Raw genomic sequence first — 60,948 nt, 5'->3', positions numbered from 1 at the left:
GGTTTTAATCCAAAGGAATTAAAATTAGAATCTCCCAGAGATATTTTCCTTCCCATATTTGTTGCAGCATTATTCACAATAACCAATACAGGGAAGCAGCCTAAATGTCCTTTGCTGTATCAGTGGATAAATATGTAATATATACATATCATGGAGTGTTGTGTGTGTGTCCTCAGTCACTCAGTTGTGTCTGATTCTTTGAGACCCCACAGACTGCAGCTCACCAGGCCTCCCTGCCCTTCACTCTCTCCAAGAGTTTTCTCAAACTCATGTCCATTGAGTCAGTGATGCCATCCAACCATCTTGCCCTCTGGTGCCCCCTTCTCCTCCTGCCCTCAATCTGTCATTCCTAGCTTCAGGGTCTTTTCCAAGGAGTCGGCTCTTCGCATCAGGTGGCCCAAGTATTGGAGTCAGATTCAGCATCAGTCCTTCCAACAAATATTCAGGGTTGATTTCCTTTAGGCTGGACTGGCTTGATCTCCTTTTGTCCAAGGGACTCTCAAGAGTCTCCTCCAAGACCACAGTTCGAAACCATCACTTCTTCAGCACTCAGTCTTCTTTATGGTCCAACTCTGACACCCATACATGATGACTGGGAAAACCATAGCTTTGACTACAGGGACCTTTGTCAGCAAACTGATGTCTCTGTTTTTTAATACACTGTCTCGGTTTGGAGCCTTAGGAAAACACAGAGGCTTCAGTGAGAGATCATTTCAAGTGAACTTGCCGGGTGGGCTAGAGAGACAGTGGGAGTGGTGAGCATGGCCAGATCCTCAGATGGAGGGCCTCAGAGAATCCACAGTCTCCTGGAATGGTGACCTTTACCGTGGGTTGAGGGAGCCAGAGACCTCTCCTTAAGGACCTACTAGATTATTTTATCTTGTTGTAACTGGGCAAATTCTAGCCAAGTTCTAGATTTTTTGTTGGTACTTAAATACGTGGAAATATTTGTTATTTAGATGAACGGCTATCTGGGAGGGAAGATACTGGTCAATGACAAAAATTCTAAGAACTTTGACTTGTTTCCAACTGGAAAAGATTCTACCTCAAGCACATTCTATGTTACATCCTCTGGTGTGAATGTTACATGATTGTCCCTGCTAGGCAACATTTAGTTCACTGTGATTTTCTTTGTCTTGGAGTTTGGGTAATGTGTTGGATGGAGTTCAGGGGGCTAGTGAAACAGCATGTGAAACAATTGACCAGCTTAAACTGGTTTGACCTTCTCAAATAGATTGTTGATTAATCACACCTCGAGTCATTTTACAAAGAAAGAACTGCATGTGTCCAAGAGGGAACACATGACCTCAGGATGACTCCAGAGCCAAGATCTTCTGTCTGCAAAACTCAGAGAAATGTTGCCCCAAGGGCCATTTACAAAGTGAGAAGTCCTTCAATAAGGAAAACCTGGCTTCCAGTAACCTGAGTAGCTGAAATGGACTAATTGAAGACTAGCCAATTTGCTTCCAAGTTAAAATTCCGGGGACCCCTTAGATTGCACCCAGGCTCCTGGATTGAAGAGAGATTTGATACCTTACCTCCTGCATTGTTTGGCCTTGCAGTAAAGCTCTTTTCTCTAAAGTTCTTGCCATAAGTATTGACTTCTCTGAGCATCGTGCAGTGAGCCCATGTTCAGTGAGTTAGAGCAGCCCAGTTGAGATTTAGGACTTGTGACCATCTGCCTGAGGCACTGTAGCCCCTGGCAGAGTGTGAGTTCTCAGCACCCACCCTGAGTAGCCACCTCGATTGAGTTTTGTCTAGAGAGTCATCTTTCGGGTTCCTGCTTCCTCACCATGGCACTCCGGGATCCTCAGGATCCTTTCACTTTTAATAAAAGAAACAGCTCCTAGAGCAGACATCTTTGGGGTGAGTAAACTCATTATAACGTCCCTGTAGCTAAATGTGCTAAATGTAGTTAAAATGTGTCTTTGGTCTAATAATCTAATCAGGACTGTGGGTTAGACAGGGTGAGATGGTTGGATGGCATCACCGACTCAGTGGACATGAATTTGAGCAAACACCAGAAGATAGTGAAGGACAGGGAAGCTTGGCATGCTGCAGTCCATGGGGTGGCACAGAGTCAGACATGAGAGAGCAACAGGAACGACAACAACACTATGGGTTAGAGTCCCACCTAGGGGATGTTCTTCTGTATGTTTAGAATCCAAGGCTACAACTGTGGGTTAGAGACCCACTCTAAGAGGACAATGCAAGAGGTTAAATCTGCTGAGGTACTCAAAGGATTGGTTTAGAGTTCTGAACACTGGGTTAAGGTCTCAGGCCTTTTGATTTGCTTGCCTATGTTGTCTATGTCTGACAACATATATGTGTTGGGATTGCCTAATAGGAGTTGGCTATTGGATCACTGTGGCAAAACTTTATTAAATCTTATATTAGTGAGGGTCCTCTGAATCAGGAGATAAAACACCTTGCTCTTGGACTAGAAACCTTGCATTACGGAGGTGACAGTTTTTCACCCATGCCTTAGGTGATTGCCCAGAGGTATTGTTACAGATGTATATTCCTTTCAAAAAAAGAAAAATTATTGGAGATTGTTGATTTATAGTCTTTTGTTAGTTTCAGGTGTACAGCAAAGTGATTCATTTATACTTATATTCAATCTTTTCCAGATTCTTTTCCCATATATGTTATTACAGAATATTGAGTAGAGTTCCCTATACTATATAGGAGGTCCTGTTCGGTTACCTATTTTATATATTGTTGGTGTGTGTATGTTCATCTCAAGCTTCAAATATTTCCCTCCCCCCAGATTTTCCCCTTTGGTAACCATAAGTCTGTTTTCAAACTGTGCGAGTCTGTTTCTGTTTTGTCAATAAGTCCATTTGTGTCATTTAAAAAAATTAGATTGTACCTATGAGCAATATACTATGGTATTTGTCTTTGTCTGACTTACTCAGTAGACAATCTCTAGGTCCATCCATGTTGCTGAAAATGGCATTCTTTCATTCTTTTTTATGGCTGAGTATTCTTCCATTGTATTTATGTATCACATCTTTTTTCATCTGTTGATAGACCTGTAGGTGGTTTCCATGTCTTGGCTATTGGAAACAGTGCTGCAAGGAACATGGGGGTGCTTGTTCCTATTCGAATTATGGTTTTCATTAAATGCATGCCCAGATAGTCTGTTTTTGAAAATTTATTGGAGTATAGTTGTGTTAATTTCAGGTGTATAGCAAAGTGGTTCAGTTATACATATATGTACATTCATTAATTTTCAATTTCTTTTCTCATATAGGTTATCACAGAATATTGATTAGAGTTCCCTGTGCTATGCAGGACATCCTTATTGGTTATCTATTTTATATATAATGGTGTGTGTAAGTTCATCTCAAGGTCCTGTTTTATCCCTCCCTCACTACACTTCCTCTTTAGTAACTATAAGATTGTTTTCAATATCTGTAACTCTTTCTGTTTTGTAAATAAGAACATTTTATCACTTTTTAAAATTAGATTACACATATGAGGGATATACTTGTCTTTGTCTGACTTACTTCACTTAGTATGACAATCCCTACGTCCATCTATTTTGCTGAAAATGACATTCTTTCATTCTTTTTTATGGCTGAGTAATATTCCTTTGTATTTCTGGATCACATATTTATCTATTCCTCTGTTGATGGACATTTAGGTTGCTTTCATGTCTTGGGTATTGTAAATAATGCTGCAATGAACATTGGGGTGTTTGTACATTTTTCAAATTATGATTTTTCTCTGGATATATTCCCAGGAAGGGAATTGCTAGATATTATGGTAATATTATTTTTCTGTTTTATTTTATTGGAGTATAATTGATTTACAATGTTGTGTTAGTTTCAGGTGTATAATAAAGTGATTCAGTTATACATACATATGTATTAATTCACTTTTAGATTCTTTTCTCATTCAGGTTACTACAGAATATTGAGTAGTGTTCCCTGTGCTATATAGTAGGTTGTTTTTGGTTATCACTGTTATACATAGTAATTGTGTATGTGGGCTTCCCAGGTAGTTGAGAGGTAAAGAATCCACCTACCAGTGGTGGAGACACAAGAGAAGTGGGTTCAATCCCTGGGTTGGGAAGATCCCCTAGAGCAGGAAATGGCAACTCACTCCAGTATTCTGGCCTGGAAAATTCCATGGACAGAAGATCCTGTTGGACTAGAGTCCATGGAATCAAAAAGAGTCAGACATGACAGTTGTGTATGTTTATCTCAAGCTCCTAATGTATCCCTCCCCCAACATTTCTCCAATGGTAACCATATGCTTGTTTTCGATATCCAGAAATTTGTTTCTGTTTTGTAAATAAGTTTATTTGTGTCGTTTTAAAACAATTAGATTCCACGCATAAGTGATATCATATGATATTTGTCTTTCTCTCTCTTACTTTACTTAGTATGACATTCCCTAGGTCCATTCATGTTGCTGCTGCTGCTGCTAAGTCGCTTCAGTAGTGTCCGACTCTGTGCAACCCCATAGACGGCAGCCCACCAGGCTCCCCTATCCCTGGGATTCTCCAGACAAGATCACTGGAGTGGGTTGCCATTTCCTTCTCCAATGCAGGAAAGTGAAAAGCCAAAGTGAAGTCGCTCAGTCATGTCCAACTCTTAGCGACCCCATGGACTGCAGCCCACCAGGCTCCTCCACCCATGGGATTTTCCAGGCAAGAGTACTGGAGTGGGGTGCCATTGTCTTCTCTGCCATGCTCGTGCACATGGCATTATTTAATTCATTTTTATGAGTGAGTAGTATTTTACTTTATATATGTACCACATCTGCTTTATTCTTTCCTCTGTTGATGGACATTTGGGTTACTTCCATATCTTGGCTAATATAAATAGTGCTGCAATGAAGATTGAAGTGCATGTACATTTATGAATCATGGTTTTCTCTGGATATGTGCCAGTAGTGGAATTGCTGGATCATATGGTAACTCTGTTTTTAGTTTTTCAAGAAACTTCCATAATGTTCTCCATAGTGACTGTATCAATTTTCATTCCCACCAACAGTGCAAGAGCGTTCCCTTTTTTCCACACTCTCTCCATCATTTACTGTTTGTAGATTTAGGGATGATGACGATTTTGGCTGGTGTGAGGTGATACCTCATTGCAGTTTGGATTCGCGTTTATCTGATAATTAGTGATGCTGAGCATCTTTTCATGTGCTCTTTGGATATCAGTATGTCTTCTTTGAAGGTGTGTTTATTTATATCCTTTGCCAATTTTTGTTCGGATTGTTTATTTGGCATAGAGTGTATGAGCCTGTTATATATTTTGGAGATTAATCCCTTGTTGTTTGCTTTAATTGCAAATATTTCCTGTCATTCTGTGAATTGTCTTTTTCTTTATGGTTTCTTTTGCTCTATGGAAGCTTTTAACTTTAATTAGATGTCACCCGTTTATTTTTGTTTTTATTTCCATTACTCCAGGAGGTGAATCAGAAACCATATTGCTAAAAAAAAAAAAAAAAAGTACTACTGGAGAGAACAAGATGGCAGAGGAGTAGGTGGATTTGGAGTACATCTCTCTCCATGGATACATCAGGAATACACCTTCAGACACAGAAATGCATGCAAAACACCAGCTGAGAGCAGATATGAGTACCTGACCAGTGGAAAGAATATATAGACCCATGCAAAACTCGGTAGGACAAAGGAACTAGGAGAAAAAACAGGAGTGTTAATAGGACAGGATCTCCTTTTGGTGGGTAGGGGAACTGAAGCAGGGGTCTGATACCCAAATCAGGACAATTGTCTGAGTCAGAGGAGAAACATTTAAGGCTGAGAGTGAAACAGCTAATCTGTGGCAGCCTAAATGAATGAGAATCACACAGTCCTTGTAGCAGCCATATATACCTTGGACAGGGACATAGATGCCCTGGAAGGTGCAGCAGCTGGGAGCTTAGGGATTGTGGAGCAATCTCAGGGTGAGGGCTGCTGTTGACCGTAGAGAGATGGATCAAGAGGATGTGAGGGAGGAAACTGTGGTTGGAAATGCCTGTGGAGGTAAGCCAGGTAGCCATGGAAGCAAGGTGATACTGCTGAGTCATGTGTAGGAGGTGGACCCATCACCATAGCCTCTCTCCCCTCACATGCCAGCATTGGCACCTGAACAATAGAGGCTGGCACATAAAACACTTGATGCTCTGAACTACAGAGTAGGACCCCACCCAGGGTGCTCCTTGAAGTGACTGATGCCCTGAACAACAGAGAAGGACCCCAGACAATGGCACCCTCTTAAGTGCCTGAATGGGCAGAGTTATGGAGAAAGACTGGCCAAAGAGACCTTCTGATAGCCAGCTACAAGAGGCTCGAAAAAAGACTGATAGGGCCATAACTCCTGCGGCGGGGGCAGTCCATGTCCCAGCACACCTGGCACCACCAGGGTCCCTGCAAGCCAAGCAGCTGTGCCACCTTCACGCTCAACTCTCACTGGGGCAGAGCTGCCACAAGCAAAAAAATCTTGCGTCTGGGTGCAGGATGGCTTCGGTGATGTCAGACTCTTTGCAACCCTGTAGACTTTGCCCTTCCAGGCTTCTCTGTCAGGGGGTTTTCCAGGCAAGAATGGCCTGGAGCATATTGGCCAATACTGGTTGCCATATCCTTCTAGAGCACTATATTTCCTGCTGCCCTAGCCACCAGCTCTCCTGAGTACCAGGTGCTGCCAGAACCCCTGTGACCCAAGCAGCTGCACCACCTCCACACCTGGCTCTCACAGGGGCAAACCCAAGTCTTCCAGGGAAGCCTCAGGAGCAAACCCCAGGGGACTCCCCACATGCAGAGGTGGAAATAAAATCACAGTTGAAACCCAGGGATAGTGTGGCTAAGGAAGAAGACCCAAAACCTTCCGACCAGCTGTACAAGCTGCAGATTAAATCCGCACGATCAACTAGGCAGACTCTGTGTCTATGGAATATATGAAAGGTCACTGAGAGCTCCCACAAAAGAAAACATACTAGTTCTGATAGCTGTGGACATTGGAGGCAAGAACACAGAGTAGTAGGACCGGATTAGAATCTGAGCTGCCCCCACAGCAGGTCCAGAGATCAGCACAGTGTTGGAGGGCATCCTAGGGAGGTGGGGTGGACTGTGACTCCCAGCGAGGGAAAGAACTCTGACAGCAGTGACTCAAGAAAACATTCATTATTCTTATTTTTTGACTTGTTCTGTAGATTCTTTTGGATTTTTTACTTCTTTTTCCACCTCCTCCTCCACCCCCGTTGTAGTTGTCGATTTTAGTGACACAATGAAATTTAATTAAGATGTTGAGCTTTTTTTTTTTTCACAGTCACATTTTTTATTGTTGTTATAAACCCCTGCCTCTACATTGGGCTTTTGCAGTTATGGGGAGTTTTCCTTATTTTTTTTCTTTTCTCTTTTTTTAATTTTACTTTTTACTTTTTTAAACCTCTTATTATCTTTTCTAAATTTATTTCTTTGTTTTCCTAATGTTCTTTCCCCCTTGCAGTTAATCTTTAATGTATATGAATCTTCTTTATCTACCTCTATTTAACTTTGCATATCTATTCTTTCTTTCTTTCCTTTCCTCTCAGCATATGTTAGTTTTATTTTCATTGCTTTATTCCCCAGTTGGCACCTTGCTTTAGTTTTGTTTTCCAGTTTGTGCTTTAGTTAGTTTTGTTCTGCTAGACATAATTTTTGGTTTCCTTTGTTTGCCAGGTCAATCTACTATACTTTATTTTCATTGGACTGTTTTGATTTTGCTTATGGGTATATACATATATTCAGTCAGACTTTTTATTGTTATAAACCTCTGCATTTACATTGGGCTTTTGTAGTTCTGTGAAGTTTTCCTTTTTTTCCCTTTTTTCTGTCTTCCATCTTTTTTCTTTTCTCTTTTTTTATACTTTTGATTTTTAATTTTTTAACACCTATTTTTTTACATTTATTCCATTGTTTGCTTTTCCTACTGTTCTTTTCCCCTTGCAGTTAATCTTTATATAAACTTTCTTCATCTACCTCTGTTTAACTTTGCATATCTATTCTTTCTTTCTTTTCTTTATTTCCTCTCAAAATATTTGTTAGTTTTGTTTTCATTGCTTTATTCCCCACTTGGCACCTTGCTTTAGTTTTGTTTTCCACTTTGTGCTTTAGTTAGTTTTGTTCTTAACTGGTAAATATAATTTTTGATTTCGTATGTTCACCAGGTCAAATAAATTCTACTTTATTTTTGTTGGAATGATTTGACTTTGCTCATGGGTGTATATTCAATTATTTAAATTATTCTTTTCCTGATTTTCTAACAACCATTTGTCTGGGGTTCATCTTTGGTTTCTTGTTTTGGGGTATTTCTTTTAATCTCACTTAATGCTACAACAAACCACTTGTGGAATCTTCATTCCTGACCAAAGATCAAGCCCTGAGCCTTTGGCGTGGGAGCACTGACTCCAAGACCCTAGACTACCAGAGAACTAACCCTAGGGAGTATTAAATACTGAGAACTTACACAAAGAAAAATGCTTGTAGACCCAGCATCACCCAACCACCAGTAGCACCCTGAGCAGGATGCCTCATCTAAAGAACAAACAAACCAAAAATACAAACCCAATCATCAGCAGACAGGATTACCACCTCACTCAGCCTTGCCCATCAGAGGAAAAACAAACGAACAAACAAAAACTCAGCACAAATCTCACCCTATACAAAGCTTACACAAACCACTGAACCAAACTTAAGAGGGAAGAAACCAAAAGGAAGAAAGAATTCAACCTTGAAGCCTGGGAAAAGGAGACCTCAAACACGATAAGTTAAAAAAAAAAAAAGGTAGAGAAATAATACACAAATGAAGGAACAAACTAGAAACAGAGAAGTCCAAATAAATGAAGAGGAAATAGTCAAACTATGTGAAAAAGAATTCAAAATAATGAGAGTAAAGATGATCAAAAACCTTGAAAACAAAATGGAAAAAATGCAACAATCAATTAACAAAGACCTAGAAGAATTAAAGAATAAAAATACAGAGACAAAGAGCACAATTACTAAGTTAAAAATACTCTAAAAGGAAACAAGAGCAGAATATCTGAAGCAGAAGAACGAATCAGTGAGCTGGAGGCTAAAATGGTGGAAATAACTTCTGAAGAGCAGAATAAAATAAAAGAATGAAAGGAACTGAGGATAGTCTCAGAGACCTCTGAGACAATATCAAACGCACCAATTATAGGGATCTCAGAAGAAGAAGAGAGAAAGAAAGAGTATGAGAAAATTTTTCAAGAGATTATATTTGAAAATTTCCCCAGCATGGAAAAGGAAATAATCAATGAAGTCCAAGAGGCACAGAGAGTCCCATACAGGATAAACTCAAGGAGAAACATGACAAGACACATACTAATCAAACTAATAAAGACTAAACACAAAGAATATTAAAAGCACCAAAGGAGAAGCAACAAGTAACATACAAGGGAAACCTCATTTTCTTAACAGCTGATCTTTCAGGAGAAACTCTGCAGGCCAGAAGGGAATGGCAAGATATATTTAAAGTGCTGAAAGGGAAAGATCTACAACCAAGATTACTGTACCTGGCAAGGATCTCATTCAAAATTGATGGAGAAATAAAAAGCTTTAAAGACAAGCAAAAGTTAAGAGAATTCAGTACCACCAAACCAGCTTTACATCAAATGTTAAAAGGACTTATATAGTCAAGAAATACAACAGAAGAAAAAGATCTACAAAATCACATCCAGACAATTAAGAAAATGGCAATAGGAACATATATGTCAGTAGTTGTTTTAAATATAAATGGATTAAAGGCTCCAACCAAAAGACACAGATTGGCTGAATGGATACAAAAACAAGATCCATATATATGCTGTCTACAAGAAACCCACTTCAGACCTAAAGACACATATAGGCTGAAAGTGAGAAAATGGAAAAGTATATTCCATGCAAACTGGAAGCAAAAGAAAGCTGGGGTAGCAACCCTCATATCAGACAAAATCGACCTTAAAATAAAGAAGATTACAAGAGATAAGAAAGGACACTACATAATGATCAAGGGATCAATCCAAGAGGAAGACATAACAATTGTAAATATCTATGCACCCAACATAGAAGCACCTCAATATATAAGACAAACACTAACAGACATAAAAGGAGAAATTGACAGTAACACAATAATAGTAGGGGACTTTAACACCCCACTCACACCAATGGACAGATCATCAAAACAGAAAATTAATAAGGAAACACAAGTCTTAAATGATACATTAGATGAGATGGATCTCATTGATATCTTCAGCACATTCCATCCAAATGCAGAAGAATACACCTTCTTCTCAAGTGCACATGGAACATTCTCCAAGATAGACCACATCTTGGGTCACAAATCAAACCTCACTAAATTTAAGAAAACTGAAATCATATCAAGCATCTTCTCTGACCACAATGCTATGAGACTAGATATCAATTACAAGAAAAAAACTATAAGAAACACAAACACATGGAGATTAAACAACATGTTTCTAAATATCCAACAGGTTACTGAAGAAAGCAAAAGAGAAATCAAAAAATTTCTAGAAACAAATGACAATGAAAACATGACAACTCAAAACCTATGGAATGCAGCAAAAGCAGTTCTAAGAGGGAAGTTTATAGGAATATAATCCTACCTCAAGAAACAAGAAAAACATCAAATAGACATCCAAACTTTACACCTAAAACAACTCGAAAAAGAAGAAGAACAACAACAAAAAAACAAAATTAGTAGAATGACAGAAATCACAAAGATAAAGCAGAAATAAAAAGAAAGAAACAATAGTAAAGATTAATAAAACTAAAAGCTGGTTATTTGAGAATATTAACAAAATTGACAAACCTTTAGCCAGACTCATGAAGAAAAAAAGAGAGAAGAACCAAATCAACAAAATTTGTAATGAAAAAGGCACTGTTACAACAGACAATGCAGAAATACAAAGGATTATAAGAGACTATTATGAACAACTATATGGCAATAAAATGAATAACCTGGAAGAAATGGGCAGATTATAGATAAGTTCAATATTCCAAGACTGAACCAGGAAGAAATAGAACTTATGAATAACCCAACTACAAGCAGTGAAATTGAAGCTGTCATCAAAAATCTCCCAAAAAACAAAAGCCCAGGAGCAGATGGATTCACAGGAGAATTCTATCAAACATTTAGAGAAGAGCCTATCCTTCCAAAACTCTTTCAAAAACTTGCAGAGGGAGGAATGCTTTAAAACTCATTCTACTAGGCCACCATCACCCTGATACCAAAACCAGACAAAGACAACACACAAAAAGAAAACTGCAGGCCAATATCACTGATGAACATAGATGCAAAAATCCAGAACAAAATTTTAGCAAACGGGATTCAGCAACACATCAAAAAACTCATACAGCATGATCAAGTTGGGTTTATTCCAGGAATGCAAGGATTCTTTGATATACGCAAATCAATCAATGTGATATACCATATTAACAAATTGAAAGATAAAAACCATATGATAATCTCAACAGATGTAGAAAAGCCTCTGACAAAATTCAGCACCCATTTATAATTAAAATTCTTCAAAAAATGGGCATAGAAGGAACCTACCTCAACATAGTAAAGGCCATATATGATAAGCCTACAGCAAACATTATTCTGACTGGTGAAAAACTAAAAGCATTCCCCGTAAGATCGGGAACAAGACGAGGGTGTCTATTTTTACCACTGTTATTCAACTTAGTTCTGGAAGTCCTAGCTGCAGCAATCAGAAAAGAAAAAGAAATAAAAGGAATCCAGATCAGAAAATAAGAAGCTCTCACTGTTTGCAGATGACATGATACTGTACATATAAAAACCTAAAGATAGTATCAGAAAATTACTAGTACTAATCAGTGAATTTAGCAAAGTTGCAGGATACAAAATCAATACACAGAAATCACTTTCATTTCTATATACTAGCAATGAAAAGTCAGAGAGAGAAAAGAAGTAATCAATCCCATTCACCACTGCAACAAAAAAAGTTAAATATCTAGGAATAAACTTATGTAATGAGACAAAAGAACTGTACACAGAAAATTATGAGACTGATGAAAGAAATCAAAGATGACATAAATAGATGGAGAGATATTCCATGTTCCTGGGTAGGAAGAATCAATATTATGAAAATGACTATACTACCAAATGCAATCTACAGATTCAATGTGATCCCAATCAATTCGCCAATGGCATTTTTCACAGAACTAGAACAAAAGATTTCACAATTCATATGGAAACACAAAAGACCCTGACTAGCCAAAGCAGTCTTGAGAAAGAAGAATGGAGCTGAAGGAATCAACCTTCCTGACTTCAAATTATACTACAAAGCTACAGTCATCAAGACAGTATGGTACTGGCAAAAAAAAAACACCACAGAAATATAGACTAATGGAACAAAATAGAAAGCCCAGAAATAAACCCATGCACCTATGGGTACCTTATTTTTGACAAAGAAGGCAAGAACATACAACAGAGCAAACAGAGTCTCTTCAATAAATGGTGTTGGGAAAACTGGACAGCTATGTATAAAAGAATGAAATGTAACAACTGACAAAGGACTAATTTCCAAAATATACAAGCAGCTCCAAATAGGGAAAGGAGTACATCAAGGCTGTATATTGTCACCCTGCTTATTTAATTTATATGCAGAGTACATCACGAGAAACGCTGGGCTAGATGAAGCACAAGCTGGAATCAAGACTGCTGAGAGTAATATCAATAATCTCATATGTAGTTGACACCACCCTTATGACAGAAAGTGAAGAAGAAGTAAAGAGCCCCTTGATGAAAGAGGAGAGTGAAAAAGTTGGCTTAAACCTCAACATTCAGAAAACTAAGATCATGGCATATGGTCCCATCACTTTGTGGCAGATAGATGGGGAAACAGTGGAAACAGTTACAGACTTTATTTTTGGGGGGCTCCAAAATCACTGAGGATGGTGACTGCAGCCATGAAATTAAAAGAGGCTTGGTCCTTGGAAGAAAAGTTATGACCAACCTAGACAGCATATTAAAAAGCAGAGACATTACTTTGCCAACAAAGGCCCATCTAGTCAAAGCTATGGTTTTTCCCGTAGTCATGTATGGATGTGAGAGTTGGACTATAAAGAAAGCTGAGCGCTGAAGAACTGATGCTTTTGAACTCTGGTGTTGGAGAAGACTCTTGAGAGTCCCTTGGACTGCAAGGAGATCCAACCAGCCCATCCTCAAGGAAATCAGTCCTGAATATTCATTGGAAGGACTGATGCTGAAGCTGAAACTCCAATACTTTGGCCACCTGATGCAAAGAGCTGACTCACTTGAAAAGACCCTAATGCTTAGAAAGCTTGAGGGCAGGAGGAGAAGGGGATGACAGAGGATGAGTTGGTTGGATAGCATCACCGACTCAATGGACATGAGTTTGAGTAAGTTCCAGGAGTTGGCGATGAATACGGGGGCCTGGCGTGCTGCAGTCCATGGGCTGCAAAGAGTCAGATACAACTGAGTGACTGGACTGAACTGGACTGAACTGAACAAGCAGCTCATATAACTCAATGCCAGGAAAACAAGCAACCCAATCAAAAAGTGGCAAAAAGAGCTAAACAGACATTTCTCCAAAGAATACATACAGAAGGCTAACAAACGCATGAAAAGATGCCCAACATCACTTATTATTAGAAAAATGCAAATCAAAACCACAATGAGATATCATCTCACACCAGTCAGAATGGCGATCATCAAAGTCTACAGACAATAAATGCTGGAGAGGGTGTGGAGAAAAGGGAATGCTCCTGTACTGTTCGTGGGAATGTAAATTGATACAGCCACTATGGAAGATGATATGAAGATTCCTTAAAAAACTAGGAATAAAACCACCATATGACCCAGAAATCCCACTCCTTGGCATATACCCTGAGGAAACCAAAATTGAAAAAGACACAACGTATCCCATTGTTTATTGTACCACTATTTACAATAGCTAGAACATGGAAGCAACCTAGATGTCCATCAACAGATGAATGGATAAAAATGTTGTGGTACATATACACAATGGAATATTACTCAGCCATAAAAAGGAACGTATTTGAGTCAGTTCTGATGAGGAGGATGAACCCAGAACCTATTATACAGAATGAAATGAGTCAGAAAGAGGAAGATAAATATCATATTCTAATGCACATATATGGAATCTAGAAAAATGGCACAGAATAATTTATTCACAGGGCAGCAATGGAGAAACAGACATAAAGAATAGACTTATGGACATGGGGAGAGGAGAGAGGAGGGTGAGATGTATGGAAAGTGCAACATGGAAATTTATATTACCATATGTAAAACAGACAGCCAATGAGAATTTGCTGTATGGCTCAGGAAAATCAAACAGGGGCTCTGTATCAACCTAGAGGGGTGGAATGGGAAAAGAGATGGGAGGGAGGTTCAAAAGGGAGGGGATATATGTATACCTATGACTGATTCATGTTGATGTTTGACAGAAAACAACAAAATTCTGTAACATATTTATCCTTCAATAAAAAAAAAATTAAAAAACGTACTTCTGTAACTTTTGTCAAAGAGTGGTCTGCCTAGGTTCTCCTCTGAGAGTTTTATAGTGTCTGACATTACAGTTTTGATCTTTGATCCATTTTGAGTTTATTTTTGTGTATGGTGTTAGAGAATGTTCTAATTTTATTCTTTTCCATGTAGCTATCCAGTTTCCAGAGTGTCACTTATTGAAGAGACTTTCTTCTTTGGTTTGCTAGTATTTTATTCACTATTTTTGAATTTATGTTCTTCAGTGTTATTGGCCTGTCATTTTCTTTTGGTGTGTTTCTCTGCCTGGTTTTGCTATCAGGGTGATGGTGGCCTAATGGAATGACCTTTGGAGTGTTACTTCCTCTGCAATTTTTTGGAAGAGTTTGAGATGGACAGGCATTAACTCTGCTCTAACTGTTTGATAGATTCACCTGTGAAACCATCTGGTCCTGGGCTTTTTATTGGAAAATTTTAAATCACTGTTTTACAGTACTTGTCATTGGTCTCTTCATATTCTCTGTTTCTTTCTTGTTCAATCTTGGAAGGTTGTACCTCTAAGAATCTGTTCATTTCCTCCAGGTTGTCCATTTTATTTGCATATAGTTGTTTGTAGTAGTCTCCTATGATCCTTTGAATTTCACACGAGTGTATTCTTAATGAAATCAGCCCTGATTACCTTGTTGTGGTGCGAGCATAAATGTAAAATGAGGGACTGTAATGCAAGAAAACTCTCCCCCCACAGAAGAACATACCATGAGCCCATGTTAAAGGAATTTTATACAATTGGACACATTCTGGTGTTTCCTCACTAAAAAGTCTAGTCCTCTTTTGTATCAGCCAGAATAGCTAAAGGCCATGGGCTACGTAGAGGACTTGCAGTGAATGTATTCCCCCTGGAAATTACCCAGACATTTAGATTCGCATGTCTGTAGTCTCTGCTAGAGGGGTAAAATAATTTGGTCATCTACCAGAAAGATTAAACCTCAGCATGCTCAGAAAGGAAGTGAGAAAATCAGTGTTTAAACATGTGTTCTCCTGAGTTGCTCTCTGAAAGTCAGCTCTGCCTGAGTCTAAGACAGCTTCCTGTTTCACTTTCCTCAATGTGATGCAATCACTCTTTCACCCTCCTCCTCACTAGGTAAGATTTTCAAGGTGGAGAGCGAGACAGAGCCTGAAATTCCATGGGCTTCTCTTCAGTAGACAAGCTCATCCTCAGCACATGGCAGGGTGGAAATATTAGGAGCCTCTGACCAAATGGGCTCCAGTCATGGAACTGGACAAATTCCTTAGAAGTCAGGTAGCATGTGTGACTCTCAAGCTACGGTATGACAGCCACCTCTAATGGAAAACTTTTCAGGGTTCTTTAAGTGAACCCTCAAATCCAAATTGGTCACCTTGAGACTGTCCATTCTTCTCAGTGGCTTTCCAGGGAATTCATACAGCCAGCTCTTCCCAGAAACCAAACTAGGAGATGGAATTGGGTCCTAAATTAAGGAGAGATTCCTCTAGTTTGCCCCTTTTTCTTCTTAAAGTAACAAAGTGGTCTGAGCCAAGATAGATAAGTCCTGATGGCTTTCCTACAGCTCCCATAAATGCAAGGGTTTTCCAGGGGAAGCCAACATTTCTGCCTCATCCAGAGACCTCAGGTTCCTAATAAGAGTGCTGGTTGATGTTGGCTGCAATCCATGAAGGCTGGGAAGAGGCATCAAGCATCGGTTAAAGACAGTTGGTCCAGGCTCTCTGCTGGTCAAGATGTAAACTATTTTGAGCACTAGAGTGGAAGAAATCAGTCAGTCAACTGCAGAGCTCAGTTAGGACTGATGAGTGGCCAGGAAGAGCCAAGACAGCTGACCCAATAGTCATAAATTCCATTCAGGCACCAAAACTCCAAATTTAAAGCAATAGTCTGTAAAGAGACATGTGAAGGAAGCAAAGCCTCTGATAATCACCTTTCTTAAATACCAATTAATCCAACCTTGTCAATGCTTATATAACACTCCAGTCCTATTGGTACAGAAATCTGGGACCCGGGATTATCATTTTTTACACAATTTGAGAACCATTAACCAAATTGAGGATGATTTCCCACAAGCTTGAAGAATGTACAAAGAGAAATGGGGGGGATTGAAATATAAAACACTGAGTAGTTTAAACTGGTTTTGCCTCCTTAAAACCGGTTGTTGATTAATCAAACCTTGAGTTATTTTTAGAGGCAGCACTATGCATGTGCAAAAAGGAGCCTATGTTTCCAGGATGACTGCAGAACCAAGAGGGTTCCGTCTGTGGGACTCTCAGAGTAGGAATGTTGCCATGGGAGAACTGTATGAAGTCCTTCAATATGGAAAATCTGCCTTCTAGCAGCATGAATAGCTTACATGAACTAACTCAAGACTAGCCAATTAGCTTCCAAGTCTGCAGTTCCCCTAAACCCTTTAATTTTACCCCAAATTCTGGATTGAGGAGACAGATTTAAGAGCCCTGCCTCGTGTCTTCTTGCCACTCCACCCTGGATTAAAGTTTTTCTCTCAAAAGCCTGTTCCATAGTATTGGCTTCTATGTGCATCAGGCAGCGAACCCTTGCTGGGGACACTAGTGACTGGTAGGCCTGGAGTTAGATTCCTCTCTGAATTCCTCTAGATCCCACACTGTTACACTCCCCTTGACCCTAAGCAGAGCTTGTGTTCTTTAACACTCAAATGTATCTTGGGATAAAAGTAAGGACTCTGGATATATTCCAATACACTTCTTCAGGCACAAAGCCTACCTCAGGAAATGACAGCGATAAGGAGGAGAAATAGATGATAGTGACAATAAGATCATCTCTCTATGCAGTGTCAGAGAACTTCAATCAAAATAGCAGAAAACCATATTGGACTGCTCCTTTCCTTTAGAAATGTATGCATATCTCAGATATGGTGGGTTGGGTTCTAGATCACTGCAATAAAGTGAATATTGCCATAAAGTAAATCACAGGAATTTGGGGGATTCCCAGTGCTTATAAAAGTTGTTAATCCTATTGTACACTTACTAGAAGATGTCTAAAAAATGTACATAGCTTAATTTAAAATTAGAATACAGCTACAATAGTAACAGAAACCTGATCAGAGCACCATAAGGAATAAAATACGGGAAGAGTTTAAAATATTTCACAAATTTACAAAATGTGGCACAGGGACCCCAAGTGAACACACGGTTTGGGGGAAATGATGCCATAGTTATGTTCAATGCACAGTTACTGTAAACTTTCAGTTTGTAATGAAACACAATATATGTGAAGCATGGTTAAGTGAAGTACAATTTTTTAAAGGTATGCCTATAAATCAATTAAAACAATTCACATAAGAGACTGACTCTGGCTAAGGTGTTTTTTTTTTCTTTTAAATTAATTTAATTGGAGATTAATTACTTTACAATATTGTGGTTTTTGCCATACATTGACATGAATCAGCCATGGGTGTACATGAGTCCCCTCATCTTAAATCCCCTCCCCCTCCAGAAACAGAGAGATCAACATATTTCTCTGGGAGCATACCCCATCCTGCCCCCTGCCTTATGTGGCATTTTCCCCATCTCACATGAAGTCTGAGACATGAAACTGTAAGGTTTGCTTTAGGGACACTTCTCAAGATTATGCAGGGATGTGGTGTACCCCAGGAAACTATTATTCCAAGAGATAGACAAAATGAGGGCCCACATGAGTGAGGACTGGAGGGACAACCACCCTAAAATATAGGTCATTCAGAGACCTGCCCAAACTTGCTCTCAAACCTAGAACGCACAGACAGGGCATTCCCTATTACAAGCCTTAGAGTTCTCTGTGAGGTCAGTCTTACTCTAAGAAAAATGGCCTCAGTTCAGTAGAGGGAGAATCTCAGGTTGGAGGGTCAGGTCCTAGGACTGACCAGGACCATGGTGAGGTCCCTGAGTGAAGAAAGAAGTGTCACTAGACCCACAAATGAGGAGGCTTTACACACCCCTGCCCCTATTCCTAACCCCAGAGGCTCCAGGCAGAGTTATAAGGATGAGAAGCCTCTTCATTTCTGTCTGGTCTCAGTGAGGGAAGGGCTTTTTCTATCAGGATCAAACCTCAGTTCTGAGGAGGGGGGCATCTTGGCCATCACCACAGTGAAGATGAGGACCATCGGTGCTAATGAGAGAGTCTCCCACCAAGGAGGAAGGCTCACAGAGTGGCACCCCTCCTGTCAGGGAGAGATGCTCAGAGAAGCGCCCTGACTCCCCACTAGGGATTTGGGGAGGCTAGGGCTTTTGGGGGGGGCAGGAGGACTCAAGTCCATAGAGTAAAGGGACTCAGGCTCTGACAGACGGTGCAGGGAGGACCCTAAGGGATGACCCAGGGACTGCTGAACACTGAACGATGGAGTCCCCGCAGAGCCCCACCCCTGCCATCATCCCTCAGAGACCCCACACAGGGTAGCCGTCACTGGAATTAGCTCCCCCCAACTCCCGTGCTGGTGGCAATGAGCTCTGACTGCCGTTCAGGGTGTTCGTTTAAATGAGAGTGGATTCCCAGGACTGACCTGAAGGCAAGGTGAGGACCTGAATGTGGACTCATGGGACCATTGCCCCTCCTGTAACAAAGTGAAACCCACAGTCTCACCTCTATGGTCAGCAGGGGATGGTTCCTACAACACTGTTAGGCTGAATTATTGGTAAATCTTGATCTAAGAGATTGTGTAAGATCGAAGAGATTACTTGATTCTATAATAGAAAGAAACCTAGGCCCCAACTCCAGCCACGGGGAGAGGCCCGAGTGCTAACTCGGCACTGGCAGTAAAGATGGCAACACAAAGCAGCACCCATGCGCTAAATTTCCTGACTTCTCCCCTGCTGAACTCTAGGAGGAGAAGCTCTGTTTGGAGGCTTGTGGACAGAGTTCAGGTAAGGGAGGAGTGTCAGACTCTCTAATAGACATGAAGATGGAGACTCCGAATGAGGACCATAGGACACCCTCCCGTGGCTTTCCCTCGCCCCACCCGCCATGTGCCCCCATAAGCTATCTGACACCCTGAGCATCATGGCCAGAAATGAGTCATCCTCACTTCCATTTTACAGTTTCCTGTAAGTAAGGACTTCGATCCAGCAGTCAGGCCTCTGGCTGGCGGAGGGCGGATTCCCAGCGCCAGTCTGGAGTTGAGGTGAAAACTGAATTGGGACTGAGGCAGGGGCCACTCAGCCCATAACAAAGAGGGCCGCACTAAGTTTCACTGCTGCTGTAAGCCCTGGAAAGCTCCGGCAGAGCCATCAAACTGAGTTCTGCCTGGGGAAGTCTCATGGATGGTATGGCTTTGGTCAGGAGTAGCCCCTGCTTGCAGATGGAGGATACCTCTGTCCTAACTGCAGTGAAGTGAGTGCCCTAAGTACTGATTGGGGGGCCTTTCCCCTTTAGGGGTGGTATCACAAAGCAGAGCGCCTACATATCCTGGGGGCTCAAGTGAAGGGTAGTCACGTATGTAGTATCCTGACTTTGCCCCTCCAGGGACTTGGGGAATTCAGGACTTTGCTCTGAGGCTGAATTACCCAGGTTATTGGTCGGAGGAGTCCTGAGTTCTACCCAGACCGGAACGAGGTCTAAGGTGAACACCAACTCTAAATGTAAGTTGTCGTTAATTTTGGCTCTTTTCCAATTGGAAACCTAGTGTATCTGTGAAGCTGGTGAGTCTTCTCACTTTTGTCTGGAGAGTTCAGAGATGTAAGGATGTTAGAATATGTCAATGGCCTCAATTCTGCCAAGGGAAGAGGCCCAGGGCTTCAGAGGAGTCAGCGAGAGGACCCTGAAAGAACAATGTTGATTGCACTCACCCTCCAACAGGGAAAACAATAGACAGCACCACCTCACATCCCCCACCTGCCACACAGCACTGAGAAGCCCAGGCATGGAAGTCAGGTGTAGGGGAACCCAGGGCAGCAGACACGGGTGTCCCAGGCTCTACCTAGAGCCAAGGAAAGACCCTGAAAGGGGACAGAAAACCCCAGTGAGCCCAGGACAGAGTTCCCTAGAGCTGACTGCTGTGGGTGCCCCCTGCCAGGGACACTGGGCTGAGGTACCTCTTCACTTCTTCAGGTATCACAGGAAGATGAGGACCAGGCTTTGGGGTAGAACCTTAGAGGATAAGCAAAGAGTATAGGGCCCAGGCCATGTCAAAAGTTGATACAATTGTCCTGAATATGAACCAAGAGGACCCCCACCCTCAAGAATGGAGGGGGTTGTCCTCAAGGAATGGACTGGCCCACTGCTCCACTCAGTGACAGGAAGCAGATGGCACGGATGGCAGGCTGCAGCCTGAGTCTCAATTATTTCGACAGAGTTCTTAAGAGGACAGCGTGACCAGATCAGGAGTCCTCTGGGTTTGTAGAGCAGTGCCCACATGGAAACCTGCAGAGTGGGCCTTCTTAAAGGCCGAGTGGTGCCTCCCTGCCACAGGCGCTCACACCCTTTCACCCTCTCTCCTCTCTGCCCAGATCACGTGCTGTTCTACCTGCACTCCTGCCTGTTGTCCCTGACGACAGCCACCATGCCTCGGGGTAAGAAGGGTAAGCTCCACACCTGTGACAAACGCCGCCAGGCTCAGCATGGCACCCAGGATCTGAGGGGCGCTCAGGTCACTGCCACCACGATGGAAGCACTCTCCTCTTCCTCCAATCCTGGTCCCGGGGTTGATGCTAAGGGAAAGTCCGGTGCTAGGTCTGGTAACCATCTCAAGCGTCCTCGGGGGGCCCTGACCACCACCCCTGTGCCTGCAAGTGTTTCTCCCACAAGATCATCCAAAAGACCCCTTGGGGAAATTGGGAAAACACACAATTCCTCTCAGGCCCCTGTTTCCAATGTGCGGTCTGGAAAACACTCACTAACCAGGCCGACGAGTCTGTTGGTACAGTTCCTGTTACGCATGTATAAGACGAGAAAGCCCATTAGGAAAGTGAATATGCTGAAGATTATTGATAAAAAGTACCACAATCGATTCCTCAGGATCCTCAAAAGAGCTTCTGACAGCATGGAGGTGGTATTTGGTATTGACGTGAAGAAAGACAACACTGCCAAGCATTCTTATGTCCTTGTCAGCAAGATGAGTCTCCCCCGCAATGGGATCGTGCACCGTGGCAGGGGTTTTCCCAAGACCGGTCTCCTGATGAATCTCCTGGGTGTGATCTTCATGAAGGGCAACTGTGCCACAGAGGAATACATCTGGGATTTCCTGAGTAAGATGAATATCCATGCTGGGAAGAGGCACTTCATATTTGGGGAGCCCAAGAAGCTCATCACCCAAGATTTGGTGCAGCTGAAGTATTTGGAATATCGGCAAGTGCCGGGCAGCGATCCAGCATGCTATGAGTTCCTGTGGGGTCCGAGAGCACACGCTGAAACAAGCAAGATGAGAGCCCTGGAGTTCCTGGCCAGGATTTACCGTTTGGATCCCAGTGCCTTCCACTTTTGGTATGAAGAGGCTTTGAAAGATGAGGAAGAGAGGGCCCAAGCCAACGGATGTCCCAGTGTTCCTCCAGCAGTTCCTTCCACACCTAGTGAAGCTGAGGCAAATTCTGCACTTTGTGGCTCAAGAGAGTAGTCAGTGTTCCAAGAAGTATAGGACTGGACGTCACCGAGGGTTCACAGTGTAAAATACCTTGGTGTTCCTGTTCTGTATGGGGAATAGAGAGATAAACCTGTGTTTTTAAGTTCTCTACTTTTCTAATGTTGCTCCTAAATGAAAGCTTATCTAGCTTATAATCTAAGTGTATGAATGACATCAATCACACTTTTATTGGTCTTAAGGATAAGAGTTTTTCTGTTGTGTAAAGCAATTGGGGAAGCTTCCATCTTATTTAGTAAGCCAGTTCAAGACAAAATGGCATTGTAATATGTTATTTCCTTGAAAATATGAAAAAGTTAAGCAGTAAAATATGTGGGATCAAGAAACATAGGAAAAGTAAGATGGTCAGTATTTGGATTCCTCATGCCTTGTACTCTGTGTTTTACAAAATTATGAACAACAGTATATACTTGGTTAATTCAAAATGTAGAATTAAATTCTAATAATTTCAACCTCATGCTCACAGGCTCATTTATTCCCCATACATGAACTGAGCCTCTGCTCATAGTAGGTTCCATGCTAGTACTTGGAGAGCTGAGAAAAAGATCTAGCCACTGACCATAAAATTATAGAGTCGGGAGGCAGCTGTCATGTAGAGGAAATGGTGACATGACAGCAGTCAAATGTGAATTCCCTGATGCAAGGTAGTGGTGGGCCTTGGGAAAATGGAAGTCCTTCAGTGGGAAGAAATTATAAGTTGCGTGCATGGCGGGCTGGAAGAGGCTGCGGTAATCGTGACCAGGGACCAGGTTCTCACGTGGTGGGCTGCCTAGTTTAAAGACAAAGCCTGGGATGGGGAACTGCCCTTAACAGTTACAGGCACGCTTCACTCTGTTGCACTTTGCTTTATTGCATTCACAGGTACTGCTTTTCGTTTCTTTTTTCTTTTTCCTTTTTCTTTACCAAATTGAAGGTTTGTGTTAGTCAACCTTGCTTCCAGCGTGTTTTGGCTCCATCTTTCCAACACCGTTTGCTCACTTCATGTCTGTGTGTCACATTTTGATAACTCTTGCAATGTTCACACCCTCAGTGGCAAAAATGATGGCCTCAGTGAAGGCTCAGATAATGGTTAGCAATTTTTTTAGCAAAGAGGTGTTTTTATTTAAGATATCTATATTGTTCTGAGGCATAATGCTATCGCCCACTTAATAGCCTACAGTATAGTGTAGACATAAATTTTATGAAAGCATTGGGAAACCAAAAATTTCTTGTGACTCAATTGTGATATTGACTGTCCTTCAGGGGTTGGGAACCAAACTTGCAGTATTTTCTGAGTCTGCCTGTCCTTTGGGATTGTGAGTAAATCAGACAGAAATCGTGTGAACCTGGCATGGAATGTATCCTGTAGCTCTTGTTCCGGTGCAGGCAAGCAATGTGCAGATTAGATGTTTTATTCACGTTGCCTTCTATCCACAGAGTTTCTGAGAAATCAGGGTGAGGTCTCCGCGGCGGCTGCAGCCCTAAAGCGCCTGCTGCTGTCCGCACTCCGGCCTCGCGCCCCTGCCGCCCTTTGTGGACTCCAACTCGGCCGGTGCGGTCGGATGCGCCGCGGTAGCCCCGGGCCCGGGCTTGGAGGCTCCTGGCGGAGAGGAAGCGGTCTGCCCAGGCCGGGACCCCGCGCAAGGCGACGGCCGGCCGGCCGAGAGGTTGCCTAGGCCCCGCCCGGCCAGGCCCAGCCGAGCCCTGGACAGAGACAGGGCAGGGCATTGTTCATGCACTGACCGACCTCAGCAGCCCCGGCATGACCTCAGAGAACGGAAACTCTGCCTCCAGCATCACCGGCACTGCCCCCCAAGAATGGTGGGACGCTCGTCCCTGCTGTGGGGGAATCTCAAGAAGTACGCACAGAGGTTCTTGCCTGAGAAACTTCCGCCTCAGGACCATACCACCACCACTGACTCGGGGAGGGAGGAGCCCTATCTGCAAGAATCTAAAGAGGAGGGTACTCCCCTCAAACTCAAGTGTGAGCTCTGTGGCCGTGTGGACTTCGCCTACAAGTTCAAGCGTTACAAGCGCTTCTGTTCCATGGCTTGTGCAAAAAGGTACAACGTGGGGTGCAACAAATGAGTGGGGCTTTTCCACTCAGACCAGAGCAAGCTGCAGAAGGCGGAAGCCACGATCCACAACCACTGTCGGGCCAGCAAAGCCAGTCTGCCGACACTTACCAAGGATACCAAGAAGCAGCCAACAGGCACCGTACCCCTTTCAGTTACTGCTGCCCTGCAGCTAACACACAGCCAGGAAGACTCCAGCTGTTGCTCAGATAACTCAAGCGATGAGGACCCCTTGTCCCTCATCTCAGCCAGCTTGTCCACCTCCCACCGGAGACAAGGCCCGCGGGACCTGGAGCTCCCTGACACGCACATGCAGGACCTGGTGGGCATGGGACACTACTTCCTGCCAAGTGAGCCCACCAAGTGGAACGTGGATGATGTCTACGAATTCATCCGCTCTCTGCCAGGCTGCCAGGAAATCACAGAAGAGTTCCGTGCCCAGGAGATTGACGGGCAAGCTCTGCTGCTGCTCAAGGAGGACCACCTGATGAGTGCCATGAACATCAAGCTGGGGCCCGCCCTCAAGATCTACGCACGTATCAGCATGCTCAAGGACTCCTAGGGGTGGCCGGGCGCCAGGGCTCCTCCTCCTGACCGAGCAGAGCCGGCGGACACTCCTGGGGGCCAAGAGCAGGGCCGGTCAAGGGAAGGGCCCCCGCTGTGGGGCATGGCTGGGGAGGAGGTCTCGGGACCTCCTTGGTGGCTCTCAGGGGCCTTTCTTTCTGTGGGAGGGGCAGAGAGGTAGGTGGCACAGAAGATGGGGCTTTATGCTTGTAAATATTGATAGCACTGGCTTCCTCCAAAGTCCCACGACTCTAGCCCCGCTTCTCTTCCCCTCTTTCTGTCCCTCATTTTCCAGGGGGTATGTGGTCAGGGCTCCCAGCCTGAGTTGGGTCACTTCCCAGGGCACCCATTGGGCCCTCACCTGCCTTCCTCCTCTTCTTTATCAGGGCCCAGCTCGCTCTTCCGTTGCCAGATTCTCCCACTTCAGCCTGTTACTGAAGCCGCCAGAAGGGTTCTCCCCCCTCACCCCTGCAGGTGGAGGGAGAGAAGCTGGGCCTGGTTTGGCCACACCTGCTGGTACAGATGCCTTAACGCTGTGTGTGTGACTGTGACTGTGTGTAAGCCTGGACTGACTGACGGGCGGAGAGCACCCCCCTGGCATCTCCAGGTGTTTTGTAGCAAACAGCCACTTAGTGCTTTGTCCTGGACTCCACTCAGCCTCGGGATGGGGAATAGGAAAAAGGGCTGCCTCGGTGCAGAGGCAGGATCAGAAAGCGATGCAGCTTAGCAGGAGATTTTCCTTTCCAGATTGTCGTGGTGTCTCTACAGCCCTTTCCTGCACTGTGACGCCCCTCGCCTCGACTGCCCTGCTGTGTCACAGACAGCATTAAGGAAGCTGCCAGTGGGCTGGGCCAAGCTGTGCCTCCTGGTCTTGCCTGTCCACCCACCCTGAGAGCCCAGTGGTGGAGCCCAGAGAGCATCCAAGGGCAGAAGAGCTGGAGTGACCGCTGAGGTGAAAAAGGCAGCCTTTGGCCTCGGCTCCCACACTTCTTTGTCTCTGGAACTTGCTGGCAACAGTGTGAGCTGCCCATGGAGGAGCCAGGGCAGGAAGGGCGAGGGCCGGCCTCTGACCTGCCCTGCACGCTGCAGACTCCCGGGGAAGAGTTGGACTCTCCCCAGGGGAAGGTGGGTGCCCTTCTCAGTTCATTCTATTCCCCACTCACGCTCCCCAGGCAGGGTTGGAAATGAAGGACTTTTTAAACCTTTTTTGTTTTTTAAAAATAAATACATAAAATCCATTCCTTCTGTGCCTTTCTCCACTGGAGATGCCTTTCTGTGATCCTGAAGAGCTACTTTTCACCTGTAAGGAGAGGGTGGGTCCCTGGACTGGTAGGCGGACGACCACCTTAACTGGACAGCTTATCCTCCACGCTTGGCCATGTCATTTGAGGGCACACTCAGCCCCAGTTCAGATCCCACCTGTTCTTCACGGGTATTCCTTGGGAGTGCAAGGGTCCAGGGCCCCTTCAGCTCTGCCGCTGGGGAGACAGGACGCTGTTCGTCAGGAATACCTGGCACACTGGAGGCAGAGCCCAGAGCTCCCCACCCTCACACACGCACCTGTGGTGGGTGCAGCATCGTGTCCAGCACCACCCTTGGGGTAACTCTGCCTCACTCAACAGCTGAGCATTCTTTGGATGCTGGAATAGCAAACTATTAGGAGAGTCTCTGCCTCAGGAGGCGATTGCCTAAGCCTCGAATAAAGAAGAGGCCTTCCAAGCACAGGCCACTCATGCACTCAATTAGTCTGTAACAGAGGGTCCAGGGAGATTGATTGGCAGGGACCTTTTAAGAACTAATACCCACTTCTTGATGACAACTGTGGAAAACCTTTAAGATGTAACTACTTCCTGGAGGAAGAGGAGAAACAAACAACTGACTAATTGACCACCCCCAGGATGGAGCTAGGACTTGGGAAGTCTGGTCTTCAGAAGGTCAGGAATGGCTAGACAGACAGGGGCCAGCATGGGACCCTGGGCTGAGGGGGAGTGGGGAGGGTCCACCAGGAAGACGCCTGTGTTGCCCACCCCACTCCAGGACAGGGGAGCGGGCCACTGTGGCCTGTGCAACTTGGCGAGGCCATGCTGGACCTCAACTTTCGCTTTCTGGAGGACAAAACCAGGCCCAGCCAGAGTCTGTCCTTGTATGTGAGGTGGGAGAGGGAGCTGAAACTCCTGAAAGAGGATAGGGTGGATCTGCAGGGCTGACTGACACAGGTAAACACACCCCGGCTGTCTCTTCACTCTGGGTGGAAGGCCTCAGTCTGAAGGGTGCTTCCTTCAACATGTATTCACTGCTGATGTTCATGCCTTACACAGAACTTTGCAAAACTTTTGATCGCGACCGACAGTTTGTTCCCCACCCTCATATATGTACTGAGATGTATGTAATTGAAGCAAAACAGAATAATACCTACCCTGATGTATTAAAAAAAAAAAAAAAAGGAAATCAGGGTGACATTCCCCTGAGGTGGGATGATGCTCAGCAGCCAATAGAATGGCGCAGTCTGTCCTCGCTGGGCATAACTGTCAGCTTTTAGGTTGTGAATGTTTTTTAAGTCTACAGTTCCTTCTCATTCACCCTCCCATAGCCCCTGGCAACCACCACTCTACTCTCTGCTTCTTTGACTTAGACCATTTTAGATTCCTCATGTAAAGGACATGCAGTATTTGTCCTTCTGTGTCTGGCTTATTTCACTGTAGCATAATGTCCTCTAGATTTAAACACACTGTCATGACTAGAGAGGTTAGCTTCTTTTTAAGGCTGAATGATATTCCATTGTATGTATATTTTACTTATTTATCCATTCATTTGTTACTGGACAGGTAGGCAACTTCCCTTTCATGATTATTGTGAGTAGTGCTGCAGTGAACGCGGGAGTGCAGAGCTCTCTTCGAGGTCCTGATTTCAATTCCTTTGGATAGTAGTGGAATTGCGGAAAGTATTATGTGTTATTTTTGATTTTTTGAGGAACCCCTATACTGTTTTCCATACTGGCTGTACCAATTTACATTCGTACCAGCAGTGTTGAATGTGTATAGTTTACTAAGAAACTTGCAGACTGTCTTCCAAACTGGCTCTACCATTTTGCATCACCACCACCGAGGAATGAGAGTTCTTGTTGATTCACATCCTTACCAGCATTTGGTGTTTTCAGTCCTTTGGATGTTGGCCATTCTGAAAGGCATGTTGTGGTATCTGCTTGTTTTTTCAATTTGCAGTTCTGTAATGGTATATGATGTGGAGCATCTTTTCATATGCTTGTTTGATATCTGTGTTTCTTCCTTGGTGAGGTATCTATTCATATCTGTTGTACATTTTTTATTAGATGTTAGTTTTCTTCTTATGAATTTTAAGAATTCTTTGTATATTTTAAATTACAGCTTTCATCAGATATATCTTTTGTAAATATTTTCTCCCAGACTATGGCCCATCTTGTTCTCTTGATGGTGTGTTTTTACAGAGCAGAAGTTTAAAGGGAATGAAATCTAGCTTATCAATTCTTTCTTTCATGGATCCCCATCACTTTTTTCTTTGATGATCTTTTATTGATCGATTGATTTGCCATGTGGCACATGGGATCTTAATTCCCCAACCAGGGTTTGAACTGACACCCCTTGCACTGGAAGCACAGTTTTGTGTGTGTGTGTGTGTGTGTGTGTGTGTGTGTGTGTGTGTGTGTGTTGAGGAATAGCAAATTAACAATATCGTGACAGTTTCAGGTGGACAGTGAAGGGACTCAGCCGTACATATACACATATCCACTCTCCCCCAAACTCCCCTCCCATCAATACTGCCACATAACACATAACCAAAATAATTAAGAGTGATAAATAAAGGAGACAAATGGATACTGCTCAGTAACCATATGATCATCTGCATGTGCAAAATCAGACACCCTCAAGTGATCAAAGGCTTACAAGATTATCTGGTGCTATCCTTCTATGTAGAAAGTAAATATTTTATTATTTGTACTAAAAGTATTTTTTTCAATTTATTTTTTGGCTGTGCTGGGTCTTAGTTGTGACACTCAGTATCTTTGTTGCCATGTCTGCAGGCTCTTTGGCTGTGGCATGTGAGATTTTTAGTTGTGGCACATGAACTCTTAGTTATAACATGTGGGATCCAGTTACCTGACCAGGGATCGAACCCAGGCCCCCTGCATTGGGAGCACAGAGTCTTAACCACTCGACCAACAACAGGAGGGTACTGAAAGTAAAGATTTTTAAACTACCCTAAATCTGGTGGCTCAGATGGTAAAGAATCTGCCTGCAATGCAGGAGACCTGAGTTCAATCACTGGGTTGGGGAGATCCCCTGGAGGAGGGCAACCCACTCCAGTATTCTTGCTTGGAGAATCCCCATGGACACAGGAGCCTGGCAGGCTACAGTCCATGGTGTTGTAAAGTGTCAGATATGACTGAGCAAATAAGCACACTAAATCTGGCTGAAGAGAAGGAATATATCAGCTCTTTTTCTCTGACAGCATAATATCTTTCCTGAGTTCTTTGATTTCTGCTGTGTGTTCCTAATCTTCGATTACTTTTGAGACCAAGACCTGTTTTCTCCAACATTTACTAGAGGTTAACTGTTCAATGTCTGTAGGAATATGCATTTCCCAGGAAGCCTATAATCAAGTGACAGATGCTGATATGGGAACCTCCATGAAGGAGGGCTGAGGAGACAATCACCGCTGAATATACTGGTCATCCAAAGACTAAGAAGAGGAATGTTAGATCAGTAGAAGGCAGAGACCCAGGTTGTAGTAGATGTAGTGAGTATGTTGAGCAAAAGGAATCCGAAAGGACTAGAGTTGCACCCCCACTCTCTATTCTCAGAGGCCCTGATGGACTACGATCACATGAGGATCACCCTGACTTCCCACTTGGAATTCTCAGGAGACTAGGACCTTAACATAAGACAAGCAGCTTCATAAAGCAGAGAGTGGAGATACAGGATTCATCATGTGTCAATGTGAGGACCTGAAAGTGGGCTCACAGTAGCTCACACTATACGCTATACACACTATACACACACTATAAAAGGAGGCCCTGGAAAATCACTGATGCTGTGGTCCCCAGGAAGCTCTGAGCACAGATGTCAGGTTGATTTCAGGCTGGAAAGTTTCAGCGAGGTGAGGTCTTTGTCTAATAGGATCAGCCTATTTCGCAGAGGGATGGACCCAAACCCAAGGAAGATCTCACATGCGATGCTGAGTGTTAGACGGGACCCCTGGAGAGGGAGCCAGAATTCTGTAAATTCTTAGCCCTGAGAGACCCAGAAGAGCTACTTCTGAGTGGTCCCCTCATTCAACCTGTGTGATCTTAAGGAGGACAGGGCCTCCTCTAGCAGAATCAGACCCCAGATCTGCAGAGGGGGGCATCTTGACCATAACCAGACTTCAGGTGAGGACCATCAAAGCTAGTGAGAGGGTCTCTTCCCCTACGAGGGAGGCTCACAGAGTGGCGTCCCCTCCTGACAAGCAGAGATGCTCAGAGCAGAGCCCTGACTCCCGACACTAGGGACTTGGAAAGGCGAGGTCTTCGTTTGGGAGCTGGGGGACTCGGGTTCACAGCAGGAGGCCTCCTGGGCTTTGATACATTGCACAAGGAGGAACCAGGGACGGATGAATATTGAGCTACCGGGTTCCCGTAGCACGCTGCCCCTGCCCCCTGCCCCCCGCCCCCTGCCCCTGCCCCCTGCCCCCTGCCCCTGCCCCACCCCTAAGAGACCCCACGTATGAACGTATGCTCCTCCTTTTCCGCTTCCAAGGCAAGGAGCGCGGCTGGTAGCTGCAGCGTCTGTTCAGCGGAGATTGTGTACCGGACTCGTCCGGAGCCAAGGTGAGGACCTGAATGTAGCTGAAGTGAATTTCCCAACCCCTCCCTGTAAGAAAAGTGACCCAACCGCATCCCACCCCTGCAATCTGCAGTGTAACACGCCCTGTCCCGAGTTGCGGGCCAAGGAACCATCTTGTAGTTGCCACGTGGAGGGTCGGTGGCGGCTCGGGCGGCTTTGTTTAAAGAGGAAGGACTCTATGCGTTGGAAGTTGTATTTGCCCTCGACAGGTGAAATGATGGGGCTTTCAGCGCTCACAGGGCTATCTCCTTCCAAAGTGGTGGCTGCACAGAAGCCCTTCCTGCCACCAGTGCTGCAGTGCCCTGGAGTAGTGGCCTCCAATCTTTTTGGAACCGGGGGACCGGCTTCTTGGAAGACAATTTTTACATGGGGTGGAGTGCAGTGTGGGAAGGGGTGTGATGCAGTGGACAAAGGAGGGTGGGGTGGCGTGAGGGTAGGGTGGGGTAGGCTGAGGGGATGGTTTCAGGATGCTTCAAGTGCATTATATTGTTTCTTTATTTCTGTTATTATTACATTCCCTCCAGCTCAGATCATTATGCATTAGAATGGGAAGGTTTGGACCCCTACCATAGGGGTCCAAATTACCATAGAGTAATTCAGGCTGTAAGAACCCGTCATTTTTGCATGGTGTGCGGGGGGTGGCGGGCGTTGGGGATAAGGGACGTTCAGGTAGAGAAAGGCCTTTATATAAAAAGATATGGACCTAGAGAGTATTATGTATAAATGAAATGAGTCAGAGAAAACAAAATGCTATATGATTTCACTTCTGTGAGGAATCTGAAAAACAGAAACAATTGTAGAAGCAAGAGAGAGAAAACAGGTGGTTGATGGGGATTGGGGGTGTGGAGGAGAAGAGATAGATGAGAAAGGTTAAGATGTACAAACTGCTGGTTACATAATAAAATCAATGGGTGTGAAAGGTAAATAAAGAGAAAGATAGATAAGGTAACCCCATTAGGCATAGGGAGGAGTCTCAGCCTTAGAAGGAGTCAAGCCAGGACCTTCAGTGCTAGTCAGCAGGCCTGGCATCCAAGCGGATTGCTGCACTAAGGAGCAGCCCCGCTCTCAGATCTGGGCATCCCCAAACAAGGTAGCTGGATATGGAGCCCCCAGCATCTCCTCTAGCCACTCAGGGAGGTGAGAGCTTTGCTCTGGGGCATGTAGACTCGGGTCAGCAGAGGGAAGACTCCCAAACTGGAGGCCAGAATCCTGAGTGAGGACTGAGGGAGCCCCTGACTCCAGAACTGGGGCAGGGGTGGAGGTCAAGAGTCCTGCCCTTGTGGTTAGCAGCATAGCCCCAAATCAGTTTTGGCAGGATGTGGCTCACTCTGTCACCTCTGGTCCCAGAAAGGTGAAGACCGTTTTTGCAGGGTTTTGGGCTCAGATTGACAGAGGGCAGAATCCCAGGAAGGATGCGGAGTCGAGGGGAAGATCCATACACGGTAGAGAGAGCCACATCGGATGCCGCCTCTGCTGTCAGCCCCTGGGGTCCCAGGACAGAGCTGGCCAGTTCTGGTGCCCCTGACTTCTGCCTGTGGGGTCCAAGGGAGATGAGGGCCTTGGTTTCAGATCTGGCTGCCCAAGTCAGCAGAAAACAAGGAGTCCCAGGCCATGACAGATGTTGAGGCACCAATTCTATGTGAGGAAGGAGACAACTGACTCCCCCAGAACAGAGGAGCCCACAGAGTGCCACCTCTGCCGTCACCCTGGGAAGCCGGGTTAGAGCTCTCAGGCTGAGATACCCTCTCATTTCCTCCAAGGATGGTCTCAGGGACATTGGGGTTTCAGTGTGATGGGTGAGGTCTCATTCAACATAGGGAGGAAGCCCGGTTCCTAAAAGGAGTCACAGTGGTAACACTGAGTGAACATGCGAGAACCCCACCCAGGAGGAAGTGAACCACATAGTCACATCACCCCTCTCAGACCTGGGAGACCCAGGCATGGGGACCAGATGACCCCCACTTGCTTCTGCCCAGAGCCTTGCAGGGAGGTGAGGAACCTCGTTGATGGGGGTATGGGTTAAGGTCCACCACTGGAGCATTTGTAGCTAGTACCAGGAGCCCAGAAGAGGACCTAAGAATTGAGGGGACCATCCAGCTACCCTGCGACAACAGAGGGCAGTGCAGAATCTCTTCCTGACTGTCTGCATCAGGAGTCCACACACAGCTGTAGCTAGAGATCGGGAAAATGTTGCTGCTTTTTAGTGGGTCTCAGGGAGATGGGGGCCTTAGTAGGAGGCGAGAGATCTCAAGTCGAGACAGAGATTTCCTGGTCTTGCCAGGAGTCACAGAGTCACAGTAAGGACCCAGAGAGATGACTTAGATGAGCACCTACCCAGAGCAGTGGGGGCCCGCAAAGTCCCAGCCCCTGTCAACCCTGGGGCACCCCAGGCAGAGGTCGCCAGATGTCACCCCTCACTTCCAGCCCCAGGAACTCAGGGAGATGTGGGCCTTGATCTGAGGCCAGAAGACTCAGGGTGGACTAAGAGAGGAGCATAGATCCCATCCAGGTGAGGACGGCCAGCAATGATGGAACAGTGGAGTCCCAGAGAGTCCAGCCCCTGCTGCCATCCCAGGGAGGTCAGGGACAGGGGTGACAGGAGGTGGCTCACACTTTCTTTCACCTTGGGAACCTCAGTGTGCTCAGGTCAGCAGAGGGAGAATTTCTAACATTTGCCAGGACTCACGGAGAAGATGCTGAGGACTGTGGGAAACTCCCAGAATTCCTCTCACTGTCACTCCTTGGTGCCCCCAGGCATACATGGCAGGCAGAAGTGTGCCTCACTCACAGCTAACAGGGAAGTGAGTGCCTTAGTCTAATGGGTCAGCAGAGGAAGGAATCTTAGACTCTTTGAGTAAAATCTGGGGACCCATTACAGGGCCTCAGCCTCCTGCTGCAGCTCTCCAGGCCCCAGAGACCATGGGTGGTAAGGCCAGGTAGGGCCACCCTGGCTTCCCCCATTCGATCTCAGGGAGCTGTTGGCCTTGCTGTGAGGAAAGGTCCTCAAGCCAGGAGAGAAAGGAGCCCCCAGATCCTCCCAGGAGTCAAAGTGGGGACTGCGAATTTGGACTGAAGGTAGCACACTCCCCCTTCCAGCTAATCAAATGAACGCTAGAGTCTTGCCTGATCCTCCTCATTTCTTTGTGTCATTTCTAAGGGAGCTGAGGTTCTTCACCTGAAGGGGCGGCACCAGAGGCAGGAGGGAGGGGCCCACGGCCTTGGTGTTGACAAGATGAGGACCCTGAATGGTGGAGAACCGAGTTCAGGACAGAGCAGGCCCCAGAACTGCCAGTGCCATCCACCCCTAGTGTCCATGACTCAGTTCCTTCTCATGGGTCCCAGGGAGCTTTGAGGCATCACCTTTCAAGTGGCACATGGCAGGGGTCCCGGCCCCACTAAGAGCTGATGTGACAGTTGTGTGTGTGAATGAAGGGACCCAGAGGGGGCCCCACTCCCAGGCTCTGCTGTCCCTGGAGGCAGCCACAGGCAGGCTGAGGCTGGCGCGCGCTCACTTCTTACACCGGGTTCTCAGGGGATAGGCTGACCAAGAACAAGAGGCCAGCGGTTCCTGGAGCAGGGCTCTCCAGGAAACGGGCAGAGCAGCCTTCCCTCCATGCTGAAGGAGCTCATCCACTCATCTTCCCTTCTCCAGGTGCCAGCATCACCTACTTGCCTGCCTGCTCCCCTGCCTGCTGTGCCTGCTGATAGTCATGCCTCGGGGGCAGAAGAGCAAGCGCCGTGCGCGTGAGAAACGCCGCCAGGCACGCATGGAGACCAAGGATCTCGGGGATGCTCAGGCTGCTGCCTCCCCCGCCCCTACTTCTGGGAGTGCGCCCCCGGGCCCCCCCACTGCTGATGCAGGCCAGAAGCCTCAGGGAGCTGAAGCCACTAGCTCTCCTGTTGCAGAGGCTTCACCCCCAAGATCTAAAGCACGTGGCAGGCGCCAAGTTAAGGGACATAAAAATTCTTCCCAGGCCTCAACCTCTGCTAAGACCACTCCTCCAGATCTTCTGGCCAAGAAGGCAGGAGTGTTGATGCACTTCATGCTAGAGAAGTTTAAGATGAAACAGCCCATCAGGAAGATAGATATGCTAAAGCTTGTCCGCAAAATGTTCAAGGCACAGTTCCCTGAAATCCTCAAGAAAGCCACTGATCGCATAGAGCTGGTGTTTGGCCTTGAATTGAAGGAAGTCAAGCCGAATGGTTACTCCTATACCCTGGTCAGCAAGGAGGGCCTTGCCAAAGATGGGGTGCTGGGCAGTACCTTGGAGGTGCCGAAGAATGGGCTTCTGATGCCTCTGCTGGGTGTGATCTTCCTGAATGGCAATTGCGCCTCTGAGGCAGAGATCTGGGAGTTCCTGAATGTTCTGGGCATCTATGATGGAAAGACGCACATAATCTTTGGGGAGCCCAGGAAGTTCATCACTGAAGAGTTGGTGCAGGAGAAGTACCTGGTGTATCGTCAGATTCCTGACAGCAATCCCCTGAGCTATGAGTTTGTGTGGGGCCCAAGAGCCCACGCTGAAACCAGCAAGATGGAGGTGCTGGAGTTTGTGGCCAAGATCAATAGTACCGACCCCAGTGCTTTCCCATTCCATTATGAGGAGGCTTTGAGAGATGAAGAAGAGAGAGCCAAAGCCAGATCTGCAGGCAAGGCTCATGCTGCTGCCAAGGCCACTGCCCACTCCAAGGTCCCACCCAGCGATCCATCCAGCCCCCAGTGAGATCTCAGGCAGCCTCTTCACTTTGACCAATACTGCCAACCTTTTTAGTAGTGAGAGGATAAAGTGTGGCTGGAAAGGTCATAATATACCTCTTTTTTGTGCTCCTGTTTTACCCTGTTACCTTTCAAATGTTGTTTCGTGTCCTAGAATGTTTGTTTAGATTCAGAATCCAAGTTTACAAATGACAGTTTTGTTGTTATCTGTCAGATCTAAGAGTAAGAGTTTTGGCACTGTGTAGTAGAATTCAGAAAATTCTTCATCTTTTTTGGATCCAGAACAAGATAACATAGCTTTGGAATAGGAATTTTCTTGGGAATGTGAAAGAATGTTGTTGTTTTAAAACAGATGAAAATCAAGTAAGCTGTAGTCAAGTTTTGATTTATGTTATTCACCTTCATCTTAACATTCAGTAGTACCTTTAGCGATACACTTAGATGTTGTTAGTTTATTCAAGAATGCCAATAAAAATAAACAATAAGAAACTACATTCCTTGCTTGGTGGCTCCTTTATGCCCATCTTTACTTGAGCATCTGCTCTTCAGAAGCTTCTGTGCTGGTGAGGGTGATGCAAAGATAAAGGAGACCCTGCACCTGCCTGTAGATGTCTTGAGTATATGAGCAGTGATTCCATAAGGAAGGTGACCAAAAGCAGGGAGGATGCTGGGGAGGGAGTTGGGATGAGAGCAGTGAGGTATAAGTTCTCTCAGCCTTTATTCTCTTAAACCAAAACTTTGAGGTTTGGTATTTTGGCCAAGGTCAATGGTAACATCCCCAGTGCCTTCCCACCCCATTATGAAGAGGCTCTGAGAGATGATGACGAGAGAGCCCGAGCTGCAGTCAGGGTTTGTAGTCGTGCCAAGGCCAGTGTGTGCTCCAAAGTCATGTCTAGCAGTCCCTCCAGCCCCTAGTGAGGTCTGAGGCAACTGTTTCACTGTGTTCCACCAACACTCCCAACCTTTTAAGTTGTGAGAGGCTAAGGTGGGGCTGGAAAGCTAATCATAATATCCCATCTTTGCGTTCTTGTTCCTTCTTGGGAGGTCATTTTAAGTTGGCTGCGTGGTGGGCTGGATGAATCTGTGATAATGGTGAGCTGGGCCCAGACCCCTAGATGGTGGGCCTCAGGTTTGGGAGGCTGAAACTGAAATGAGAAGCTGCCCTGAACAGTTACCCTGAGATTGTGAGTCAAGCAGAGGGAATCTCCGCCTGTGGGAAAGAACAGAAGGTGTCCAGTGCTCCTGCCCCAGTGCAGGTGAACACAGTCCACAAACCAGGTGTTTGATGCGTATTATTGTCACCTTTGTGATGGGATGTGGAGACGTCACTGTGCTGGCACTCGGCCCTGAACGGAAGGAGCCCGAGCACACTCCAAACATGAGGGTATCTCGAGTGTAATCTAGTAGACCTGCTGGGCGGGGCTAGATTTTAGTGGTGGTGAAATACATGAAAATCAGGGTGTTTTGTCGGGAGGGCTTTGGGAGGCAGGGCAGTTACTGGTCCTTGACGTAAATTCTATAAGTTTTTGCGTTGCATCCTGATAAAACGCTTGCCTCTAAATTTACTTAGGGTTACTTGTTTAGTTGCTAAGTCATGTCTGACTCATTGTGGCCCCATGGAGTAGCCTGGCAGGCTCCTCTGTCCATGGAACTTTCCAGGCAAGAATAGTGGAGTGGACTGCCAATTCACAACCCAGAGTGCCAGTCTTCACAACCCAGGGACTGAACTGACATCTCCTGATTGTCAGGTAGATTCTTTACCACTGAGGCACCTGGGAAGCCCTACCGTTTCTTGCTAAGCAGCAGTTTGATTGACTTAGCTTTCTTTGTTTAGAAGACCACATAGTCTCTAGTTTCTCCTGGATGAAGAAAAATTCCCATAGATGAAGGTAGAAATTCCCATAGATTGTCTTTCTGGTATGAAAATAAGTGTCATAAGACCTAAACATTGCCAGCTGCAGTGCCAGGTGCTGTACACAAGCTATATATGTTCTGATACTTCTGTAAGACAAGGCTTATCAAATTCACTTAGCAGACAAAGAACTTCTATTCTCCAAGCTGATAAAGTGACAGAACTGAGTGTAGAGCCTGGTCTGAATTGCGCCCGAGTCCATAATGTTTCACTCCTCCCAGTCTGAGGCTGACATTTTGTCAATTCATTTCTCTTCACACTGCCTGGCCACAATCCCCCTCGCTATAGGGGGATCCGAGAGCGCTCCTGTGGGGTCCGAGAGCCATTATGGAAACCGGCAAGGTGAAAGTCCTGGAGTTTTTGGCCAAGGTCAACTATACTGTCCCCACTGCATTCCTGCCCCTATTGTGAGGTGACTTGGAGAGAGGAAGTAGAGAGCACCGGGGCCAGAGCTGCAGCTGCATTTCTCCCTGGGCGGCGATGGCCCTTCTGTGGCCAGTGCCTACTCCATGGCTGCATCTGGCCACTCAGTCTCACCTCTAGTGTGGTATGAATCCGTTCTTTACTTTGTGATCAGAAAAGCCTGTCAACCTGTGTTCCTGATATGCATCAATAACTTTTCGACTTACCCTTTTCTTGCAGGGGGTGAGGCAGTAATTTTCAAGTGATTTTCTTTTCAGTAGAAAGTTTATTTAGATTCAAAACATAAGCTTATGAATGACACGGGTCACACATTTATTGCTGTTTACCAGATTTAGAAATAAGAATTTCGCTTTCTGAAATACAAACTGAAAAATTTTAAATCATCTGTGTGATCCAGAGCAAGATTACATGGCATTGGAATAGGGGTATCCTTGGTAATGTAAAAAACCCCACACTAAGATAGGATAAGAAGAGAACAAAATTTTAAAGTGATTCAGTTACAGGTCTAGCTTACTGTATTCAGTCTCTCATTCCTAAATTTCAAAGATATATACCTTTTAAATTTAGAAGCATATGTAACTTGCATTTAGGATATACTTAAATTATTAAAGAAAATGTGAGTTTATGAAAATGTAAATTGATTCAGCCACTATGGAAAACAGTATGCTGGTGCTAAGTCACTTCAGTCGTGTCTGACTCTGTGCGACCCCATAGACGGCAGCCCACCAGGCTCCCTTGTCCCTGGGATTCTCCAGGCAAGAACACTGGAGTGGCTTGCCGTTTCCTTCTCCAATGCATGAAAGTGAAAAGTGAAAGTGAAGTCACTCAGTCGTGTCCGACCCTCAGCGACCCCATGGACTGCAGCCTCCCAGGCTCCTCCATCCATGGGATTTTCTAGGCAAGAGTACTGGAGTGGGGCGCCATTGCCTTCTCCAGGAAAACGGTATAGATGCTCATAAAAAAAATTGAAGATAGAACTACCATGTGATCTGGCAACTCTACTCCTGGAAATTTAGCTGAAAGAAATGAAGCCAACACCTGGAAAAGATATCTGAACCCCCCCCATGTTCGTTGAAACATTATTTACCATAATCAAATTATGAAAACAACATAACTGTCCATTAATGGATGAATGGATAAAGAGAATGTCACATAGACACACACAGACACACACAAACACTCATCCTCACTCAGATATTATTTAGCCAATAAAAGAAAAAAAGGAAATCTGGCCATTTGCAGTAACACTGATGCACCTTGAGGGCATTATGCTAAGTGAAATAAGTCAGACAAAGACAAATACTATATAATCTCACTTATATGTGAAAATTTTTGAAAAATGAACTCACAGAGAATAGATTGGTGGTTGCCGCAAGTGGGGGTTGGAGGATGGGTTAAATGGGTATAAGTGGCCAAACGGCATAAACTTTCACAACTTTCACTTGCAAAATAAAGAAGCCCTAGGGATATTATATACAGGATGGTGACTGTAGTCAATCGTTGTTAAGTCACCAAGTGGTTTCCTACTCTCTGCAACCCTATGGATTGTAGCTTGCCAGCCTCCTCTGTCTGAGGAATTTTCCATGCAAGGATACTGGATTCAGTTGCCATGTCCTTCTCCAGGGGATCTTCCTGACCCAGGAATCAAACCCTCATCTCTGCATCAACAGGCAGATTCTTTACTGCTGAGCCACCAGAGAACCCCATAGTTAATAATACTGTATAGTATATGTGAAAGTTCCTGAGAGAATAGATTTTTTTAAAGTGAGGTATAGTTGATGTGGGCTTCCCTGGTGGCTCAGATGGCAAAGAATCTGCGTGAAAGGCAGGAGACCTGGGTTCAATCCCTGGGTCAGGAAGATCCCCTGAAGAAGGGAATGGTTACCCACTCCAGTATTCTTGCCTGGAGAATTCATGGACAAAGCAACCTGGTATGCTACAGTCTGTGTGGTCAAAAAGAGTTGGACAAGACTGAGCAACTAATACTTTCACTTCATTTTCATAGTTGATGTACAATATTTTATAAATTACAGATGAATAACAAAGTGATTCCCAGTTTTTAAAGGTTATGTTCCATTTACAGTTATTACAAAATATTGGCGATATTCCCTTTGTTGTACAATATATCCTTGTTGCTTATTGTATACATATTAGTTTGCACCTCTTAATCTTCTGTCCCTGACCTTCCCCTCCTGCTGGCCACTCCCCACTGCTAACCACTAGCTTGTTCTCTGTATCTGTGAGTCTGCTTCATTTCCCAGGTCTGTTTTATTTTTTAAATTCTCCGTGTCAGTGGTATCATACAGCATTTGTCTTCCTCTGTCTCACTTATTTCATTAATACCATCCAACTATTTACTGATTAATAGCATAATACCCTCCAACTCCATACATGTTGTTGAAAAATTGCAAAAGGTCATTCTTTTTAATGACTGAGTAATATTCCATTATGCACGCACACACATGCGTGTGTGTGTGTATACGTTGTATACATATAGATTACTTTTGTACCTTGACAAATGTCAGTAATGCTGCTATGAACATTGGAGTGCATGGAATTTTTGAATTAGTGGATTTTTTTTCCATTTTAAACAGTAATTTAAAGTTTACTCAAGATTTAATGCAGGTTATTCTGACTTTTACGTTAGCATCACATGGCATACTTCTGAGTACCTTCCTGAGAAATTCTGTTGTACTTATCTCTGTCTGTCTTATAGATCTATGCAACCTCTGGCACTGAGGACGCTATCATTTGGATTCGGATCGCATAGCAGGGAACAAATGGACACCAGAACTCTAGAAATCATGAAAGCAAGAGACCACAGTGATCTTAGAGTAGCGAGCCGAGTGCCGCCGTTAGTGTTCATGTCTGGGTGATAAATTCTGTTGCAAATGCACCCTTAGGTAGTGTGAACGGGTAGTCTTTACGGAAATGAATTGTCACAGAGAATACACTGCCTTGATATGGGCTGCCATTCTTTTTCGTAATTGTGATTTGCCAATGAAATGTATCATCCCCAACTGGACCTGCAGAATATTGTGCTGGATGGTCACTGGCCACATCACTAAGTTCCTTATTAATCCATTTCAGTGCCACAGTCTGTGCTTTTTGTCTGACTCCTCACTGTCTCAGTGTGTACTCAAACGTCCGGCCAAAACTCCTGATTATCTGGTGGCTGGGAAGGACTAACTCTTCATCTCACACTGGCTCTGCCAGACACAGGTGCCTTCTTAATAACCAGAGAGGTTGGACTGGGGAGCGCTCCCTGGCAGAGAGTAGATGAGGCTGGAGGGGAAGGGGAGATGAGCAGTGGAAACCCTTAGACTCAGACAAGCATCGCGTACCTGACAGAGACCATTCAAATTAGTGGGTTTTTTTTTTTTTCAGCTGTACACCCAGGAGTGGGATTGCTGGGTCATTTGGTAGTTCTGTTTTTAGATTTTGAGGGCCCTCCTAACTGTTATCCATGGTGGCTGCACCAATTGACATTCCCACCAACAATGTACAGATCTTGTCCACATGTTCACCAGCATTTGTCACTTCTCTTCCTTTGCGATGATAGCCCTTCTAATAGGTGTAAGATAATACCTCATTGTGGGTTTAATTTGCATTCATATGATGATTAACGATGTTGAACATCTTTTCATGTGCCTCTCGGCCATTTATATGTCTTCTTTGGAAAAATGTGTATTTAAGTCTTCTGCCCATTTTTTAAATTCTTTTTTTAAACTCTCAAGTTATATAAGCCATTCATATATTTTGGATATTAACCCCTTATTGGTGATAACATTGGCAAATATTTTTTCCCATATAGTAGGTTGTCTTTTCATTTTGCTGATGGTTTCCTTGCTGTGCAAAAGTTTTTGGCTTTAGTTACATCTCATTTATTAATTTTTGCTTTTATTTTCCTAGCTTTAGGAGACAGATCCAAAAAAAATATTATTATGAATTATATCAAAAAGTGTCCCACTCATAGTGTCTTTTAAGAGTTTTATGGTTTCCACTCCTATTTAGGTCTCTAATCCATTTTCAGTTTATTTTTGTATATAGTGTTAGAGAATATACTAATCTCATTCTTTGACAGCAACATGTCAAAAATAAGATTAGAGCCTAAACACAACTTGGTATTATCAGAAAACTAAGTATGCTTTCACATTTGAGCCAGTAATTAGAGTTTTCAGAAATTAACCCTGAAGAGACATCCACAACCATATGAAAATCCTTACATATCCATGAACATGCTAACTGAAGGAACATAATATATATCCACAGAGTGGAGTACTATACAGTTATAAAAAATAATGAGCATGGTCTTTGTAAACTAATAAGGGATGCTTCCGTGATAGATATAGATATATAAAAGAATGTGGGAGTTTGGGGCTAATGTCAATGATACCAAGTCCAGTGCCTTCACATCCTGGTATGAAGAGGCTTTGTGAGCTGAAAGAGAACCAGAGCCAGAGCTGCAGCCAGGGCTCCTATGGTGCCAGGGCCACTGCACTTTCCAGAGCATGTCCAAAGCTCCTCCTACCCCTAGTGAAGTCTGAGCAGATACTTCACATTGCATTTAGAGAAAGCAGGCAGTCTTCCAGCTACCGGAGGGCCAAGGTTTTTCTCATGGAAACACAGCATATGAAGTATTTGTGTTCCTATACAATATGCACAAATTGGAGGTTTTTCTTTTTTCTATTTTTAAATGTTGCTCCTTTTAATTAAAGATGTGTTTAGCTTCAGAGTCTAAGTATACTAATGGCGCACCTCCCCCATGTACTGCAGATTAACAAGTTGAAAAATAAGAATTTTTGTATTACATGGCAAAAACTGAAATCCTTGAATCATTTCTTGTCATTTGGAACAAGGAAACATGATATTGGAATATGGATTTTTTGCAAAAATGGAAATTATTTCACGGTGAAGTCTGTGTAATTATCAGATACAGAAAAAAAGAAATCTTAAGAGGTATTCACTTCTTGGTTTGTTTTATTCCTTTTAGTCTTTCTTTGTAAAACTGAAATGTATATACCTGGATTGGCTTAGCTTATTTAAGAATGTGGGAGAAGTGAAATCCCAGTAAACTTCACTTCTTGCACACTTTCACTGTAATTCTTCAAATATTATTTTAGCATCTGTTCTTTGGAGGCTTCTGAGTAGTATTGGTGATGCTAAGAAAAATAAACCGAACCATTTCCTATAGGATTCTAGAGTCTAAGAGAACAATTCATATAAACTAGCTTGTGGACAAAGATATAGGGGCCGAATAAAAAATGATATGTAAGGAGGTGAGCGGATTGAGGGCTTCTTCATGAGGAGTCTAGTGTAAATACACTGAGGCAAGGCACTTGGAGACTGTAGGACAATAAATGTCCATGGGAGGTAGTTTTAAGTTAGGCTACATGTTGAGCCCACCAGGGAGGCTGTGGAAACACTAAATAGAGGCCAGACCCTCAGATGGTGGGTCTCAAAGATGAGAGACTTAAGCCTGGAATGGAAAACTACTCTGAACAATTGCTTTTCAATGATCAGGCTTCCCAGGCAGCTCGGTGCTAAAGAACCCGCCTGCCACTGCAGGAGACGTGGGTTCAATCCCTGGGTCAGGAAGATCCCCTGGAGGAGGAAATGGCTACCCAATCCAGTATTTTTGCCTGGAGAGTCCCATGGACAGGGCAGTCTGTTCAGTGCATGGGGTAGAAAAGGGTCAGACACGACCGGGTGACTAAAGAGCAACATGAGTAGACGAGAGAGAAATCCCGCCTGGGGTGGGGGTGGAATGTGCCCTGTGCTCCTGTCCCAGTGCCCGTGAACACAGTGCACAACCGAGATGTTTCATGCACATCATCTCCAAGGAGCTTCTGTGAAAAAAGTAATAGTAGAATGAAACCGGAAACTCAGAAGCCAGTGGGCTGACACTCTTTGCTGTGAGTCGTGGAAACAGCTCATTTTATTGAAAGGGCATTCCATTCAGCGTTTTTGCCTATGTTGATAATTCCACCAAAGTCTGTGAGGTGAGTATATTTTAGGTGATGGTGAAATTGATGAAGATAGGGGCTTATTTTATTTAGTTACTTATTTATTTGGCTATGCTTGGTCTTGTCTTTGGCACGCAGGATCCTTGATCTTCCTTGCAGCCTGAGAGTTCTTTAGCTGCAGCTTGGGGAATGTTTCAGTTGTGGCATATACGATCTTTAGTTGTGGCGTGTGAACTATTAGTTGTGGCAAAGCTGTGCCATTTGGGACCTAGTTCCCTGATCAGCGGTGGAACCCAGGCCTCCTGCATTGGGAGTGCAGAGTCTTAACCCCTGGACCACTAAGGAAGTCTCTAGGAGTTGTTCAGATGAAAGAGCAGCCGGGAAGGAAGACAAAATTAGTCTCGGAATCAAATTTAGATTCTTGGAATTTCGTTCAGTTAAAATACTACCTCCACACTCAAAATATGATTTAGTAGTGGAAATGAAGGATTCTTTCTAAAGAGCATTTTGGACTGATTTGGTGTTCCATGTCCAAGAATGCCACCGATTCTCTGCCATCTCCTGGATTTAAGAACTTCATCAGGGTCGGTGGTATCCTCCAGGATGAAAAGAATCATAATCATAGGAAAAACAGATATTGTGTAAAGTCTCAGTGTGGTCCAGGCACTGTGCCAGGTGCTTTAGCGCCATGCCACTAGCCCTACCAAAGCCACTTCACCTGAGGCTCCCCGAGTTGGGGATGGACCCAAGTCGACACAACTGATAAGAGCCAGAGCTGGGACTGGAGCGCTGGTCTGAATTTGTGCACAGCGTGCAGCCTTCCCCTTGTCCCGGCCTGAGGTGCTCATGAGTCAGTTAATTCACTGTCTTCTAGCACTCCAAAATGTATCTTGAGTGACAGAAAGAAGGACTCTGTGATGAAAACACTGGGATGGAACACCTAGCCAAGGCAATACAAACTCCAAAATAATAAAGAGGTGTGAATAAAGGAGAGCAGGAGACACTGCTCAGTAAGCATATGATCATCTGCAGGTGCAAATTCAGACAGCCTCAAGTGATCGAGGGCTTACAAGATTATCTGGCTCTGACCTTCTATGTAGACAGTAAACATTTTCTTTGTTTTAACTAAAAATAGTTATTTCTACTTATTTTTTGACTGCTCTGGGTCTTAGTTGTGACATTTGGAATCTTTGTTGCCACATGCTGGCTCTTTAGTTTTGGAATGTGAGATTTTAGTTGTGGCACGAGAACTCTTAGTTGTTGGATATAGGAGTTTTAGTTGTGGCATGTGGGATCACGTTGCCTGACTAGGGATCAAACCTAGGACCCCTGCATTGGGGGCGCAAAACCACTAGACCAACAGGGAGGTGCCGAGAGTAAATATTTTAGAACTACCCTAAATCTGGTGACTCAGATGGTAAAGAATGCGCCTGCAATACGGGAGACCTGGGTTCGATCTCTGGGTTGGGCAGAATCCCTGGTGGAGGGCATGAAACACACTTCAGTATTCTTGCCTGGAGAATCTGCATGGACAGAGGAGCCTGGTGGACTACAGTACATGGCGTCACAAACAGTGGGACATGACTGAGCGATTAAGCACACAACCTAAATGTGGCTGAAGAGCAGGAATAAATCACCTGGATCTCTGTGACATCATAACATCTGTGCTGAGTTCCTTAATTTCTACTGCATTTTCCTAATCTTACATCACTTTTGGGACTGAGACCCATTTTCTCCAAGATTTCCTAGAGGGTAACTGCTCACTGTTTGTAGGAATATGCATTCCCCAGGAAGCCTTTAATCGAGGGACAGAAGCTGATATGGGAACCTCCATGAAGGAGGACTGAGGAGACAATCACCCCTGAATATAGCGGTCCCCCAAAGCCTAAGAAGAGGAATCTTAGATCAGTAGAAGGAGCAGTCCCAGGCTGTGGTAGATGTAGTGAGGATGTTAAGCAAGAGGAATCGGAAGGACTCAAGTTGCATCCCCACTGTCTAGTCTCAGAGGCCCTGATGGACTAGGATCACATGAGGATCATCCTGACTTCCAACTTGGAATTCTCAGGAGACTAGGACCTTGATGGAAGACAAGAAGCTTCATAAAGCAGAGAGTGGAGTTACAGGGTACATCATGTGTCATCGTGAGGACCTGAAAGTGGACACTATACACTATACACACTATACACACTATACACACACTATACACTATACACATACTATACACACACTATACACACACTATACACACTACACACTATACACACACTATACACACTACACACTATACACACTATACACACACTATACACACACTGTACACACACTATAGACACACTATACACTATACACACTATACACACACTGTACACACACTATAGACACACTATACACTATACACACTATACACACACTGTACACACACTATAGACACACTATACACTATACACTACACATACTATACACTATACACACTATACACACTATACACACTATACACACACTATACACACACTATACACTATACGCACTATACACACACTATACACTATACACACTATACACACTGTACACACACTATACAAACTACACACACACTATACACACACTATACACACACTATACACTATATACACTATACACACTATACACACACTATACACACTATACACAAACTAGACACACACTATACACACACTATAGGAATACTATACACACACTATACACTATACACTATACACAATATGCACACACTATACACACACTATACACACACTATAGACACACTATACACTATACACACTATACACACACTATACAGTATACACACTATACACACTATACACACACTATACACACACTATTGACAAACTATACACTATACACACTATACAAACACTATACACTATACACACTATACATACTATACACACTATGCACACACTATACACAAACTATAGACACACTATACACTATATACACTATACACACACTATACACTATAAACAATATACACAATATACACACTATATACTCACATTATAGACACACTGTACACTATAAAACTATACACACACTATACACACACTATACACTATACACACTATACACACACTATACACTATAGACACTATACACACACTATAGACACACTATAGACACTATACACACTATACACACACTATAGACACTATACACACACTACACACTATACACACACTATACACACTATACACACACTATACACTATACACACTATACACACACTATTCACACACTATAGACACTATACACACTATACACACACTATAGACACTATACACACACTATACACTATACACACACTATACACACTATACACACACTATACACACTATACACGATACACACTATACACACACTATACACTATGCACACTATACACACTATACACACACTATACACACACTATACACGATACACACTATACACACTATACACACACTATACACACACTATACACTATACACACTATACACACACTATATACTATACACACACTATACACACACTATACACTATACACACTATACACACTATACACACACTATACACTATGCACACTATACACACTATACACACAGTATACACACACTATAAACTATACACACTATAGAAAGTATACACACACTATACACTATACACACTATACACACACTATACACTATACACACTATACACACACTATACACTATGCACTCTATAGACACTATACACACACTATACACACACTATACACTATACACACTATACACACACTATACACTATACACACTATACACACACTATAGACACGCTATACACTATACACACTACACACACTATACACACACTATACACTATACACACTATACACACACTGTAAACTAAACACACTATACACACTATACACACACTATACACACACTGTACACACACTATAGACACACTATACACTATACACACTATACACACTATACACACACTATATACTATACACACTATACACACACTATACACACACTATAGACACACTATACACTATACACACTATCCACACACTATACACTATACACACTATACACACTATACACACACTATACACACACTATACACACTACACACTATACACTACACACACTATACACACACTATACACTATAAACACTATACACACTATACACACACTATACACTATACACACTATACACACACTATACACTATACACACTATACACACACTATACACTATACACACGATACACACACTATAGACACACTATACACTACACACACTATACACACACTATACACTATAAACACTATACACACTATACACACACTATACACACACTATAGACACACTGTACACTATACACACTATGCACACACTATACACTATACACACTATACACACACTATACACACACTATACACTATACACACACTATACACACACTATAGACACACTATACACTATACACACTATAGACACACTATACACTATACACACTATACAGACACTATACACTATACACACTATACACACACTATACACTATACACACTATACACACTATACACACACTATACTCTATACACACTCTACACACTGTACACTATACACACTATACACACACTATACACTATACACACTATACACACTATACACACACTATACTCTATACACACTATACACACACTATACACTATACACACACTATACACTATACACACTATACACACACTATACACACAATATGCACAAAAGGGGGCCCTGGAAAATCACTGATGCTGTGGACCCCAGGAAGCCCTGGGCATAGATGTCAGGTTGATTTCAGTCTAGACAGTCTTAGCAAAGTGAGACCTCTGTCTAATACAATCAGCCGCAGTTTCGCAGAGGGAGGGACCTGAGTCCAAGGAGGACCTCACATATGATGCTGAGTGTTAACGGGGACGCCTGCAGTGGGAGCCAAACAGAATTCTGTAAATTCTTAGCTCTGTGAAGCCCCCAAAGCTACTTCTGAGTGATCTCCTCCTTCAACCTGTGTGATATTAGGGAGGGCTGAGTCTCCTCTAGCCAGATCAGAACCGAGATCTGCAGATGGGGGTGTGTTGACCCTAACAGGACTTAAGGTGAGGACCATCAGTTCTAGTGGGAGGATCTCTCCCCCAACGAAGGAGGCTCACAGAGTGGCAACCCACCTGACAAGCAGAGATGCTTAGAGCAGAGCTGACCTCCCACCACTGGGGACTTGGGAAGGCGAGGGCATTGTCTGGGAGCTGGAAGACTTCGGTTCATACAAGGAGGCATCCTGGGCTCTGATACACTGCACAAGGAGGACGCGAGGACGGATGAATATTGAGCTACCAGGGTTCCCGTAGCACGCTGCCCCTGCCATCATCCCTGGGAGATCCCACGTAGGACCCTACGCAGCTCCCCTCCACTTCCGCTTTGAAAGCGAACGGATCGGCCGGGAGCTGCGGCAACTGTTTGGCAGAGACTTAGTGTCCAGGACTCGTCCGGAACCAAGGTGAGGACCTGAATGGAGCTGAAGGGACTTTCCCAACCCTCCCAGCAATAAAAGTGACCCATCCACATCCCACCCCTGTGATATGGCTCTTATGAGTCCCTCAGCGCTATCGGCTGAATGTGCGCTAGAGTTTCTCAGGCTAAGGCGTTGGTCTGTGGGGGGTAGGCCCGGATTCTACCCCCGGAGAAGCTCTAGGTCCTAGAGGAGGGCCCTGAGGGCTGATGAGCAGACTTCGACACTGCAAGGGGGCCAGTCTGAGCGGCCCCGCTATACTGGGCTCTAGGAGGCCCCGGGTAGAGCTGGCCAACTGTGGTGCCCCCTGGTGTCCACTGGAGCTGGTTTTGGGGAAGTGAGAGCCTTGCTCTAATGGAATAGACCCAGGTCAACAAAGGGACCTAGTCCTCAACAATATTAATGGCTGTGACGCTAGTAAGGATGGGGGCTCCTCCCATAAGAAATGGAGCCACATAAAGCGCCAGTCCTATTTTCAGGACTGGGAGAATCAGGCGTTTTGACATGACACTTCCCGGGACATCTCAGGGAAGTGAGAGACCAGGTCAGTGAGGGCAGCCACAGGTTGGCAAGGGAGGGTTTGCGGTTTCCTGGTGGATGGTGAGAACGTTGGGGGGCTGTGGATGTTCCACACCACGTCATTCGGACCACATCTCCCTGTCTTCGTCCCTGGGAGACCTCAAGGATACATGTTGAATCCCATTGTGGGCTAATGTGGAAGTCAGGGTCTTGGTCTGAATGGAGTGGTCAGCAGAGGGAGAAATCTTCCACCCTGTCATGAGTCAAATGTAGGCCTTGGTTGCTTCTGTGTCCTGGCCATGGTAAAGACTGCTGCAGTGAACATGAGTACAGGTGTCTGTTTCCATTACCGTTTCCTCAGGATATATGCCCAGTAGTGGCATTGTTTGCTCATGTGATAGTTTTATTCCTAGTTTTTTTATGCAGAGCGAGTTAAGTCTGAAAGAGGAAAGCCAATATCATATATTAATGCATATATATGGAATCCAGAAAGATGGTACTGATGAACCTATTTGCAGGGCAGCCTGGAGATGCAGGCCTAGAGAACACACTCGTGGACACAGTAGGGGAAGGAGAGGGAGGGGCAGATTGAGAGATTAACATTGAAAAGGTACATATAACCATATGGAAAATAGATAACCAGTGGGAATTAGTTTTATGACCAGGGATCTTAAAGCCAGTGTTCTGTGATAACTTAAGAGGGGTGTGACGTGGGAGGGAGTTTCAAGATGGAGGAGACATAAGATAAACCTACAGCTGATTCATACAGATGTGTGGCAGAAACTGGTACAATATTATAAATTAATATTGTAATATTGTAAAAAATAAATTTATTTCCAAAAAGACATATAGGAGAAAACAGAAACAAAAGAATATTTTAGACCTTGAATTGGGATCTTTTGAGGGTCCACAGGGACATCAACCTGCCTGTACCAGATTTTGTTCTCAAAGACCGTGTTTGGTAAGATAAGGTCATCTTCACTTCCTGCTTTTGGGACACAGAGTGACTGGCTTTTACTATCAAGCAGTCGTCACTTCAGGAGAAAGTTGAGCTTCTCTACCAGGAGCTCAATAAGGAACCGGAGTGAGTAATCAGTGCACCCATGCCAGCCCTCGGATTTCAGCCCAGGAAATCTCAGGGAAGGGCTGCGAGGCTCAGCACCTTCTTTACTGTGTTATACAAAGTCTGCGGGAGGGGAAATGTCTAGTCTGAAGGTGCAGACAGCAGCCCGCAAATGGATAATGGTGCCCAATGTTTTAAGGAGCCGAGGTAAGGACCTTGCATGATGATCCCAGTGAACTCAGGGTAGAAAAGACCCTAATGAGCTCTCAGCACTGGTTGTCTATCTCCTGGCAGGGAGGTGGACTGAGGCATTCCTTCACTTATCTCTGGATCATGGGGAGGCCTAAAGTGTCGGCATCAGTGTAGCAGAGGGAAGGGTGCCAAGGCTCCGCCAGGACTTGACGTGATAACACTGAAGTAGAACTTAGAAAACCCCACTGCTGGCACCTGCTGGCACCTGAGTGAATCCAAAGCAGGGCTGAGAGGTCGCAGAGGAAAAGTACGGCCTCTATTCTTCCTCTGTGGGATTGTGTGGGGAAAGGCTAAGCAGGACAACAGGAGCCTTGTGGGTTTCTAGGGCAGAGTCCTCAAGGACACCTGCAGAGGCGGCCTTTGATTAAGCCAATGCAGAATCTCCCTGTTTTAAGGTGCTCATGTCAGCTCATTCTCCATCCTCCAGGTGCCCACACCTCCTGTCTATTGGCCCAGACTCGTGCCTGCGGTCCCTGACCACAGCCATCATGCCTCGTGGGCAGAAGAGTAAGCACCGTGCTCGTGAGAAACGTCGCCAGGCCCGGGCTGAGATCCAGGGTCTTCATGATCAGGCTACCACATCTGGGGGAGAAGAGACCACCTCCTCCTCCCCTCCTGATTCAGAGAGCGGTCCCTCAAGCTCGTCTGCTGCTGACACCTCCAAGGGGCCTCAGGGAGCCCAAGGCACCACCAGCGCTGCTGCAGGTTATATACGCAAAAGATCTGGTGTCAGGCGCGCAGCACGCTCGAGATCTGATGTCGGGCGCGCAGCACGCTCGAGATCTGGTGTAGGTGCCGAGGGCCAAGTTCAGGAAGGGGAAAATTCCTCCCAGGCCTCAGCTGCTGCTGGGAGCTCTCATACAGATCTTCTGACCTGGAAGGCAGAGGTGTTGGTGCAGTACATGCTCTGTAAGTATACGATGAGGGCGCTCATTAAGAGGTCTGAAATGCTGAAGGCAGTCACTAGAAGGTACAGGGAACAATTCCCTGAGATCCTTAGCAGGGCCTCTGAGCACATGGAGCTGGTGTTTGGCCTGGTGCTGAAGGAAGTCAGGCCCAACAGTCACTGCTATACCCTGGTGAGCAACCTAGATCTCAGCGACAGTGAGTCTATGAGAGGTGACTGGGGGCTGCCAAAGAATGGTCTTCTGATGCCTCTGCTGGGTGTCATCTACCTGAATGGCAACCATGCCCCTGAGGAGAAGATCTGGAAGTTCCTGAATATGCTGGGCATCTATGATGGGAGAAGTCACTTCATCTTTGGAGAGCCCAGGAAGCTCATCACAGAAGATCTGGTGCAGGAAGGGTATCTGGAGTACCGCCAGGTGCCCAGCAGTGATCCCCCTCGCTATGAGTTCCTGTGGGGTCCTAAATTGCTGACAGAAACCAGCAAGATGAAAGTCCTGCAGTTTTTGGCCAAGGTCAAGGATTCGGGTCATACTGCCTTCCTGCCACAGTATGAGGAGGCTTGGAGAGAGGAGGTAGAGAGCACCGGAGACAGAGGTGCAGCCAGGGCTGGCCCTTCTGCCTCACTCAGGCCTGGCACTGCTGCCTCAGCCGCTGCTGGCCCTTCCTCTTCATCCTGGCCTGGCACTGCTGCCTCAGCCGCTGCTGGCCCTTCTGCTTCAGCCAGGCCTGGCACTGCACCCTCAGCTGGTGCTGGCCCTTCTGCTTCAGCCCGGCCTGGCACTGCTGCCTCAGCCAGCACTGGCCCTTCTGCTTCGACCAAGCCTGTCATTGCTGCCTCAGCCGCTGCTGGCCCTTCTGCTTCATCCTGGCCTGGCACTGCACCCTCAGCCGCTGCTGGCCCTTCTGCTTCGGCCAGGCTTGGCACTGCACCCTCAGCCGCTGCTGGCCCTTCTGCTTCGGCCAGGCTTGGCACTGCACCCTCAGCTGCTGCTGGGCCTTCAGCTTTGACCCCTGCGCGCCTCAGGGCCGCATCCAGCCGCTCATCTCGCCCCTAGTGTGGTCTGAAGCTCATTGTTCACTTTGTGCGTGGAGAAGCCTTTCAATCTGTGTTCCTGAAATGCATCAATAACTTGTTGACTGTATTTCCTCCAATTTTCAGTTCTTAAAATTTTTCAACAGAAAGGTCATTTAGATTCATTATTATAAGCATATGAATAACATTGGTCACACACAGTTTGCTGTTTGTCAGATTTAGGAGCAAAAATTTTGTTTTCTCAAATAAATATTGGAAATCCTCACATCACCTTTGTGATCCAGGGTGAGAATAACATAACTTTAGGATAAGAGTGTCCTTAGAAATGCAAAAAACACCACACTAATAGAGGCTCAGAACATTAATACATTGTTAGGGAGATAGCTGAAATTCCTACAGTTTTTGGCTTGCTTTACTCTCTGGTTAGTCTCCCTCTTTGTAAATGTAAAAGACACATACTTGCCTCTGCTTATGCTTTATGGTTTTCAAGAATGTTTGAGAATATAAATTACAGCAAATGATTTATTCGGGCCTCTTGTTTTACACAACCATTGAGAATCTGCTCTTCAGAAGTCTTCATGCTTGTACTGGTGATGTTTAGTCAAAAGAAGTGCTAGCCTCTGTGCATTCATGATAGTTTCTCAGAGATGCTGTCATTCTATGGAAGAGGCTGAGATACTCTCTACTTCACGAAAACAAGAAAGAAGCAGGGTAAAGAGGGGTCGGAGAGAACATATTACTTTGGTTTCATTGCTTAGCTGAATTTTGGCTGATTTGGGAGGTTAGGTCTTTTCTTTTCCCACTTGGAACGCTTCATAGTTTCTGACATCTGATAGATTGAAAAAAAGTCCAGCTGATGCAACATCTGAGGTCAAGATACTCATAGTAATAACTGCTGTTGCTCCTAATGACTCAATAGAGACAGGCGCCGTGACAGAAGCTTTCCATAAATACCTATATTCCAGCAATCTGACAAGAAAGGGCTTATCAAACTTCCTTCGCAGTGGAGAGCCCAAGGCTCATAGAGTTTGGTTTTGTGCTTAAATACGTAACTCTGGTAAATGACAGCAGGCGATAGACTCCTGCTCTGAACTACTTTGGCACACATAATGTTGTTCTCCCCCCCAACCTGAGACATACCCTTGACTTTTTTTTTTTAACAAGTACTTTTAGCATTTGACATTTCTTTGTTTATTTTTATTTATTTATTAATATAGCTGTGCTGGATCTTAGTTGCTGCACGTGTGGTCTAGTTCCCTGACCAGGGATCAAACCTGGGCCCCCTGCATCGGGAGCCTGGAGTCCTAGCCATTGGACCACCAGGAAAGTCCCCACCCTGTATCTTTTATTTCAGTGCTTTTCTCAGGACTCCATAATTTGTCCTAGGTGATAGAAAAGATTGCCCTTGTGCTCAAGCTACTGGATCAAAATATGTAGCCAGTGCAGTAAGAATGCCAGGTATCCTTAACCAAAGATATGTATCCCTTACTCACTACTCATAGATAAGTGAAAAAAACAATATTCAGGGACAGTATTAGTGTGTACACTGGCCATGTTAGATAACCTCTGAAGACCAAGGAGTCACCATGTCATCCTTACAGTCTCTTCCCTGTAGAAAGTAAACCTATCAGAACAGAAATGACGTGAGAATCTTCACGTGGCTGAGCAGATATTGATCTACTTTTTTCTCCCTAAAGGACTACCACCTGTCTTGGGACTCCTGCCTTGGACTATAGCTTCTCCATCTCCCATCACTCCTGGGACAGGGACCCATTCTCTATAGCACTGCAGAGCAAACATAGCTGAAGAGTTTGTAGAGACGTGGAATTTCCCCAAAGGCCTTTAATCCAAGACACAGAAAGCAAGATGACGACCCCATGTAGGAGGGTTGAGGAGAGCAAGACGCAAGAATATGGGGGATGGTGGTGACTGGGACAGGACTCCCTTCTGATCTCAGACACAGAGGAATTCAGAACTGTTAGGCTTAGCCTATTAGCATAGCCTCACTTATTCTTCAGGCTTCTCGGAGACCTAAGAAACTTGGTCTCGGCGCAGAGTTCTGAGGTTGGTAGGGAGAATCAGTCTCTCAGAAATGATGGTGATTAACCTGAATGAGGGTGATGGAAAGACCCATCCAGAACAGTAGGATCCTTAAGACGCGTCCTCATTGGCAAGCCCATGAAGTCCAGAACTATCTGGGCTGCTGTGCTTAATACTTTCAACTCAGGTCCTGGGAAGGTGGGGACATTGGGAATCTGCAGAGAATAGAGCCCCAGGAAGGGCGCAGAGTCAAAGTGAGGACCCAGGGTGTGGGCACGAAGCCCCTGAATCCACAGCCGACAGGGCTGCACTTAGTCCCTCCTCTCCAGCTAGCCCTGGGAGGCATAGGTAAGTGCTGGCCAAGTCAAGGGCCTCCTGACTTCTGCCTGGAGGGTTTCAAGGAGATGACCTTGGTTTATAGGCTGGCTCTTCATCAGAGAGTGGAAATCCCAGGCATGACATTTGTACAGTCCTGTATGAAGAGTGTGGCAACCAACTACTCCATTACAGATAAATTCTCAGAAAGTCCTGCAAATGTGATGGGCCCTGGGAGGGAACAGGCAGGGCTTTCAGACTAGGTTTATCCCTTATTTTCTGATGGCGAATGGCTTCAGGGCTTTAAAGTCCTTGGGCTAATGGAGGGAGCCTGTATCAGCTGAGGAAGGGTACCCAGTTCCTAACAGGAGTCAACTGATGATACAGACCGACAGCAAAGGATCCCTCCCAGAAAGAAGGGGGCTACAGAGGGCACTGTCCCTGTTGTCGGGCCTGAGACTGTGCCACTTAGGCCGGGTGACGTGGTGAGCCCTCCTCACTTCCTCCCAGAGGATCACATGGAGGTAAGGAACCTCATCCTGATCCAAGGGAGCAGCCGAAGCTCAGCAGAAGGATGATTTCCACATTGTGCCAGAAGTCAAGGTAAGGACCCTGAAGACGTGAAAAGACCACCCGCCTCAAAACAGTGGGGGCAGAACATATTCCTTCCACTATTCTTAGCCTCAGAAGACCATGGCCTGTGGTGGCCCTATGAGGCAAACTCCTCTTCTTCCTCAGGGATCAGGGAATTACCGGCCTGGGTGGAGAAGCTTTAAGGCAAGTCAGGGAATGTTTCCAGCTGGGGAATGTTTCCAAGACGGTGAGGACAGCAAGAACGTGGGAACACAAATACCAGGATGGCCACACAGTATGTTCCCTACTCTCAGCCCAGAAGGCCTCAGGCCGATTTACCAGGCCAAGGGGCCCTTCAGCTCTGACCGAGGAGTAGCAGGAACGTTAGGGTTTTGGTCTGATGGTGGTGTTCCCATGTCAACAGAAGGGGGAGTCTTGGGCTTGGCTGAGAGTCAATTTGGAACCCTGATTTTGGACCCTGAGAGGAACCGTCTGTCATCCTCAGGGAGCTTGCCACAGCGTTCGTTCTTGTGAGACTATGGGTAGGGGTGGCTAGATAAGGCCGCCTTATTTCCTCCTCCAGGCTCACGGGGAGGTATGAGGAGATAGGCCTCAGGTCAAGAAGGAGGGGATTCCCCAGGCCCCACCAGAAGTCAAATTGTGAAGCCCGAGCAGAGACTGTGGGTCTACTCATCCCTGAATAGAGGGGACAAAGGAGAGTCATGCCCTACCCTTTGATGTCAGTTCTAGAAAGTCATGAGAAGGGAGGGTCATGGTGCCTGCCAGGCACTGTGGCAGATGCTTTACAGTTACCACCACATGCCAGCAGTCCTTCCAGACAGGGCTTGTCAAACTCCCTTCACAGTTAAAGAACCCAAGGCACTCTCAGAGAGTTTACCGATATGACAAACTTTTCCATGGCTGTTTAAGTGACAGGGATGGTCACAGGCCCTTGATCTGAGTTAGTCTGAAGCTCACCCTCTCACTCCTGCAAGCCTGGTCTGACCTTGTGCCCTTACTTCCCTTTTTATTCTCATTACTGTGAAATGTATGAAGCATTAAGAAGAGGGACTCTCAGGTCAAACTATTATATTGTAATCCATAGCCAGAGCAATAATAATAGTAATGCCAAAATAAATCTGACATATGAAGAGAGGAAAAAGGAGATAGTGTTTGCTGGCAATAGGATCATCTGCCCACACACATGGGGGTTCAAACATCTTAAAAGCTCTGAAAGTTTTCAGTTTTAGATAAGCTTATAAGATCAGTAAGGGACTCAAAAACCTCATCTCACAGCCATTCCTTTGTATAAAAGAAATCTGTTAGATCTAAAATATAAAGGTTATTGATTAGAACAGAGGTTGCCTGAGAAGTCTGGCTGAAGGAGAGAAGGGACAGGTTACCACGTTTTGTTTCTCTCACAGGTCTCTACCTGGGCCCCCTTACTTATGCCATGGATTTCCTATCTCTTATCACTCCTAGGACAGGGATTCCTTCTCTGCAAGGTCTGCAGGAGAGAAAGTACTCAGAGCCTTCCAGGGATGTGGCATTTCCCAAGAAGGCTTTAATCAAAGGGGCAAGGGCCTTTAGGAAGACACCCATGCAACTGGACTGAGGAAAGCAACAGCCCAGAATATGAGGTGTAAGAAGCCTTCAGGCAGAGCTCTCAAGCTGAGCATCTCTTTTCTCTGTTGTCTCAGGACAGTCGTCAGGGACTTGAGACCTTTGGTCTAAGGAGGGCAATCTCAGGTCAGAGTAGCAACTGTCAAACCTATATGTGAGGCCCCTTAAAAAGAAGTGAAAGAAATAGCCACCCAGAACCACTGGGGTTCTGTAGCGTCCACTTCGTGCTGTCAGCCCTGGGAGGTCCTGAATTCCATCATAGGATGAGGTAGAGAGAGGCCTCGAGAGCTGAGAGAGACAGAGCGCTACTGCCATGGGCCGGGCACGTTCCAGAACCAAGTCCGCCAGCTCCTCGCACATAGTGACATCCAGGGCAGATCCTTCATCTTGGGGTTGAAAAGAGAAGTAAGTATTCCAAGTAAGTGAGTGCCAAGGTGGATCTGAAGGGAGCACATTTTATGTCTTTTTTTGTTCTTGCTTGGCCTCAGTAACTGGGAGATGTATCTTTTTCTGTTTAGGGCTTTCTTTCTGGCACTATTGGAATACGCTTCTTGTAACTGAAGGTTAATTTGACTTCCATTTTTGTGTTTATAAACAAAGTATATCCCATTTATTGCTGTAATTCAGTATAAGCACAAAGGTGTTTTTATTGAATCAGAAATCCTTGAATCTCCTTTTGTGGTTCAAAACAAGATGACATGACAAGAGAATTGGTAGATTCTTGCCAATGATAATGGACAGTGAGTGAAATTGTTCATATCAGGAAATGTAAAAAAAAAAAATAAAGGTCTTGTCTGTGTGGCATCTGCAATAGAGGGGAACAGGAATTCCCAGCCCCTGTTTCCCCTCCGCAGCCCAGATTTTAACAGTATATAAGTAGCAAAATAACCTTTATAGAAGGTCCAGAATCCAATTAAGAAATTCAAGTACCACAGGTAAGCATGAAACTTAGATCAGCTGCACTTGTATTGGTAAGAACAACACACACACACAGACATGGATCATGAATAGCACTATGCATCTATGATGAACAGTTTCTATACTAAAGTGTTATCTCAAAAACTGTGATCACCAATGATTCACAGCTATTTCTTACTCCGTTAGGTACGATACTGTAAACTTTGAATAACACAATAGGACTCATTGACATTCCCACCAACAGTGTACAGATCTTGTCCACATGCTCACCAGCATTTGTCACTTCTCTTCCTTTGGGATGATAGCCCTTCTGATAGGTGTGAGGAAATACCTCATTGTGGGTTTAATTTGCATTCATATGATGATTAACGATGTTGAACATCTTTTCATGTGCCTCTCGGCCGTTTATATGTCTTCTTTGGAAAAATTTGTATTTAAGTCTTCTGCCCATCTTTATCTTGATTGTTGTTTTTAAACTGTTATGTAAACTGTTTATATATCTTGGATATTAACCCCTTATTGGTGATATCATTGGCAAATATTTTCTCCCATATAGCAGGTTGGCTTTTCTTTTTTTTTTTTTTTTTTGATGGCTTCCTTTGCTGTGCAACAGCTTTTAACTTTAATTACAGCCCATTTATTTATTTTTGCTTTTATTTCCCTAGCTTTAGGAGACAGATCCAAAAAAATATTATTAAAATTTATGTCAAAGGGTGTTCTGCTCTTTTTATCTTCTAAGAGTTTTATGCTTTCCACTCTTACAGCTAGGTCTTTAATCCATTTTCCATTTACGTTTGTATATGGTGTTAGAGAATATGCTGATGTCATTCTTTGAGAACTACATGTCAAAGAATGAGATTAGAGTGTAAATACAATATGGTAATGTCAGAAAATTAAATGTGCTTTTACATTTGAGCCAGTAATTCAGTGTTTTCCGAAATTAACCCTGAAGAGACCTCCACAACCATAGGAAAATACGTAAATGTCCATGCACATGTTAATTGAGGCAACATGATATATCCACAGAGTGGAGTACTACGAAGCTATAAAAAGGAATTGAGTACAATTTTGTAAACTAATAAGGGATGCTTCCATGATAGTTAGAGATATATAAAAGAATGTGGGAGTTTGGGGCTAATGTCAATGATACCAAGTCCAGTGCCTTCCCATTCTGGTATGAAGAGGCTTTGTGAGCTGAAAGAGAGAGCCAGAGCCAGAGCCGCAGCCAGGCTCCTATGGTGCCAGGGCCAGTGCACTTTCCAGAGCGTGTGCAAAGCTCCTCCCACCCCTAGTGAATTCTGAGCAGATACTTCACATTGCATTTCAAGAAAGCAGGCAATCTTCCCACTAGTGGAGGGCCAAGGTGGGGCTCATGGAAATTCAGCATATAACGTATTTGTGTTCCTGTACAATTTGCACAAATTGGAGACTTTTCTTTCTTCTGATTTTAAATGTTGTTCCTTTTCATTAAAGATGTGTTTAGCTTCAGAGTCCAAGTATACTAATGGCACAGCTCCCACATATACTGCAGCTTATCAAGTTGAAAAATAAGAATTTTCATAGTACATAGCACAGAATGAAATCCATGAATCATTTCTTATCATTTGGAATAAGACAACATGATATTGGAATATGGATGTTTTTGTGAAAATGGGAATTTTTCCACAGTGAAGTCTGTGTGATTATCAGATACCGAAAAAAATCTTAAGAGGTATTCACTTCTTGGTTTATTTGTTTTAGTCTGTCTTTATAAAATTGAAGTTTATTTACCTGGATTGGCTTAGGTTATTTAAGAATGTGGGAGAAGTGAAATCCCAGTAATATTGCTTTCTTGCACACTTGCACGATAGTTGTTCAAATATGAACTTAGCATCTGCTCTTTGGAAGGCTTCTGGGTGGTTTTGAGGATGCTAAGAAAACTAAACTCAACCCCTTCTTATAGAATTCTAGAGTCTAAGAGCAGCCTTCATATAAAGTAGCTGGTGACCTGAGATCTAGGGGCCCAATAAAAATAAGGTGTAAGGAGGTGAGAGGATTGAGGGCTTCCTCATGAGGAGTCTAGTGTAAATACACTGAGGCAAGGTACTTGGAGACTTTAGGGCAATAAAATTCTGGCGGTGGAAGGTAGTTTTAAGTTAGGCTACATGGCGAGCTCACCGGGGAGGCTGTGGAAACACTAAATAGAGGCCAGACCCTCAGATGGTGGGTCTCAAAGATGAGAGACTTAAGCCTGGAATGGAAAACTACCCTGAACAATTCCTTTTCAATTATCAAGATCCCAAGCAGCTCGGTGCTAAAGAACCCGCCTGCCACTGCAGGAGACGTGGGTTCAATCCCTGGGTCAGGAAGATCCCCTGGAGGAGGAAATGGCTACCCAGTCCAGTATTTTTGCCTGGAGAGTCCCATGGACAGGGCAGTCTGTTCAGTCCACGGGGTAGAAAAGGGTCAGACACGACCGGGTGACTAAAGAGCAACATGAGTAGACGAGAGAGAAATCCCGCCTGGGGTGGGGGTGGAATGTGCCCTGAGCTC

The 60,948-nt window shown here is 44.7% G+C and overlaps 3 protein-coding genes and 2 pseudogenes across 3 annotated transcripts; 4 read left to right on the top strand and 1 right to left on the bottom strand.

Moving 5' to 3' along the window:
* Positions 1 to 21,043: 21,043 nt before the first annotated feature.
* LOC138071863 (melanoma-associated antigen B3-like) lies at positions 21,044 to 22,093 on the top strand. The gene has a single exon (XM_068963248.1). The coding sequence runs from the start codon at positions 21,044 to 21,046 to the stop codon at positions 22,091 to 22,093; it is 1,050 nt and encodes a 349-aa protein (XP_068819349.1).
* A 1,765-nt stretch (positions 22,094 to 23,858) lies between these two features.
* Positions 23,859 to 24,733, top strand: LOC138071488 (polyhomeotic-like protein 2 pseudogene; annotated as a pseudogene).
* Positions 24,734 to 34,303: 9,570 nt separating this feature from the next.
* Positions 34,304 to 35,317, top strand: LOC138072002 (melanoma-associated antigen B1-like). The gene has a single exon (XM_068963361.1). The coding sequence runs from the start codon at positions 34,304 to 34,306 to the stop codon at positions 35,315 to 35,317; it is 1,014 nt and encodes a 337-aa protein (XP_068819462.1).
* A 4,977-nt stretch (positions 35,318 to 40,294) lies between these two features.
* LOC138071862 (ubiquitin-conjugating enzyme E2 D3 pseudogene) lies at positions 40,295 to 41,238 on the bottom strand (annotated as a pseudogene).
* Positions 41,239 to 51,493: 10,255 nt separating this feature from the next.
* LOC138071537 (melanoma-associated antigen B2-like) lies at positions 51,494 to 52,969 on the top strand. Its single transcript, XM_068963063.1, has 2 exons — positions 51,494 to 52,733; positions 52,926 to 52,969. The coding sequence occupies exons 1-2, from the start codon at positions 51,494 to 51,496 to the stop codon at positions 52,967 to 52,969; spliced, it is 1,284 nt and encodes a 427-aa protein (XP_068819164.1).
* Positions 52,970 to 60,948: the final 7,979 nt, after the last annotated feature.

This window comes from Capricornis sumatraensis, chromosome X (assembly GCF_032405125.1).
Source record: "Capricornis sumatraensis isolate serow.1 chromosome X, serow.2, whole genome shotgun sequence".
NCBI lineage: Eukaryota > Metazoa > Chordata > Mammalia > Artiodactyla > Bovidae > Capricornis > Capricornis sumatraensis.
The sequence above is the reverse complement of the archived record's forward strand: the minus strand, read 5'-3'. Positions and strand labels throughout refer to the sequence as shown.

Coding starts and splice junctions, on each gene's coding strand:
- LOC138072002 (XM_068963361.1), top strand. CDS start 34,304: ATGCCTCGGGGGCAGAAGAGCAAGCGCCGTGCGCGTGAGAAACGCCGC.
- LOC138071537 (XM_068963063.1), top strand. CDS start 51,494: ATGCCTCGTGGGCAGAAGAGTAAGCACCGTGCTCGTGAGAAACGTCGC. Junction 52,734..52,925: donor TGGCCCTTCTGCTTCGACCA/AGCCTGTCATTG, acceptor CAGCTTTGACCC/CTGCGCGCCTCAGGGCCGCA.
- LOC138071863 (XM_068963248.1), top strand. CDS start 21,044: ATGCCTCGGGGTAAGAAGGGTAAGCTCCACACCTGTGACAAACGCCGC.